Source organism: Melanerpes formicivorus, unplaced genomic scaffold (genome assembly GCF_026170545.1).
Source record: "Melanerpes formicivorus ecotype bairdi unplaced genomic scaffold, bMelFor1.0.p_v2 SCAF_164, whole genome shotgun sequence".
NCBI lineage: Eukaryota > Metazoa > Chordata > Aves > Piciformes > Picidae > Melanerpes > Melanerpes formicivorus.
In genome coordinates, this window is record NW_027142516.1 from 1 (window position 1) to 60,402 (window position 60,402).

The 60,402-nt window shown below is 66.2% G+C and overlaps 11 protein-coding genes across 24 annotated transcripts; 4 read left to right on the forward strand and 7 right to left on the reverse strand.

Annotated features, from left to right (window-relative positions):
* Positions 1–97: 97 nt before the first annotated feature.
* CRTC2 (CREB regulated transcription coactivator 2) lies at positions 98–10,063 on the reverse strand. The gene is made up of 9 exons (XM_068169043.1): positions 9,878–10,063; positions 5,133–5,234; positions 4,769–4,887; positions 2,617–2,676; positions 1,426–1,494; positions 736–839; positions 559–588; positions 309–388; positions 98–177 (listed from the first exon to the last, which is right to left on the reverse strand). The coding sequence occupies exons 1-9, from the start codon at positions 10,046–10,048 to the stop codon at positions 124–126; spliced, it is 789 nt and encodes a 262-aa protein (XP_068025144.1). The 5' UTR covers positions 10,049–10,063; the 3' UTR covers positions 98–123.
* Positions 10,064–10,781: 718 nt separating this feature from the next.
* Positions 10,782–14,247, reverse strand: SLC39A1 (solute carrier family 39 member 1). The gene is made up of 4 exons (XM_068169070.1): positions 13,725–14,247; positions 13,096–13,383; positions 12,401–12,531; positions 10,782–11,808 (listed from the first exon to the last, which is right to left on the reverse strand). Exons 2-4 carry the CDS (start codon positions 13,274–13,276, stop codon positions 11,182–11,184), a joined length of 939 nt encoding a protein of 312 aa, XP_068025171.1. The 5' UTR covers positions 13,277–13,383; positions 13,725–14,247; the 3' UTR covers positions 10,782–11,181.
* LOC137457236 (cyclic AMP-responsive element-binding protein 3-like protein 4) lies at positions 14,154–16,553 on the forward strand. 4 transcript variants are annotated; one of them, XM_068169069.1, is made up of 9 exons: positions 14,154–14,644; positions 14,766–14,949; positions 15,104–15,180; positions 15,284–15,361; positions 15,440–15,546; positions 15,653–15,721; positions 15,810–15,885; positions 15,979–16,075; positions 16,169–16,553. In XM_068169069.1, exons 1-9 carry the CDS (start codon positions 14,540–14,542, stop codon positions 16,411–16,413), a joined length of 1,038 nt encoding a protein of 345 aa, XP_068025170.1. In that variant the 5' UTR covers positions 14,154–14,539; the 3' UTR covers positions 16,414–16,553. The 4 variants fall into 4 exon arrangements, with proteins under 4 accessions (XP_068025170.1, XP_068025166.1, XP_068025168.1 ...); XM_068169065.1 differs by having other exon boundaries at positions 14,155–14,644; positions 15,101–15,180; positions 15,281–15,361; XM_068169067.1 differs by having other exon boundaries at positions 14,155–14,644; positions 15,101–15,180.
* Positions 16,554–16,667: 114 nt separating this feature from the next.
* On the reverse strand, positions 16,668–18,637 carry JTB (jumping translocation breakpoint). Its single transcript, XM_068169071.1, has 5 exons — positions 18,159–18,637; positions 18,015–18,055; positions 17,813–17,898; positions 17,611–17,690; positions 16,668–16,995 (listed from the first exon to the last, which is right to left on the reverse strand). The coding sequence occupies exons 1-5, from the start codon at positions 18,635–18,637 to the stop codon at positions 16,839–16,841; spliced, it is 843 nt and encodes a 280-aa protein (XP_068025172.1). The 3' UTR covers positions 16,668–16,838.
* RAB13 (RAB13, member RAS oncogene family) lies at positions 17,850–21,125 on the reverse strand. Of its 2 annotated transcripts, XM_068169072.1 has the most exons (10): positions 20,893–21,125; positions 19,782–19,842; positions 19,623–19,683; positions 19,403–19,480; positions 19,230–19,319; positions 19,065–19,130; positions 18,883–18,933; positions 18,754–18,808; positions 18,015–18,055; positions 17,850–17,898 (listed from the first exon to the last, which is right to left on the reverse strand). In XM_068169072.1, exons 1-9 carry the CDS (start codon positions 21,014–21,016, stop codon positions 18,033–18,035), a joined length of 609 nt encoding a protein of 202 aa, XP_068025173.1. In that variant the 5' UTR covers positions 21,017–21,125; the 3' UTR covers positions 17,850–17,898; positions 18,015–18,032. The 2 variants fall into 2 exon arrangements, with proteins under 2 accessions (XP_068025173.1, XP_068025174.1); XM_068169073.1 differs by lacking the exons at positions 17,850–17,898; positions 18,015–18,055 and having other exon boundaries at positions 18,531–18,808; positions 20,893–21,120.
* A 165-nt stretch (positions 21,126–21,290) lies between these two features.
* Positions 21,291–22,443, forward strand: RPS27 (ribosomal protein S27). The gene is made up of 4 exons (XM_068169074.1): positions 21,291–21,391; positions 21,618–21,726; positions 21,821–21,931; positions 22,240–22,443. The coding sequence occupies exons 1-4, from the start codon at positions 21,386–21,388 to the stop codon at positions 22,266–22,268; spliced, it is 255 nt and encodes an 84-aa protein (XP_068025175.1). The 5' UTR covers positions 21,291–21,385; the 3' UTR covers positions 22,269–22,443.
* Positions 22,444–23,223: 780 nt separating this feature from the next.
* On the reverse strand, positions 23,224–33,228 carry LOC137457276 (mothers against decapentaplegic homolog 4-like). The gene is made up of 13 exons (XM_068169108.1): positions 33,145–33,228; positions 30,473–30,721; positions 28,899–29,070; positions 28,772–28,792; positions 28,084–28,231; positions 27,897–28,041; positions 27,678–27,795; positions 27,447–27,578; positions 27,305–27,358; positions 27,018–27,201; positions 25,132–25,300; positions 24,790–24,928; positions 23,224–23,513 (listed from the first exon to the last, which is right to left on the reverse strand). The coding sequence occupies exons 2-13, from the start codon at positions 30,707–30,709 to the stop codon at positions 23,305–23,307; spliced, it is 1,728 nt and encodes a 575-aa protein (XP_068025209.1). The 5' UTR covers positions 30,710–30,721; positions 33,145–33,228; the 3' UTR covers positions 23,224–23,304.
* Positions 33,229–33,719: 491 nt separating this feature from the next.
* On the reverse strand, positions 33,720–47,991 carry CHTOP (chromatin target of PRMT1). 5 transcript variants are annotated; one of them, XM_068169122.1, is made up of 6 exons: positions 47,745–47,987; positions 41,819–41,900; positions 39,749–39,902; positions 36,499–36,682; positions 36,275–36,412; positions 33,720–34,951 (listed from the first exon to the last, which is right to left on the reverse strand). In XM_068169122.1, the coding sequence occupies exons 2-6, from the start codon at positions 41,881–41,883 to the stop codon at positions 34,752–34,754; spliced, it is 741 nt and encodes a 246-aa protein (XP_068025223.1). In that variant the 5' UTR covers positions 41,884–41,900; positions 47,745–47,987; the 3' UTR covers positions 33,720–34,751. The 5 variants fall into 5 exon arrangements, with proteins under 5 accessions (XP_068025223.1, XP_068025222.1, XP_068025225.1 ...); XM_068169121.1 differs by having other exon boundaries at positions 36,499–36,685; positions 47,745–47,986; XM_068169125.1 differs by lacking the exon at positions 33,720–34,951 and adding an exon at positions 36,044–36,132 and having other exon boundaries at positions 36,499–36,685; positions 47,745–47,991.
* A 926-nt stretch (positions 47,992–48,917) lies between these two features.
* Positions 48,918–56,639, reverse strand: S100A1 (S100 calcium binding protein A1). 5 transcript variants are annotated; one of them, XM_068169128.1, is made up of 3 exons: positions 56,384–56,639; positions 49,336–49,484; positions 48,918–49,209 (listed from the first exon to the last, which is right to left on the reverse strand). In XM_068169128.1, the coding sequence occupies exons 2-3, from the start codon at positions 49,474–49,476 to the stop codon at positions 49,066–49,068; spliced, it is 285 nt and encodes a 94-aa protein (XP_068025229.1). In that variant the 5' UTR covers positions 49,477–49,484; positions 56,384–56,639; the 3' UTR covers positions 48,918–49,065. The 5 variants fall into 5 exon arrangements, with proteins under 5 accessions (XP_068025229.1, XP_068025230.1, XP_068025228.1 ...); XM_068169129.1 differs by lacking the exon at positions 56,384–56,639 and adding an exon at positions 52,542–52,656; XM_068169127.1 differs by lacking the exon at positions 56,384–56,639 and adding an exon at positions 51,316–51,424.
* S100A13 (S100 calcium binding protein A13) lies at positions 53,754–54,805 on the forward strand. 2 transcript variants are annotated; one of them, XM_068169133.1, is made up of 3 exons: positions 53,754–53,907; positions 54,258–54,429; positions 54,629–54,805. In XM_068169133.1, the coding sequence occupies exons 2-3, from the start codon at positions 54,277–54,279 to the stop codon at positions 54,764–54,766; spliced, it is 291 nt and encodes a 96-aa protein (XP_068025234.1). In that variant the 5' UTR covers positions 53,754–53,907; positions 54,258–54,276; the 3' UTR covers positions 54,767–54,805. The 2 variants fall into 2 exon arrangements, with proteins under 2 accessions (XP_068025234.1, XP_068025235.1); XM_068169134.1 differs by having other exon boundaries at positions 54,273–54,429.
* On the forward strand, positions 55,627–58,455 carry S100A14 (S100 calcium binding protein A14). Its single transcript, XM_068169131.1, has 4 exons — positions 55,627–55,729; positions 55,990–56,095; positions 57,278–57,424; positions 57,541–58,455. Exons 2-4 carry the CDS (start codon positions 56,063–56,065, stop codon positions 57,658–57,660), a joined length of 300 nt encoding a protein of 99 aa, XP_068025232.1. The 5' UTR covers positions 55,627–55,729; positions 55,990–56,062; the 3' UTR covers positions 57,661–58,455.
* The last annotated feature ends 1,947 nt before the right edge of the window (positions 58,456–60,402 follow it).

The window sequence follows — 60,402 nt, forward strand, 5'->3', positions numbered from 1 at the left end:
GCTGGATGAGGCCCTTTAGCAGCCTGGGCTGGTGGGAGGTGTCCCTGGGCATGGCAAGGGGGGGGTTGGAACTGGCTGAGCTTTGAGGTCCCTTCCAGCCCAAGCCTTGCATCCATCTGTGACTTACTGGATCCCAGGGACTTCGCAGGAGCGTGGCCGGGCAGAGGATGAGGAGAGCTGCGAGACAGGGAGCAGTGAGGCCAGGCTGGGACACTGCCCCCAGCACTGCGGTGGTTTGAGGGCAGGAAGCAGGCAGAGGGCAGGGGGACACAGGGGGCACTTCCTCAGCACCTTTGCTCTGCACTCACCTTCTTGGTGTCCCAGGGCTTCAGAGAGTGCTTGCTGTCGTCGAAGGTCTCTTCGATGGGAGGCACTTGGAAGGGGAACACTGGCAAGGAGGGGGGCAGAGGGTCAGGGTGGGCAGAGCAACAGAGCCCACCCTCACCTCAGGAATGGGGCACTATAGACCCCCCCCCCCAGCCCCCAGCCACCCTGGGGCCCCCATATCCCACTCTGAAGTGGGACACAGATCCCTGCCAGCCAAGGGCAGGCTCTCACCTTTATTGTCCACATCCCCATCCAGAAAACCTGCAAGAGAGCAGCTGACCTTTAGCAGCAGGACACAGGGGGCAGCAGCCAGCTGGGGAGCTGCTGCATGAGCCCAGTGCAGAGTCCTGCAGGGGTGGAAGGGCTGTGGGGGTCCTGGGGCAGGGGGAGGGGGGAGGGGGTGCTCACCGCTGCGGCGGCCGGGGGCTGCCACCCCCTGCCCGGGGCCCAGGTAGGCGTCCTGGGGGGTGGGGTTCATGACACTGGTGTGCAGGGCTGAGTCCGAGTTTGTTCTGTGGGGGGAGCCAAAGCATGGTCAGGGGGCCCTGAGCTCGGCCCTCACCCCCACCCTTCACAGCCCCCCCCCCCCCCCAGCTGCGCCAGCCCTGGCCCGGGCCCTGCCACCCCTCATCACCCCCCCGCCAGCCCTGGCCCGGGGTGAGAGGAGCTCCCCCGGGGCCCCTGGAGGGGGCAGAGGAGCCAGGGATGCTCCACCCATTGTGTCCCCAACGAGTTGGCTGAAGTGGAGGAGCGTGGGGAGGAGCTGGGAAGAGGCTGCTCGGCTAAGGACGCTGCTGGGACGGCACAAGGGGGACATTGTTCAGCTGCGGCGCAGCTGGGAGGCAGGAAGCTGCTCCCCCCTCCCCTGTCCCCAGGGGATGCAGCCCCCTCCCGCGGGGGGCCCAGGCAGGGAGCAACGGGCACGGCTGGCACAGGCCGGGGGGGGGGGATGGAGCAGGAGCTGCTGCCAGCAGCACCAGCGAGGAGCCAGCCCCGAGCCCTGCCTCACCCCGGGAGCCTCAGCCCCCAGAGTCACAGTGGCAGAGCCACAGCTCTCTGGGCTGGGGGACAGGGAGAGGGAGAAAAGGGAATCTTCACCTGTTGAGGGCCGAGGGCAGGCGGAACAGATGTCCCTTCTCCATGGGGAAGTTCCCCCAGGGCATGGTCCTGGGGAAGGAGAACAGCAGAGCTCACCTGGGGGGCGAGGGAAGGGGGGCACAGGGGGGAGCACTGCCTCACGGCAGGGAGAGCTGCCAGTGGGGAGGCTGAGGGTGGCTTGGGGGACAGCCCTTGGCGCTGGGCTGGCACAGCAGGGCCGGGGCCGAGCCAAGGCAGCTCTGTGGAAGGAGGCTTAAAGCCCTCCCGAGCCCGAGGTGAGGAATTTGCAGCGGGACTCAAGGGGAGAGGCTCCCAGGGCCAGCCCAGAGCCCCTGGTGCCCACTGGGAGTGGTGAGGGGACGTGACACAACCTCTGCCCTTGGGGCAAGAGCCACAGCTTTGGCCTGGGAGGTCAGGCAGGGGGGCAGAGAGGGGCCCCAGGCACAAGATGTGTGTGGGGCAAGGCCGCGGCGGCAGCGCTCCAGGCTGGCCGGCGCCGAGGCTCCCGGCGGGGGACAAAGTGCAAGACACAACAGCAGCCTCCAGCCAAGGCTGGGGAGGAGGGACACAAGGGACCCCTCGGCAGCTGAGCTGCGCTGGGCACGGGGCAGTGGCCCTGGGAGGGTGGCAGGGGCAGGAGAGTGGCCCTGGGAGGGTGGCAGGGGCAGGAGAGCGGCCTGGCAAACAATGAGTGACCTCCTGCACGGCTCCGAGCTGCGGCTCACAAGGACCTCTCTGAGCTCAGGGCACACTCAGGGCAAGCTTGGGGCACGCTGGGGCTTGGCCAGGCAGCCCTGTCCTCGCCTGCCCCCAGAGCCGAGGGCTGGAGCTGGCAGGGGCTCAGCTGCCTGGTGATTCACCCGGGCAGGAGCCTTCTTCCTGACCACCCCGCGGAGCCACCAGCAAAACCCCACCAGGGCAGGCAGCACCCAAAAATCAAGGCAGGAGGACGCCTCCCAGCCCCATTCCAAGCATCCCAGCACTTCCCAGCCCAGTTCCTCCCTGCAGAGCAGAGTGGGAAGCTGTGCAGGGGCTCCCAGCAGGGCTGAGGCTGCAGGGAACACGGCGGCGCCGGGCTCCTGCCAGCCTGCCCGTGGTGTGCTCCTTGGCACAGGGCACAGCCCGGGCTGCAGCGAGCCCGGAGGCAGGGGAGGCAGCAGGAGCCCAGCCAGGACACCTTGGGGGCTTTACCTCCTCCAGCTGGGCTCGGGTGGAGGGGACAGGTAGGTAGGTCCATAGGGAGAGCTGTCGATGTGAGGCTCGTTAAGGGCCAGCGGAGAGCCAGGGGCTGAGCAGCTGCTGTGGACACCTCCTGGGACCCTGCCTGGGAGTGGTGACCCCAAAGTGGCAGCAGAGGCTGCACCCTGGCAGGGCTGTGCTGCCATTCAGCCCAGGCCTGGCCTGGCTGGAGAGCTGGGGAGGGGAACCTCGTGGGGTTCAACCAGGGCAAGCAGAGGGTCCTGCCCTTGGGGAGGAACAACCTCCTGCAGCAGTAGAGGGGAGGAGGCGACCTGCAGGGAAGCAGCTCCTCAGAGAAGGGCCTGGGGAGTGCTGGGGGGACAGCAAGGTGCCCCAAGGAGGCCCCAAAGGTCTGCTGGGCTCCCCAGCTGCAGAGGGCCTGGGAGCTACTGGAGAGAGCCCAGGGGAGGCTGGGAAGCTGCTGGGGGGCCTGGAGCAGCTCTGGGAGGAGGAAGAGCAAGAGGCTGTCGGTGCCCTGCCAGGACCAGGGTGGGTTCAGGAGGTGATTCCCAGGGCTCCCCTCCCACCTCCCCAGGCTGGCATTCTGTGTGGCCCTGAAAAGATGAGCACTGGGGGTACCAGGAGCACTATGGGCACTGTGGGCATGGGAGGGCACCATGGGCACTGGGGGCACTGTGAGCACCATGGGCAATGTGGGCACTGCGGGCATGGGAGGGGCATCATGAGCACTGTGGGCACCAGGGGCACAGTGGTCAGTGTCGGTGCTGGGGGCATGAGGGTCAGTGTGAGCACTGGGGGCATGGTGGGCACCATGGGGCACCGGGGGCACTGTGGGGCACCAGGGGCATGGTGGTCAGTGTGGGCACGGGGGGCACTACGGGCACAGGGGGCAGGGGGGTCAGTGTGGGCACTGGGGTCAGTGTGGGCACTGGGGGGCACTTTGGGCACTAGGGGCACAGTGGTCAGTGTGGGCACGGGGGGCACTATGGGCACGGGGGGCAGTGTGGGCAATGGTGGGCACAGTGGGCAGTGTGGGCACGGGGGGCAGGGAGTCAGTCTGGGCACTGGTGGGCACTGGGGGACATGGTGGTCAGTGTGGGCACAGGGGGCAGGGGGTCAGTGTGGGCACGGGGGGCATGGTGGGCACTGGTGGGCACAGTGGTCAGTGTGGGCACAGGGGGCAGTGTGGGCACGGGGGGCAGTCTGGGCACAGGGGTCAGGGGTCAGTGTGGGCACGGGGAGCAGTGTGGGCACGGGGGTCAGGGGTCAGGCTGGGCACGGGGGGCACTATGGGCACAGGGGGCAGGGGTCAGTCTGGGCAGGGGTCAGTGTGGGCACAGTGGTCAGTGTGGGCACGAGGGGCACTATGGGCACGGGGGGCAGGGGGTCAGTGTGGGCACAGTGGTCAGTGTGGGCACGGGGGGCAGGGGTCAGTGTGGGCAGGGGTCAGTGTGGGCACAGGGGGCAGGGGTCAGTGTGGGCACAGTGGTCAGTGTGGGCACGGGGGGCAGGGGGTCAGTGTGGGCACAGTGGTCAGTGTGGGCACGGGGGGCAGGGGTCAGTGTGGGCACGGGGGTCAGGGGTCAGGCTGGGCACAGTGGTCAGTGTGGGCACGGGGGGCAGGGCTCAGTCTGGGCACTGGAGGGCATGGTGGTCAGTGTGGGCACGGGGGGCAGGGGGGTCAGTCTGGGCACAGTGGTCAGTGTGGGCACAGGGGGCAGGGTGTCAGTCTGGGCAGGGGTCAGTGTGGGCACGGGGGGCAGGGGTCAGTCTGGGCACAGGGGTCAGTGTGGGCACGGGGGGCAGTCTGGGCACTGGTGGGCACAGTGGTCAGTGTGGGCACAGTGGTCAGTCTGGGCACGGGGGTCAGGGGTCAGGCTGGGCAGGGCTCAGTGTGGGCACGGGGGGCAGGGGGTCAGTGTGGGCACAGTGGTCAGTGTGGGCACGGGGGGCAGGGGTCAGGCTGGGCAGGGCTCAGTGTGGGCACGGGGGGCAGGGGTCAGTCTGGGCACAGTGGTCAGTGTGGGCACGGGGGGCAGGGGTCAGGCTGGGCAGGGGTCAGTGTGGGCACAGTGGTCAGTCTGGGCACGGGGGGCAGGGGTCAGTGTGGGCCGCGGTGCCGGCCGGGCAGGGCAGGAAGGATATCTGGCGCACGTAGCGGCGCAGGGGGGACACCATCCGGCGCGGGTCCCGCTGCACCCTCTCCACCAGGCCGTGGTGCCGAGTGCCGCGGGCCGAGTCCAGCGCCGAGTGCAGGGGGCCCTGCGGGGAGACGGCGGCGTCAGCCCCCCCGGCCCGCTGGGGAGGGGGCTCGGAGCGAACCCCCCCGGGGCTGGGGCCCGGCAGTGGGAGTGGAGAGCGGCTCCTGCCCACCCCGCAGCCCTGCGTCCTCCTCCCCCGGTCCTGATGCAGCTCCTGACCCACACCCCCCCAGACAAGGCACTGGAGGTGACAGCCCCCAGCCCCCCCAGGGCCCCCCAGTGTCCCCCAGCCCCAGCGCTGCTCACCTGGAAGTCGTTGGCGCCGCTGCCGATCTGGTTGACGTTGGGCAGGGAGCCGCTGTAGTAGGGCCCCCGGCTGTGGGCCAGCCTCAGCTTCTGCGCCTGCAGCTGGGGCCAGGGGAGGGGGGGAGCAGGTCAGGGCGGGCCAGGGGCACCCCGAGGCGCTGGGCTGTGCCCCAGGGCATCCCCATCCCGGTGCATCGCCCCCAAGCCTTCCCTCCTGCCAGCCGAGCTTCAGCCTTGCCCCAGGGACGGCGCCGAGCCCCAGGCGAGGCTCATCCAACCCTGCCGGCCCCGGGGGCTCGCAGGGGAGCCGCAGGGGAGGGCTCCAGGAGCTGCCATCTCCCTGCTTCGAAGCCACCAAGAGCAGAGCAGGCCCCACAAGGGACTTTCCTCCCCTCGTGGGTGCTGCAGGGCAGGAAGGATGCTGAGCCCGGGCTGGATTCTGCAGCCACCACCCCCCTGCTGCAGGCTGCGGCACCCACAGCCCTGAGCTGAGCCTGCATCCCACCCCCCACAACTGCTGCAGCCCCCCCATGCCCACCTGAGAGGGCTCCCTGCCTGGCATGGCATGGCACAGCTCAGCACAGCAGCCCAGCGCTGCCCAAGGCCGAGGGAAGCAGCAAGGGCAAACCACAGGCAGGAGATAAGCAGGGGGAGGAAAACCCCCAGCAGGGCAGGGCCTGGGGCAGCACCGGCACTGAGGCAGCCCCAGAGGCTCCCTCCTGCCCCACAGCTGAGCTGGGCAGGGGCTTGCCCCCCAGGAGCAGGCTGCCTCACCCCACCAGCAGCAGCACAGCAGCACAGTGCTGCTCACATCCCAGGCAGGGGCATGGCCTTCATCACCCCAGGCCTTCATCATCCCCTCCAGCACAAGAAGTTTTCCCATCCCCCAGCTTCCCAGCAGGGAAGGAGGCTTCCCCTGATCCCAACCCACAAAGCCAAGGCCAAGGACACACAAACCAAGGTGGACCCCAGGGGAATCAAAGCCCAGAGGGTCCCCAGGGGGGCTCCCCCCACAAGCAGCCCCAGGCACAAGCACTCAGCAGTGCTGGACAAACCCAGGGCACAGGGGAGACAGAAGCACAGAAAGCAGCTTTGGGAATGGGCTGCAGCCAGGAAACCTGCAAAGTCCCAAGCTTAAGACAAAACAACCGAGGACAAACACACACAGGGGGGAAAAAAAAGAGGCAGGGAGCTTGAGGCAGCAGCTGGCTGCAGAGCACTGCAGGATTACTGCGAGGGGGTCGGGGCTTAAGGGTCTTGGGAGCCTGCTCTGCCCTCCCAGCAGAGGTCCCTGCGGAGCCGGCATGGCCACGGCAGGCAGAGAGCAGGCAGCCAGCCGCCGGAGAAACCCCCCAGGGGAGGGGAGGTGAGAAAGGGAACAGCCCAGGGAAGATGAAGAGGGAAAAGGAACAGCTCAGGGGAGGTGAGGAGGGAAAAGGAGCACCCCAGGGAACATGAGGAGAGAAAGGGAGCACCCCAGGGAACATGAGGAGAGAAAGGGAGCACTCCAGGTAAGATGAAGAGGGAAAAGGAATACCCCAGGGAAGGCCAAGAGAGAAAAGGAGCACCCCAGGGATGATGAGGAGGGAAAAGGAACACGCCAGGGACAACCAAGAGGGAAAAGGAACAGCCCAGGGAAGATGAGGAGGGAAAAGGAACAGCCCAGGGACGACCAAGAGGGAAAAGGAACAGCCCAGGGAAGATGAGGAGGGAAAAGGAACAGCCCAGGGACGACCAAGAGGGAAAAGGAACACGCCAGGGACGACCAAGAGGGAAAAGGAACACGCCAGGGACGACCAAGAGGGAAAAGGAGCAGCCCAGGGAAGATGAGGAGGGAAAAGGAACACCCCAGGGAAGACCAAGAGGGAAAAGGAACACGCCAGGGACGACCAAGAGGGAAAAGGAACACGCCAGGGACGACCAAGAGGGAAAAGGAACACGCCAGGGACGACCAAGAGGGAAAAGGAACACGCCAGGGACGACCAAGAGGGAAAAGAAAGAGCCCAGGGAAGACGAAGAGAGAAAAGGAAGAGCCCAGGGAAGATGAGGAGGGAAAAGGAGCAGCCCAGGGAAGATGAGGAGGGAAAAGGAAGAGCCCAGGGAAGACCAAAAGGGAAAAGGAAGAGCCCAGGGAAGACCAAGAGGGAAAAGGAGCAGCCCAGGGAAGACCAAGAGGGAAAAGGAGCAGCCCAGGGAAGACCAAGAGGGAAAAGGAAGAGCCCAGGGAAGACCAAGAGGGAAAAGGAGCAGCCCAGGGAAGACCAAGAGGGAAAAGGAGCAGCCCAGGGAAGACCAAGAGGGAAAAGGAGCAGCCCAGGGAAGACCAAGAGGGAAAAGGAAGAGCCCAGGGAAGACCAAGAGAGAAAAGGAGCAGCCCAGGGAAGGCGAAGTGGAGCTTGAGAGAGGCTGAGGCAGCCCCGTGATGGGAGTGAGGGCCCCCAGAGCTGGGCAGCAACCCCCCGGGGGCCACCAAAGGCCAGCACAAGCCGCTGGGGCGACAGCCAGCGCCGGCTCCTTGCCTGTGGACAACGACTGAGGTGACCCACGGGACCGGGACCAGCTCCCGGGGCCGCCGGTGCCGTGCGCAGGGAACAACCTCCCGGAGGAAGCGTCCCGGGGCAGGGAGTAGCGGGGAGGACACCGCCGCCGCCTGCCCCGGCGCTTCGCTGCTCATTAACCAACTGTTTGCTGTGCAAACACCGGCGGCAGGCTCCAGCCCACTCCCCAAGGATGAGCAGCAGCAGGTCCCCGCCTGCCGTGCCGGGGACGGAGGCTCCGGAGAGCCGCCGGCGGCTCCGAGCCGCTGCCCAGCCCGCGGGCACCGGGGCCGGCCCCCACCTCGCTCCCTGGGGGTCGGCAGGACCTTGTCGCCTCCCGTGACAGACCCCTGGGTGCGAGGTCACCGCTGCCTCGCCGGCCCCAGGGTGCCAGCAGGGTTCCTGCGGCCCCTGATGGATCCTGCTGCCCTCCTCTGCACCCCACGGAGCGCGCAGGAGGGTTCGGGTCCGAGGGCGCTGCCCGGCAGGGACCCTCCCCACCGGACCAGGTCGCTCAAGGGCACATCCGACCTGGCCTCGAACACCTCCACAGCTTCCCTGGACCACCCCCAGTGCCTCACCCCCGACTCCAGCCCAGTCTGAAGCCGTGCCCCCTCCTCCTGGCACTCCATGCCTCAGCCCAGAGCCCCCCTCCAAGGGGCTGAGGGTGGCCCCAGAGCCTCTCTGTGCCCCCAGCCCCTTCCTGCCGCTCGTCCCTCCCGCAGCGGGCAGGGTGGGCGCTGGCTGCCGGACCCTGCAGAGCCCCATTGCCAGGGTTGGCACAACCCCCCCCCCTTGCCAAGCTGCAGTCTGGGCAGGCCCTGGGCTTGGCAGAGCCCCGCGGGGGCCCAGAGGGAGCCCTGGAGGCACAAACCGCAGCCGAGTGTCCCCTCGGCAGCTTCCTCTGCCCAGGAAACCACACTCGGGGTGGGGGGGGGGCACATGGCAGCACTCCTGACCTCCCTGCCCTGCTGTCAGCCCCCTGGCACCCCTCCTGCCGCCCTCTGAGACACCCCCAGGAGACGACAGGAGCTTGCCCAGGGCAGCTTTGCCCACTCAGGCTCCAAGCCCAGCTGCGTGTAAGCACCTCCAGGGCTGCAGCATCTGCTGATGGGTGAGAAGCTCCAACCCAACCCCCTCAAGCGCTCAGGGACAGAGCCTCCAAGCCCCAGGGCTGGTGGAGGAGCACCTGGGCAGGGGAGCCAGGGGGCTGTGGCCCAGCAGGAGCCCATCCCAGAGCTCCCCAGGCCTGGGCACCTCCTCCTCCTCACCCCCCCCCCCCCCCAGGGGAAGAGGCAGTGAGAGCTCAGAGGAGCACTGGGGTGCCAGGCAGCTGCTTTTGCCACCTGCTCACCTGCAAGGGGAGGAGGAGAACAGCAGGAGCCAGGGGCCAGAGCGAGCCATGTGCAAACCCTCACCAAGGAACCCACAGACCAAACACATCAAAACCAACCCGGGGGAAGGAGAAGTGAGAAGCAGGTGGGCAGCAGAAGGAGCATTTCCCTGCGGGGGGGCAGGGGGCAACCTTCTCAGCCCCTCTGCAACCCCAATAGCCCAAAGGCAACCCTTGGGGGCAGGCTCCATCCACATCCATCTGCTCTGCGCCTCCAGAAACCTTCCCAGCCCCTTTGGGCACCTGCCTGAGCCCCCGACCCCCGACCCCTTGCTCATCCCCTGCAGCCCTGCTGCCCACCAGAGCTCCCTCTCCTCCTGCACCCCCTGAATCTCCCCTGAACCCCAAGTCGCTTGCGCGCCCCTCGCACCCCTAGAGCCCTTCCCACCTTCCACGGAGCCCTTCCCACCTTCCTCAGAGCCCCCCCAGCCCCCTCGAACTTCCCTGTCCTTAGGTCTCCTCGGCTGCCTCACAGCCCTCCTTGGCCGCCCGCGGCCCCCTTGGACTCTCACAGCCCCCGGCCCCTCACGGATCCCCCCGGATCCTCACAGCCCTCAGCCCCTCCAGGACACCCCACCCCCGCCCCAAGCCCCTCCTGGCCGCTCGCAGCCTCCCTGCATCCCCACGACCCTCCGGCCCCTCACAGCCTCCGCAGCCTCAAGCCCCTCACGTCGCCCCCGATCCCCTCGCGGCCCCCAGCCCCTCTCACTGCCTCCGAACCCCCCCGAGACGCAGACCCTCCCTCACGTCTCCCGCCCCCCCGGGCCCGTGGCGCATCCGGCGCGGGGGGGGGAGGCCGCGGCGTCGCTGCTCACCCGGGTGGAGCAGATCTCCATCATCACCTCCTCGAAGGCCGCCGTCTCCTCCGCCTGCCGCTGCTTCTGCAACGCGATTTTCTCGCTAAACTTCCGCGGGTTCGAAGCCCCGGCCCCGGCCGAAGAACCCGCACCGGGCCCGGGCCCGGCCCCCGCACCCGCCGCCGCCATCTTCCCTGCTCTGGGCCGCTCCGGCCGCCGCCGCTGCCGCCGCCGCGCGGGGCACGCTGGGAAAGGGAGTCCGCAGAAGGAGGGCTGCCGCCGGGCACCCAGGGCGAGCAGACCACAGCTCCCAGCATCCTCCGCGCCGCCTCCGCAGGGGCTGTTGGGAAACGGAGTTCTCAGCGCCTCTATCGACACCACCAGGGGGCGTCCCCCGCCGTGCGCTGGGCGGGACCGACTACAACTCCCCGCATACACCGCGCAGGGCAGCTCCTGCGGGGGCGGGGCTGTGGGCGGGGCAGCGCTGCCGCCGGGAGGGTGAACGGAGCGCAATGGAGACAGGCGGGGAGGGAGGGAGCACGGCGCAGCAGAAGGGCCTGGGCACACCCCGCACGAAACGGCGGACCCCAAGAGGACGACCCCAAATGGAGGAGCCTGCGGGGGGGGATACACACCCCTAGAATAAGGGGGCCCCGCGGTGGGAGGGCAGCCGGACGGGGCGTGGAGTCAGCGCTCGGTGGTGATAAAGATGGGGGGGTTGCAAAGCAAGGTTACCCCAAACATGGCTGGGAACAGAGGAGCGCCCCCTAAAATTGCGGGCGTGGAGAGGTGGACACCCACCCCTCATCCCCAGCAGCTGATACAGGCCTGGGGAGTGGGGGACACTGTGACCCCTCCCCAGGCACTGGCATTCCTCCTCAGTATAGTTCCCCCTCCCAGCCCCCAGCACAGGCAAGCACCATCAGGTTCAGTCCTTTATTTGCTTCATCCACGACCCCTCTCCGCTGGGGGGGAGTTGTCTGGGGTGGGGGCCAGAGCTGTGCACCCTGGGGCACCCATCTACAATGTAAAAGCACTTGTGGGTGTGTGGTGGGGGGACGATTGCTCACCCCCCCACACACAGATTCTGGGGTCCCATGGTGGGGGACAGCACCATTCCCCTTGTGCAGGTGGGGAAAAGGGGGCACGGGGCTGAGCCTCACTGGGGTGGGGGGATCCCCGAGGCAGATTTCCCCCCCCCCCCCCCCCAGCCCTGGGGTACACAGGGTGGGTGGGAACAGCCCCTGGAGTGGCACTTTGGTGACTTTGGCACAGAGATAGGAGGGTGCAGAGGGAGGATCCCCACCCCGGGGAGGGGCATCTCAGATCTTGACGAAGAGGATGGCAGTGACAAGGGCGAAGCCAGCAAGGAGCAGGATGACTTTGGGGACGCGGTGCTGGGGGACCCCCAGCTCCTGGGGCAAAATCTCCAAGAAAGTGATGTAGAGGAAGGTCCCAGCTGCCAACCCCTCCAGCACCCCCCGGCACAGCCTCTGCCGCGGCCCCGCGCCCGCGGCCACCACCGTCCCCAGCCCCACGCCCAGAGGGGACATCATGGCGAAGAGCAGCAGGCAGGCGGCCACGGCGGGGGTGCGCAGGCGGCCCCGCAGCAGCTTCAAGGCCAGGCTGAAGGCCACAGCGCACTTGTGAAGCAGCAGGGCCAGGCAGACCCTCAGCACAGCTCCATCAGCCTCCTGCAGCCCCAGCGCCAGCCCCTCCAGCACCGAGTGGAGAGCCAAGGCCAGCACCAGCAGCCCGGCCCGGATGGCCCCCCGGGCGCTGTTGGCAGCAGGTTGTGCCACGGGGGTCTGGATGGAGCCGGAGGGGAGCAGGGCTCGGGTCTCCTCCGACAGCACCGAGGGCTCTCGCTGCGCCAGCGCCACCTGCTCCAGCACCAGCACCAGGAAGAAGCCCATGGCCAGGATGAACTCTGCCAAAGGGAACTGCAGCTGTGGCGGGGGGGAACAAAAGGGGGAGGGTCAGGGGCTGCCTGCACCCGGGAGGGAAGCTGGACACGGCTGGCAGGAGGCCACAGGCAGAGGGAGGATCTTTCCATGAGTCACGGCAGGACACGAGCAGCCTCCTGGCTGGCCTGGCCCCACCGTCCCCTCCTGCCTGCTCCACCACCACCAGCTCAGCTTTGCCAGTTCCATCCTCTCTGGCCCCATCCTTACTGTCCCATCCCTGCTACCCCCATTCCCACTCTCCTCATCCAATCATCCCATCCCCACTCGCTCCCCTCACACCATCCCATCCCCTGCCCTCACTGTCCCCATACTCCCATTCCCACCATCCCCTGCCCTCACTGTCCCCTCCCCACACTCCCATTCCCACCATCCCTTCCCTGCTGTCCCTGTCCCCCTCCCCACCACCCAGTCCCTCCCATCCCACCCCCTCTGCCCCACCTTCCCCCAACCCAGCCAGAGCTGCTGCCCCCCAAGCCCAGTGGCAGGGACACCCCTGGGGCTGAGCGGGGGTCTCCCTGGGCAGTGTCCCCAGCGGGGGGGGAGGACCCAGGGCGGGGGGGTCCTGGGTGCTCACCGTGATGCGCAGCTCCTCCAGCGCCGCGCTGATGCTGGCCAGGTAGTCAGGCAGGAGGTCGAGCAGGCAGGTGCCCAGGAACACTCCGCCCGCGAAGCAGCTCACCAGGCTGAGCACCGGCCCACGGGGGTCTGCAGGGCAGGAGGGGGGGTGGCTGAGACCCCTGCTGAGATCCCCACCTCAGCCTGGCACCCTTGGGTCAGCCGAGCCCTTGGTGACAGCCTGGTCTCCAGCCTGTCCTCCCCGGATCCCAGAGATCCCCAGACCCCCACTCTGGACTCCACACGACAGCCCAGGCAACCCCAGGACACCCCCTCCCATCCCCCCCAGAGGCCCCTGGACCCCCCTCAGACTCTGTGGGACATCCCAGACACTCTCCCTGGGACTCAAGCTGGATGCCCTAGACCCAGATCCCCCAGGCCCCTCTGAACTCCCCAAACTTCTCAGACACCCAAAACTTCCCACTTTCCCCCCAGAATCCCCAGAATGCCCCCAACACCCTGTGCCTCTCGGGACCCCCAGCCCCCTGCACCCTGATTCTCATTGGATCCCCCCAGGACGAGAGCCTCGGACCCCTCCAGACTACCTGGGACAACCCTGACAACCCCAGGCTTCTGAAACCCACCGAACCCACGGAGTTCTCCCCGGACCGCCCCCTAGACCTCCCGTTCCCCCGGGTGCCAGCCCGGCCGTACCGGCGGAGCTCGGGGGCTGTCGGAAGCAGCAGAGCGGGGCGAGGCCGCAGGCGAGGGGCAGCAGCAGCAGCAGCACCAGAGAGCCCAATTTGACCTCCAGCCCGGGCGGGGGGCGCGGGGCCATCCCGGGGCTCCAGGCCAGCTCCTCCATCACGGTCCCGGTCCCGGCTGTCGCCACCATCCCGCCCGGATTCTGATGCGGGAGCTTCAACACCGACCACGGGAGAAGCTCCGACTTGTCGCCGCCGCCGCCTCGATCGAGTTTTGCATCCCCGGGACCAGCGGGAGCTGCGGCGGGACGGGGCCGTCAGAGTTGCCGGTGCCGCCTCCCGGCCCCGGTGACTCACGCACGCAACCTCCCCTCAGCCCCGGCACGGATTTCCCCCGGCCCGGGGACCTCAGTGCCGGCAATACCGCGGCAGGGAGATCCCCGGGCGGGGCGATAACCCGGGGGAGCAGTCCGGTAACAGCAGTGGACCGGTTCCAGGACCGGGATCAAGGATCAAGTATCGTAGGGGCCAGAGGGCCGGAGTTGGGGACCAGGATGGAGTCCCTATCCAGGTCCCTGATACCGGTTCCCGGTCCCCGTCCCGGTTCCCGGTGCCAGTGTCCCGTCGCCCCCCACTCACCGCTCTCCGCGCCGCGGCCGCGTCCCCGGTGCTCCGGCGGGGGGAGCCCTGACCGCCCGCGGCAGCCAATAGCGACGCAGAACGCTCTGTCCGTCCCGCTGAGTGACGTGAGTCGCAGCCAATAGGAAGCGAGTCCCCCGGGCGCGGTGCCGCTGTCCCGTGTCTGGCTCCGCCGGGGCGGGTTGGTTCCCCCTCCACCACCGTCGACGTCATCCCTTCCCTACCCAGGGGTCCCATTGCCGAGTCGGGAGCCCCCGTAGGCTGCAGCGAACCGGCGTCGGTCCCGGGGTCCTGGTTCCCCCGCAGAGCCTCTCGCTGCTGCTCCCCGGTGCCTCCTGGACACGGTACTGGGGCAGCGGCAGCCGCAGCCCCAGCTGGGCTCTCCCCGGTACGCCGGCCGGCCTCGTATGACCTCCCTTCCAAACACACTTCCCGGTCCCCGGTAGAAGAGGGAAAGCCCCGAGGCACGCCGGGGGCGGGGGAAGCCGGTGCTGCCTGTCGGTGTCAGGCTGCGGGGGTGGGACTTGGCTGGGCTTGCCCAGGATACCGGAGATCCTGGTGCGCGGCCCCGGCAGCGGCGACTGCGCAGCCCGCAGCAGAGCGGTGGCCGGGACGGCCCGAGGAGTGCCAGGAGCGGGGCGGGGGGGGTCACATCCCGTCCCCGCTGCACCGGGGCACGGAGCGGGCGGAGTGTCCCGCGGTCCCTTGCCGAGATCTGCCGGGAGCAGCACCGACAGACAACTCCCGGTCCGGAGGGTCCCCGGGCACCCAGCGCGGGGTTCTGCCCCCGCCCAGCTCAGCCCTCAGCCCGGGCGATGGAGCCGGAGGCCCCGGAACTCCCGGAGCCGCAGGAAGAGCTCTTCCCGGGCAGCATCTGCCCCGACCCCCCCTTCGGGGGCTGGCGACTCTCGGAGGATGCCGTGAGTCGGTGACGCGGGGGGAGCAGAGCAGTGGGGACCCCCCTGAGGGACGTTGGGGTCTGGGGGAGGGGGGGGGGGGGGCGACCCCATCCCTCCACCCGGCCCCTCTCTGTGTCCCCAGGACAGCAAAGCCGAGGAGCTGCTGCAGCTGGCGGCGAACCCCGATGAGGTCTGCGGCCTGGGGGGCCACCACCTGCCCTCCCCGGACGCCCCGCGACCTGAGGATCCGACCCCCACCCCGCTCTTCGAGGTGGTTTGCGACCTCAGCGCCCCCCTGAGCGGCGGCGTTGTCTCCATACAGCTGGGTCAGTGAGGTCGAGACCCAGGGCAAGGCTCAGCCTGCGGCGGGAAGGGCGCAGGGTCGCATCCTGCGGGCGCGGGGCAGGAGCTGAGCGACTGCCCGGCGTCGGGGCGGGCAGGACCGGGCAGGACGAGGCCTCCTTTCCCCCTCCCCAGCAGAGGACTGGCTGTGCCCCACGCTGCTCCCCGGCTCCTGCAGCATCAGCGACCTGCCCCTGCCGGCCCCCAGCCCCGCAGTGAGTCCCTGCTGCCCTTCCGTGTGCCCCCCCACACCCTCAGCCCCCCGGGGAGCCCCTTCAGCCCCCCCAACCTGTCCCCACACCTGTCCCATCGCAGCAGCTTCGCCTGACAGAGGAGGAGAAGAGGCTGCTGGCACAGGAGGGGGTGATGCTGCCCAGTGCCCTGCCCCTCACCCAGGTGGGTTGGGGGCCTTGGGGGCGGTTGGGGGGGGGGTTGCCATGGGGCAGAGTTCAGCCTCAGACCCTCCCTCCTCAGGCTGAGGAGAGGATTCTGAAGAAGGTGAGGAGGAAGATCCGCAACAAGCAGTCTGCCCAGGACAGCCGGCGCAGGAAGAAGGAGTATCTGGATGGGCTGGAGAGCAGGTGGGTGCTGGTGGCAGCACCAGCTGGCACAGCACCACCACCAGCTGGCACAGCACCCATGCCACCAGCCACAGCCCCTCACTTCTCCCCATCTCTGCCCGAGCAGGGTGGCTGCGTGCTCGGCCCAGAACCAGGAGCTGCGGAAGAGAGTCCAGGAGCTGGAGAAGCTCAATGGGTGAGGAGGCATCGTGCCAGGATGGGGCACGGTGCCAGGGGGAGGGAGGGGACATTCAGACAAGCAGCTGCCACCCTCTGCCCCGCAGGTCCCTGCTGTGGCAGCTGCAGGCACTGATCAAGCAGACGTCCAACAAGGCTGCCCAGACCAGCACCTGTGCCCTGGTAGGGTGGCACATGCATCATGATGTGCCCACCAGTGGCCCCCCACCCCCTGGCAGCACTCAGGGACACTCAACCCCTGTCCCTCCCTGGCAGATCCTGCTCCTCTCCCTGGGCCTCATCCTCTTCCCCAGCTGCAGCCCCTTCCGCTGGCGGCCGGAGGGCAGCCAGGGTGGGCAGAAGCCCACCGGAGGTGAGAGGGGGGGGCTGCAGGGGTCCTGGGGGGGCACTGGCTGGAGCTCCCCCACCCCAGCAGTGCCCAGCTCGGTGTTCCTTCTTCCCACAGTGATTTCCAGGCACATCCTGACCCAGGGGGAACTGCTGGGACCAGCTGGAGAATCCCAGTCCCCGGTGCCAGGGTGGCTGTGGGCAGAAGCGCCAGGACCAGTGGCTGCCATGGAGGATGGAGCTGGAGGGGGGCACAGGGGTGGGGGGCTCCTCCCTGACAGGGAACTGGGCACCAACTCTTCAGAGCAGGCCACCCCAGGGGATGTGGGGACAGCAAAACAGGGACATGGGGACGAGATGTGAACAGGCTGCAGAGAGTAACCCCCTCCCCCCGGGCTGGGGGGCAGCAGGGGTGACACAGCCCAGCCCGGGCAGAGAGTGCCAGCTGTGCCCCTTGGTGAATAAACCCAAGCCTGCTCTGCACCCCAGCCATGTGTCAGAGGGTTGGTGCTGCCTGGGGTGGGGTTGTGAGCGACAAGGCTTGAAGGGAGTGCCAGGCTGGTGGCACAGCTGTGTCACTGCCACCCTCCTGGGCACAAACCCCAGCACTGCTCCGCTGCCAACCTCCAGGCTTTATTACACATCACCTTCCCGGGCACCCCTCAGCAGGGCACCCCTCAGCCAGCCCCCAGGACACCCTGGTGGCACACAGGGCAGGGCCTGCCCCCAGGCACCCCTCTTGCCGCTGCTGCTTGGCTGGCAGAGGCTTGGGGGGGTCAGGGCCCTGCTTAGATGGACTCCAGCTGCTTGCGAACCTTCTCCAGAGCCTTCCTGTCCAGCACCCGCTGGCGGCACACCACCAGCACGGCGAAGAGGGCAGCCACACACATCATGGTGCCCACGAAGCGCCAGAAGATGTGAGCCTCCATCACGGCCGAGCGGCACCTGCGCCCGGGGGAGAGTCAGCGACGCCCCCGGCCCCCAGCCCTGCTGACCCAGGGCCTGCCCACACCTTCATAGGGTTGGGAAAGGACCTCAAGGCTCAGCCAGCTCCAGCCCCCCTGCCACGGGCTCGCACCACAGCGGGTTGCTCACAGCCACCTCCAGGGATGAGGCTTCCACCACCCCCCCGGGCAGCCTGGGCCAGGCTCTCGCCACCCTCATGGGGAACAACTTCTTCCTCACATCCAGCCTGAATCTCCCCACTTCTAGTCTTGCTCCATCCCCCCTCCACCCAGTCCTATCACTCCCTGACACCCTCCAAAGTCCCTCCCCGACACCCTCCAAAGTCCCTCCCCGACACCCTCCAAAGTCCCTCCCCAGCTTTCTTGTAGCCTCCTTCAGATCCTGGAAGGCCACAAAAAGGTCTCCTGGGAGCCTTCTCCTCTCCAGCCTGCACAACCCCAACTCCCTCAGCCTGTCCTCACAGCAGAGCAGCTCCAGCCCTCTGCTCCTCCACCTCGTGGCCCTTCTCTGGCCACCTTCCAGCACCTCCAGATCCTTCCTGGAGCAGAGGCTCCAGCCCTGGACACAGAGCTCCAGGTGTGGGGGGGGTCTCACCTTTTGAAATCATCTTTCTTGGAGGTGGCACAGGTGACCTTCTCGACGAACCCCGTGGGCCTGCACTCCGTCATGGCCTTCTGCAACCCAAAAGGAGCTGCTAGAAGGCTGCGGGGGAGGGGGGGGCAGGATCTGCTACCCCGACCCCGCCAGCCGCGGGCTGGGCACGGGGAAGGGGCCGAGCAGCACAGCCCAGCCTCACCGTCTGGAAGCTGGAGCACCGGGAGCACTCCTGCACCACCACGTAGTCCTCCACCTGCCAGCACTGCGTGGCCGTCACCGGGCTCGCTGCGGGTGAACGAACGGAGGCTGAGTAGGGGCCCGGCCGGGAACCCACGGAGTCCGCCCGGGAGCTCAGCGGTCCCGGACTGCCCGCGCCCCGCCGAGCCCAGACCTGCACTCACCCGACCGCTTCTCGTCGTTCACCGCCATCGCCGCCGCCGGCCTGCGGAGAGAGCAGAATCGCTGTCAGGGCCGCGCACCGTTACCGGCCGGGCAACGATTTCCCCCCCCTCCGGGCTCGGCTTCACCCTCGACCGCCCGCTCACCGCAGCCCGCAGAGCAGAGCGCCCAGGACAGCGTAGAAGACGCAGAACCGCGGCCCGAGGAGGCCCTGGGGCCCCATGGGCGCAGCGGAGCTACCGGGCCGGGTCCTGCGTCTGCGGCGGCGCCGCCATCCTGAGCCGCGGGAGCCGCCGGGAAGCGCCGCGAGGGGCGGGGCCCCGTGCTGGGGGTGGGACCTGGGCGGAGCTTCGGCGCTAACCCGCAGGAGCGCAGCCTGATGGGGGCGTGGTTTGGCTTTGCCCCGCCCCCGCGCATTCCCCACCCCCCGGCCCCGTGTCCCGCGTTCCTCGCTGCCGGTCCCGTCCGTTCTCGCCTCCCCGCCCCTCGCGGCCCCAACACAGACACCGGAGACGGGGCAAGGCACAAGCTGGGCTTTATGGCACAAGGTGTTAACTGGGGGGGGAGGGTCAGCCCTGGTACCACCTCCCCCAGCCAGTCCCGGAACCGCCCCCGCGATCTGCATCGTGTCGGTTCCCCGACCCCCAGAGAGGCGCCCGCGCTGCACCGGGGCAGGCAGGGGAAGCGGTGGCGGCGTGGCGGGGGAGGGTGTCCGGTGGCTCTATGCCAGGGAGCATTTACCCCCGGCCTTCCTCGCGGGGCCGGGCTCCAGCAGGGGCCTGCTGCCGCTGGGGGCCTGGAAAAGGGAAGGGAGCGGGTCAGGGGGGGGGCGGGAGCAGGGGGGGTGTCCCCCACCCCGGCCCCACTTACCGCTTTCCGGGAGGATTTCTGCAGGATGTCTCTTGCCAGCATGCTGAAGGCCTAAGGAGCGAGGGGTGACGGTCAGCAGTGACCCCTCCCAGGGATTGGGACCCCCCCCCCCCACGGGGAGAGAGAAGTCTCCCCGGCAATGGGGAACCCCCACCACCACCTCTGCCCTCCCCCCACCTCACCTCCTCCACGTTCACGCTGGACTTGGCGCTGGTCTCGAAGAAGCGGATCCCGTGCTCCTTTGCCAGCTGTGGGGACAAGGGGACCCCCCCACCTTTGATCTGGGTGCCAAAAGAGGGGGGGCAAAGCCCACAGCGCCCCACACCCACCGTGCCTCCCCCCCCTACCTTCTCCGCCTCCTCGTGCTGCACCTTGCGCTTGCTCTCCATGTCGCACTTGTTGCCGATCAGGAGACGCTCGACCCCGGCTGAGGCGTTCTGCAGGCAGCAGAGGATGGGCAGGACCCCCCCCAAGGACCCCTGTGTGTGTCCCCCCCCTGCCTCAAGTCCTGCCTGCTCACCTCCTTGATGCTCTTCATCCAGTTCTGGATGTTTTCAAAGGACTTTGCATCAGTGATGTCGTAGACCAGGATGATGCCCTGCCAGGACAGTGAGGTCAGCAGGGCAGGGACCCTCTGCTCCAGCTTGGGGGGGAGGGGAAGGTGTGTTTTGTCCTCAACCCCCCCTCCCCAGAGCTGCCCCAGCCCTTTGGGGTGCTGCTATCCCCCCTCCTTGCCATACCACAGCTCCACGGTAATAGGCTGTGGTGATGGTCTTGAAGCGCTCCTGTCCTGCTGTGTCCCTGTAGAGAGGCAGAGCGGGGGGGGGGATGAGGGTGGCTTGGTATGAAGTGAAAAGGGGTCCCCAATTCCCCCCCCCCACCTTGCCCCCTTCACTCACCAGACCTGCAGCTTGATTTTCTTCCCATCGATGTCCACTGTCCGGATTTTGAAGTCGATGCCTGGGAAAGAAGGAAGGAAGGAGAGGGGTGGGGGGATGGGGGGGGTGTGGATGCTGGGGCTGCACCCTCACTGGGAGGGGGCTGCCATAAACTGCTCCACTCCCAGCCCCAGATCTCCAGCTAACCATCTGGCATCCCGGGAAAGGGGAGGGGGAGCAAAGTCCAGGCCTGGCACTGGCTGTGGTGGGTGGGAGGGGGTCACTGGGGTCCCCGAGCCTGCTGGAAGTGGCATTCCTGCTGGATGGCATCACCCAGCACGGCTGCTGGGGGCAGAGGAGATGGACGGAGCTGCCAGACCCCCTGCTTCATCACACCAAACAGCCCCCAAGGCTGGAAGAGACCCCCCCCAAAAAACTTCATCTCTGTCTGCTCGACCCTGTTTCAAGAGGCTGAAGTGGAGGAGGAAGGGCTGGAGGGAGACAGAGGATAGTGGGGAGGAGGGGGAGCAGTCCCGGGGGGCTGGAGCCCCAGGACGGGAGGATGCTGGTGGGGCTCAGCCTGGCCCCCGGGCCGGCTGGCAGCCAGCGTGTCCGTGCTGGAGCTTCTGGTCCGGGCCGTGCTGGGGCGGCTGCGCCCAGCTCAGGAAATGGCTCCAGCAGCGCGGTGGAAACTCAGCAGGAGGAGGAGGAGGAGGAGGAGGAGGGCAGGACGGTGAATGCCGGGGTCCCGGGCGGCGCCGAGCTGTGGCCGGCGGAACCGTGCCACGCCAGCTCCCGTCGTGCTGCAGCCGCTGGAAAGGGCTCAGCCCCGCCGGTCACCGGGCGGGACGAGGCACGGAGCTGCCCCGCGGCGCAGCCACGTCCCCGGGGGTCGCTCCCAGCGTCGCCCCCGGTTCCCCAGCCGTCCTGCCGGGGTGGCAGGCAGGGAGGGAGAAGGGTGGCGAGCGACGGGAGCCGTCCCTGCCGCCTCACTTCTGGCCCGGCCGCCTCGGTGGGAACCCGAGGGGAGGAGGGGGGAGGGGGGGGGCTCCGCTCCCGGGGGTCGGAGCTCCCGGTGGAGGGTCCCGGGAAAGGGGGGGGGGGGGGGTCCCCGGGGGCGCTGCTCACGCACCGATGGTAGAGATGTAGGTGCTGGTGAAGTTGTCCTCGGCGAAGCGGATGATGAGGCAGGTCTTGCCCACGCCGCTGTCCCCGATCAGCAGCAGCTTGAAGAGGTGGTCGTAGGCCTTGGCCATGGCCCCTCCGCCGCCACCGGGACCCGGCCCGGCCCGGCCCCGGGCCCGGCCCCGGCCCGCCCCCAGGCTAGGCGGGGACTCGCCCTGAGCCCCGCCCCTCCGCCGTGACGTCACCGCTCCGTGACATCACCGCGGGGACCGGTCACGTCACGCCTTCCCTCGCCGCGGGCGCCTAGCCCACGCTGGCGGCGCGACCTTACCAACATGGCCGCCCTCCTGCCCTCCCTTTCCCCCCCGAGAGGCCTTCCCAAGATGGCGGCGCACGGCGGCAGAGCCTCACTTCCGCCCGTGCGGGAAACCCCGCAGCGGATATAGCAGCGGCTACTTCCGGCGGGGCCCCTTTTCGGTCGCGTCTGCCTCCACGCCAACATGCCTGTGAGTACGGTCCCGGCCCCGGGCCGCCGCTCCGGCAGACAACGAGGCTCAGCGCCGCGCCGCGGGCGGGGAGGAGGGTTGGGAGGGGGGGAAGCAGCGGTGGGCGAGCCCGGTTGGCGGCCTGGCGGAGCCGTGATCGCCGCCATCTCCGCGGCGGGGGCCCCCCCCCCCCCAAGATGGCGGTCGGGGAGCTGGGCGCTCACCAGGCTTTCACCCCCCCCCGCAGCTGGCGAAGGATTTGCTGCACCCTTCCCCCGAGGAGGAGAAGAGGAAGCACAAGAAGAAGCGGCTGGTGCAGAGCCCCAACTCTTACTTCATGGACGTTAAATGCCCTGGTAGGGTCCCGGGAAGGGGTGGGGGGGGGGAAGCACAACATGTCCCGGGGTCCCTCCCGCCCCCTCCTCAGCGCTTTCCTCTTTTCCCCCGCAGGTTGCTACAAGATCACGACGGTGTTCAGCCACGCGCAGACCGTCGTGTTGTGCGTGGGCTGCTCGACCGTGCTGTGCCAGCCCACGGGGGGCAAGGCCAGGCTGACAGAAGGTGGGTGGCGGGGAGCTGGGGGGGGCGGGGAGCGGGGTGGGGGGGGCGGCTTACGGCCTCCCTTTATTCCTTGGGGGAGCCTCCTGGGGCTGCTCACGGAACCCGAGGCGGTCCAGATGCGAATTTTGTGGGCTGGGAGGTTAAAAAGCCGCTGGGTTGTGGGCGGTGTGAGGAGGAGGGGTGGCGAAGGCAGGGTTGGGGCTGGCCAGGCGGAGCGGGGGGGGGGGGGGGGGGGGGCGGCCGCCGCCGTTTCTAACCCTCCCCCTTCCCCTCCCCCCCGCGATGTTTTCTTTCTCTTCCCTCCCCAGGCTGCTCCTTCAGGCGAAAGCAGCATTAGGGAGTGTGGGGATGGCTGGCTGCGACTGCAGACCCAGCGCGGGGGGCGGCCCCGCGGAGCTCCCCCGCCCCGGTCCCGGCCCCCGGGGGTGGGGGCTTGCCGCGGAGGTGACTTCGGTGCTGTCCCTGCGGCCTCACCCCCAGCGCTGTCAATAAATTTTGGATAAAATAGCTTACAGCTCGGTGTGGTTTGGTGCTGCAGCTGCTGGCTGAGGGGCTGGGGGGGGGGGGGGGAGGAGGGGCTGGTTTTTATCTCCCCCCTGGGTACCTGAGTGATGGAGGGGGACAGGTGAGAGCTGAGCCTTTGGGTCAAGCCAGCAGCAAACCCACCCCAGCCTGTGCTTGGTGAGGCTCTCAGGTTCTCCACAGGTAGGGATTTAAATCACAGATCCCTTCAGGTGAGCCCCAACCTCTTTCAGCCCTTCCTCAGCTCCCCTCCAAGCCCTTCTTCAGCCCCCTCCCAGCCCTTCCTCAGCCCCCCTCCAAGCCCTTCCTCAGTCCCCTCCAAGCCCTTCCTCAGCCCCCTTCCTCAGCCCCTCGCCAGCCCTTCCTCAGCCCCTCGCCAGCCCTTCCTCAGCCCCCTCCCAGCCCTTCCTCTCAGCCCCCTCCCAGCCCTTCCTCTCAGCCCCCTCCCAGCCCTTCCTCTCAGCCCCCTTCCAGCCCTTCCTCAGCCCCCTTCCAGCCCTTCCTCAGCCCCCTTCCAGCCCTTCCTCAGCCCCCTTCCAGCCCTTCCTCAGCCCCCTTCCAGCCCTTCCTCAGCCCCCCTCCCAGCCCTTCCTCAGCCCCCTCCCAGCCCTTCCTCAGCCCCCCTCCCAGCCCTTCCTCAGCCCCCCTCCCAGCAGCCCTGCCCCCCAGCTCCCCTCCCAGCAGCCCTGCCCCCCAGCTCCCCTCCCAGCAGCCCTGCCCCCCAGCTCCCTTTCAGCCCAACCCCCCCTCAGCTTTTTTAGTGCTTTAGACTCTTACGTTTTTTTTTTGTCGTTTTTCTTTCTTGGACTTTTCTGGGTTTTATTTTTCCTTACAAAACAAGGGGGTTTAAGTTAAGGGGGGGTCGGCTCAGCGCTGGGCATGGCGTGCAGGACCTCGTCCAGCAGCTGCAGGGCTCGGTGCAGGTGCACCTCGATCCAGCACGGGGTGTGCTTGATGCTCTGCCGCGGGTAGTCCGGGCCCCAGCCCTTGACGAAGCTGAGCCTCAGGATGCACAACCGCCGCAGGTCGTCCACGCCGATGCCTGCCGCCGCCGACAGCCCTGCAGGGGGGGGGAGGGAAGGGCTTGAGAAGGGGAGGAGGAATCCCCCGCGGCCAGCAGGGCCTCCCCCTCCTCCCCCCAGCCCCCTGTCAGGGTTAGAATAGAATAGAATAAAATAAACCAGGCTGGAAGAGACCTTCGAGATCATGGAGTCCAATCTATCAACCAATCCAACACCTCCTAATCAATTTAACCCCTGGCACCCAGCACCCCAGCAAGTCTCCTCCTGAACACCTCCAGGGATGGGGACTCCACCACCTCCCCCCCAGGCAGCACATCCCCAGGGCCAATCTCTCTCTCTGTGTAAAGCTTCCTCCTGACCTCCAGCCTGAACCTCCCCTGGCGCAGCTTGAGGCTGTGGCCTCTTGTTCTGGTGCTGGGTGCCTGGGAAAAGAGCCCAACCCCCCCCTGGCTGCAACCTCCCTGCAGGGAGTTGTAGAGAGTGATAAGGTCACCCCTGAGCCTCCTCTTCTCCAGGCTAAGCAACCCCAGCTCCCTCAGCCTCTCCTCACAGGGCTGTGCCCCAGACCCCTCCCCAGCCCTGTGCCCCAGACCCCTCCCCAGCTCTGTTGCCCTTCTCTGGACACCTTCCAGCAGCTCAACCTCCTTCCTGACCTGAGGAGCCCAGAGCTGGACACAGGACTCCAGGAGTGGCCTCAGCAGTGCTGAGCACAGGGCAGGATGAGCTCCCTGCTCCTGCTGGCCACACTCTGCCTGCTGCAGGCCAGGCTGCCCTTGGCCTCCTTGGCCCCCTGGGCACACTGCAGGCTCCTGTTCAGCCTACTCTCCACCACTCCCCCCAGGTCCCTCTCTGCCTGGCTGCTCTCAGCCACTCTGACCCCAGCCTGTGGCACTGCCTGGGGCTGCTGTGGCCAATGTGCAGCCCCTGGCACTTGGATGTGTTCAACCTCCTGCCCTTGGGCACTGCCCCTCTACCAGGTCCCTCTGCAGAGCCTCTCAACTCCTGCCCCCAGCTTGCTGTCATCTGCAAATTTACTGCTGATGGACTCAATGCCCTCCTCCAGATCATCAATGGAGATGTTAGAGAGGCTGGGGCCCAGCACTGCTCCCTGGGGCACACCACTGGTGCCTGGCTGCCAGCTGGCTGTGGCACCATTCACCACCACTCTCTGGGCTCAGCCTCCAGCCAGCTCCTAACCCATCGCAGTGTGCTCCCATCCAAGCCAGGGGCTGACAGCTTGGCCAGGAGCTTGCTGTGGGGGGACGGTGGCAAAGGCCTCGCTGCAGTCCAGGTTCCATCCCCCCCCTCACTCACCCACCGCCGGGGCGATGCCTCCCACCGAGCCGGGCCCCGGGATGCTGCCGGCGACGGCGGCGGCTTGAGCGGCGGCGGCAGCCTGGGCCGTGGCCGCCTGCTGCTGCATCTGCCGATGGCACTGCCGCAGGTCAAACACCTTGGGGGGGGGTGGGGGGGAGAGGGGGGGAGGGCTCTTGAGCAGGGGGGTTCCCTCTTCGGGGACCCCAATTCAGCGCGGGTCTGGGGAGTCCCTCCAGCCCCGGAGTCCCTCCCTGCGGTGACCTCCTGCCCACCGCGGGCAGCCCTGCGGCTCCCCCGCCCCAGCGCCCCCCCAAACCACCCCCCCGGGGGCGTCCCCACCTTGATGTAGGCTCCGGGGTAGATCTTGTGGACGGCGTCGCCGGGGGCCCTGCCGGCCTGGCGGTCCAGGTAGAAGCTCTGGACGAAGAGGGCATGGGCGCTGCAGCAGCGCAGCCAAACGTCGCCCTCGCCCCGGCACTGCAGCTGCACCCCGCGGCCGATGTGCAGCCTGCCCAGGGAGGGGGTCAGTGCTGCCCCATGGCCCCCAGCACCCCCATAGCCCCCAGCACCGCCCCAGCACCTCCATAGCCCCGCAGCACCCCCATAGCCCCGGCACTGCAGCTGCACCCCGCGGCCGATGTGCAGCCTGCCCAGGGAGGGGGTCAGTGCTGCCCCATGGCCCCCATCACCCCCAGAGCCCCCCGGCACCCCCATAGCCCCCCAGCACCCCCATGGCCCCCCCCAGCACCCCCTTGGCCCCCAGCACCCCCATAGCCCCGGCACTGCAGCTGCATTCCCCAGCCAGTGTGCAGCCTGCCCAGGGAGGGGGTCAGTGCTGCCCCATGGCCCCCAGCACCCCATGCCCCCCCCCAGCACCCCCCTAGCCCCCCCTAGCCCCGGCACTGCTGCCCCATGGCCCCCAGCACCCCCCATGGCCCCCCAGCACCCCCTTGGCCCCCCCCAGCACCCCCATAAGCCCCCCAGCACCCCCATAGCCCCGGCACTGCAGCTGCACCCCCCGGCCGATGTGCAGCCTGCCCAGGGAGGGGGTCAGTGCTGCCCCATGGACCCCAGCACCCCCATGGCCCCCCAGCACCCCCATAGCCCCCCAGCACCCCCATAGCCTCCCCAGCACCCCCATAGCCCCCCCAGCACTCCCATAGCCCCTCAGCACCACCATAGCCCCGGCACTGCAGCTGCACTCCCCAGCCGATGTGCAGCCTGCCCAGGGAGGGGGTCAGTGCTGCCCCATGGACCCCCCAGCACCCCCATGGCCCCCAGCACCGCCCCAGCACCCCCATGGCCCCCCGAGCCCTCCCATGGCCCCCCAGCACCTCCATAGCCCCGGCACTGCAGCTGAACCCCCCAGCCGATGTGCAGCCTGCCCAGGGAAGGGGTCAGTGCTGCCCCATGACCCCCAGCACCCCCATGGCCCGCCCAGCACCCCCATAGCCCCCCCAGCACCCCCATAACCCCCGAGCCCTCCCACGGCCCCCCCCAGCACCCCTATGGCCCCCCCCAGCACCCCATAGCCCCAGCCAGCCCAGGGATGGAGTCAGTGCTGCCCCATAGCTCCCCACAGCCCCCTAGTAACACCCCCCTGCCGCTGTGCAGCCTGCCCAGGGAGGGGGTCAGTGCTGCCCCATGCCCCCCACAGCCCCCCCCTTGCTGATGTGCAGCCTGCCCACAGCCAGCATCAGTGCTGCCCACCCAGTGCCCCCACGCTCCCCCCCCCCCATAGCCCCTCTGCTGCTCCATCCTCCTCCAGGTGCCCCCCCACATCACCTCCTCCTAACCTGTACCCCCCCTCATATCCCTCCCCCTGCCCCCTCACCTCCCCCCAGCCGCCCCTGTGTCACTCCCCTTGCCCTTTCACCCCGTTGGACCCCTGGGCAGCCCCTTCCCCTCCACACTTCCCCCATACCCCACCTCTGCCCCCCCAATCCCTCCCTCCCCCTGCCCCTTATACTCTCTCCATTCCACGCCCTTCCTCCCCCCATATGCCCCTTGCTGCCCCCAAACCCTGTGCCCCCCATCTCCCCCACACCTCCCAGTAGCCCCTTTTCCCCGTTCCCATCCCCCCGCTTCGCCCCTCCCCTCCCCCCCCGGGACCCCTCCCCCCCGCCCCGGGGTCCCTCCCTCCCCCCCGGGGCCCCTCCCGCCCCGCCGGGACCCCTCCCGCCCCCCCGAGGCCCCTCCCGCCCCCCCCGGGGCCCCTCCCCCACCGGGCCCTCTCGCTGGCGCTGGTTCGGTGGACGTTGGAGAGCTGCCCCAGGCAGAACCTGGCCCCCCCCGAGGGGTCCACGTAGCCATCCACGATGACCACCGGGCAGCTGGAGGGCACCTTGAAGGTCTCCCCCACCTGCACATCCATCTCAAAGTAGGCGATGGAGCACCAGAACTCCGGCCCTGGGGGCGGGGGGGGGGCACAGGGGGAGGGGTTCAGCGCACCCAGTCCTCGAGCAGGAGGTGAGAATTTGGGGGGGAGGGGGCAGGGGCTGGGGGCACTCACCGGGGTGGGTGGACACTGGCTGCTGGTAGGGCCCAGAGTGACGGTGGGGGGGCCCTGGGAAGGGGACAGGGATGAGGTCAGGGCTGTGCAGAGGAAGGAATCCTGCAGGTGACCCCCTCCCAGTGCCCCCCCCCAAACCTACAGTAGCGGTTGGGGGGCTGCAGGGGGCGCTGTGAGTGCCTCTGGCTGCTGGGTGGTGCCGGGGGGCTCGGCTGTGGGCCCCCCCCCAAGCTCGCTGTGTAGACTCCTGCCCTGGTCCAGCTCACCGCAGAGCCTGGGGTAGGAGACAGGGTGGCAGGGGTGGGGGTGCCCCCCCCCCCCCCAGGGGTCCCCCGCTGCGCCGCGGGGGGCAGTCGGTGTCCCCAGTACTCACTGTGGTAGGGGGGCTTGGGGTAGCCATTCTGAGGGGGGGGCTCCGCCGGGGGGGGGGCAGGCGACCTGCAGCAGGCCCTGGGCGTGGGGCAGGGGCAGCAGGGAGCCCCCCGGAGCCGCTGGGAAGGGGGGGGGGACACGGGGGTGGGAGGGGGCTCGGGGGGGAGCACCCCCAAACCCTTCCCTAAGGGAACTGGGGGGGGGGGGGGGGTACACTCACCTGGGGGTGCCACGGGCAGCGGGGGGCAGAGGCTGGCAGGGCCGGGGGGGGTCTCGGGGAGCGGCAGGGGGGGCAGCTGCTGCCGGTAGCTCTCGGTGGGGGGCAGGCGAGGAGCCCCTGCGCCCCCCTGCTCCCGGCCGGGGGTCAGCTCCATCTGCACACAGTCATGGACAAACTCCTCCTTCACCGCGGGGGGCAGCGGGCGGGGGGGGGGGCGCACACACCGGAGACCATGGGGGGCACGGGGACCCGCGGCGGGGGGGGGGGCGCTGGCTCTGGGGGTGCTCCCAGCCGGCCCCGGGCCGGGGTCTCACCTGGGCTCGGGATGCTCAAACCTGGCGGGGAGCAGATGGGGAGGGGTTAGGGGCGCTGGGGGGGTCGGGGGGGGCTGTCGGGGTGGTGGTGTCAGTGGGGGGTGTCAGGGGGGCTGTCAATGGGGGGCTGCACCCACCCCGGGCCGGGGTCTCACCTGGGCTCGGGATGCTCAAACCTGGCGGGGAGCAGACGGGGAGGGGTTAGGGGTGCTGGGGGGGGGTCAGGGGGGGCTGTCGGGGTGCCTCTCAGTGGGGGGCGTCGGGGGGGCTGTCAGTGGGAGGTGTCGGGGGGGGCTGTCAGCAGGGGATGTCAGCGGGGCTGTCAGTGGGGGGCTGCACCCACCCCGGGCCGGGGTCTCACCTGGGCTCGGGATGCTCAAACCTGGCGGGGAGCAGACAGGGAGGGGTTAGGGGTGCTGGGGGGGCTGTCGGGGGGGGATGTCAGTGGGGGGTGTCGGGGGGGCTGTCAGTGGGGGGTGTCGGGGGGGGGGGGGCTGTCAGCAGGGGATATCAGGGGGGCTGTCAGCGGGGGGCTGCACCCACCCCGGGCCGGGGTCTCACCTGGGCTCGGGATGCTCAAACCTGCCGGGGAGCAGACGGGGAGGGGTTAGGGGTGCTGGGGGTGTGTGTGGGGGAGCTGTATCAGCGGGGTGTGTGTCAGGGGGGTGTGCCCGGGCCGGGGTCTCACCGGCAGGGGCCAGCACACGCTCGTAGTGGTAGGGGTTGACGCAGACGCTGTCCTGCTTCAGGTGGAAGGCGAAGCGGCAGAACCCCGCGGGCCGCAGCTCGCTCTTGTGCAGGTCCGGCCAGCGCCACAGCCGCGCGTAGATGACGTGCGGGAAGCCCTTCCTGCCGGCCACCTGGGGGGCACCGCGCCACGGGGAGGGTGGGACGAGGGCTCCCGAGGTCCTGCAGGCCGACCCTAAACCCCCAGCACCGCGCCAGCGCCACCGCCACGGCCCTCAGCACCGCGGCCGCGGGGCTCGGGGGAGCCCTCCAGGGATGGAGACTCCACCACCGCCCTGGGGCAGCCCTCCAGGGATGGAGACTCCACCACCGCCCTGGGGCAGCCCTCCAGGGATGGAGACTCCACCACCGCCCTGGGGCAGCCCTCCAGGGATGGAGACTCCACCACCGCCCTGGGGCAGCCCTCCAGGGATGGAGACTCCACCACCCCCCTGGGGCAGCCCTCCAGGGATGGAGACTCCACCACCCCCCTGGGGCAGCCTGGGCAAGCCTCAAAGGGCTGAAATTGTTCCTCAGGGCCAAGCTGAACCTCCCCTGGGGCAACCTGAGGCTATCTCCTCTTTTCCCATCACTTTGCCCCTTGGCAGCGGAGCCCAACCCCACCTGGCTCCAGCCTCCCCTCAGGGAGCTGGAGAGACCCAGAAGGTCTCCCCTCAGCCTCCTCTTCTCCCTCAGCTGCTCCTCCCCAGCCCCTTCCCCAGCTTCGTTGTCCTTCCCCGGCCCTGCTCCAGCCCTCGAAGTCCTTCTGGCAGTGAGGAGCCCAACCCTGCCCCCAGGCTTTCAGCTGTGGCCTCCCCAGTGCCCAGCCCAGGGGCACGATCCCTGCCCTGCTCCTGCTGCCCCCAGGGACGAGCTGGGGGTGCAGGGATGCTTCCCTCCCCACCCCCCCTCCCCTTCCCAGGCTGACCACATCCAGCTGGGATGCTGAAGCCCCCACCCCCACCGGCGCTGTGGCTGGCAGCAGGCCAGGACCAGCCATAGTGGAGGGGTCCCCCCTTGCACCTCCCCAGCTCCAGACACAACAACCCCCCCCCCCCGCTGTCCCCCCAGCCCGGCTGCAGGCTGCCAGACAGTGACTCATCGGGGAGGGGGAACAGAGCCGCGGGGGATGCCAGGGGCGAGGAGGGGATTGTGGGCAGGGGCAACGCTGCCTGCAGCTGCTCCTGCCTGGATGCCTCTGCCTGGGCGGGGGGCGCACACCTCTGCTTGTCCCTGTCCCTTTGCCCCCGGCCCTGGGGCAGCCGCGGCTGCGAGGGGGTGGGCACAAGCTCAGACACTGAAGTCAGCCTGGCTGCAAGCCCAGAGCCACAGGCTCGCCGGGGAGGGGGTTCCCCTGTGTGCCCCTCCCTGGTGGGGTTCCCTCCCCCGGGCCCCTTCGAACAAGGATGTCTGGGCCCTGCCGGCTCGGGGAGGGCCGTGGGGGGGTCTCGGGGGTCACGGGACAGCCCACCCCCCAGGCTCCCTCGGCTCGAGGGGGGCCGCGGGGCGCCCCGGAGGCTCCCCGGCGCTGGGTACCTGCAGCCTGCCGTCCAAGGTGCGCTGGATCGTGACGCAGTTGCTGGGGTGAGCTCCGCTGGTGGTGACGGCGGCCAGCAGCGCCTCCAGCTCGTCCCTGCGCTCCTTCAGCTTCTTGACCAGGCTCTCGATGGCTCTCTTGGCGAAGGTTTCGTTCTCCCCGCCCTGCCGGTGGCACATCAGGCTGTGCACGATGTTCAGGCAGGCGTCGGTGCCGGCGGGCGCGCCGAGGGCCATGGCGCCGCTCCCCTGCAAGGCAGGCACGGCACGGCCCTGCCTGTCACCCCCCGCCGCAGGGGCCCTGCCGTCGCCCGCACGGCTGCCCTGGCACGGGGGGGGCACCGAGAGGGAGCGAAGCACCCTGCAGGGTGGTCGGTGCCGGCGGGAGGGGACGTGGCAGCCCCCCGATGGCAGGTGGGGGACGTGGGAACGAAGCCTTTCTGTCACCTCGAAGAGGAGGGCAGGTGAAGAGCCACAGGGACGGTTCCCGGTGCCCGCAGCTCCCCGCGGTCCTTGGCGCCCGGACCGCGGCGTCACGGCCGTGGGGACACCGTCAGTGCCACAGCAGCAGCCTGGCACGGTGCGAGGGGGGCTGCGTGCGTGGGAGCCTGGGCGAGGGACACAGGGACGCAGGCACTCGTGCTCCGCGGCGCTGCCTGCCCCAGCATCTCCCACTGCTGGCTCCGGGGCCAGACTAAACACAGCCCCAGCCTGGCGCCGCTCCTTAACCCCTCGCTGGCTGCTGGGCTGCTCCTTTCCTGCCTCCCTGCCAGCCCCAGCTCCCACCGAGAGCCGCAGGCAGGGCACAGCGCCCGGGGGGGGCACACCCCGTGGGCAGCGATTTCCCCTCCCCAAGCCGTGGCTGTGCCCGGGGGGCTCTGGTGGGCGCCGCTGCAGTGGGCTGGGGGGGGGGTCCTGCTTCCGTGCCGCGCTGGCTGCCAAGGCTGCGGGAGCTGGGGAAAGCCCTGGGCTGGTGGCAGACACAACAACCCCCCCCGGCCCTGCTCCTTATCTGGGGGATGGGACTCGTGTGTCCTGCCAGGACCCTGCCTGCCCCCCGGCACCCACTCCCTGCATGGGCACGGGGCCATGAGACATCTCCCCTCCTCCCCAGCTCTTGCCCAGCTCCTCCAGCTTGAGATGAATCAAATACTGTTGGCCTTGGGATGCTGGAGGAGCCCTCCCCCCCCCCAAGCTGAGCACCCCACCAGGGTATGGGGTGCACCCCCTGGGTGCTAATGAAACCTGGAGCACCCATGCCGGGGCTGCCAACACCGCTGCTGGCTCTCTGCCAGCCTGCTCGTCCCCAGAGCCCTGCCCGCCTGGCACACCCTGCCTCAGGGGTCAGTTTTGAGGCCAAAAGAGGTGGAAAATGGCATCAGGGCGAGGAGGAGCTCTGCGGGATCACCCTGAAAGGAGTGTCCAGGGACCACACCACCAGGCCTCGTTCCCCCCCCCCCCCCCCCCCCCCAGCCCCAGTGGCTGGACCCCAAGGCTGGTGCCAGCTGCTTCAGGAAAGATTCAAAGCGCCAGAGCCATCTCCGTGCCCTCCCCCGAAACAGCCCAGGTCTGGTTGGAGGGAAACTGGGACGAGTGGGGATGGAGTGGGTGGGGGGTGGTTAGAAATGGCTTTACCCCAGCTCCAGCTGCCCCCCAGTGTGCTCCCTGTTGGCACCATGGGCAGAGCAGCCCCCAAAAGGTCCTTCCTGCCCCAGTGCCAGAGGGGCAGAGGAGTCCCAGGTGGGAAGTGACATTGCTCTGGAGCCTTTTGTCCCACGCGGGGCTGTGGCTGGGGGCTTCTTGCCAACCTGTTAGGGCAGCGTGGGGCTGGCACTGAGCTCTCTCCCCTTCTCACCCCCCAGAAACCCCTCCCTGGGGAGCCCCAAAGCCGGAGCCAGCGCTGGCCCCCCCGCTCAGAAGGGGGATGCGCAGCACGGGCTGGGGACACCCAGTTGCCGGACACAGTCTCCGGTTTAATCTCCTCGGCTCCAGGGGCCACTAACTTTGCTCCCAGATAATCCCAAGGGCGGGGACAAAGGGACCGAGGGGTGCCTGGGTGGGGACGCCGCCGCTGCCCGCTGCCGGCCCAGCTGCTGCCCCCTGCCAGCCCAGCTGCTGCCCCCATGGCGCGGACGGGAGGACGCTCCACAAACTTGACCCTTGGCTCACGGGGGGCAGCCGAGGGGCTCGGGGTGGGACGCGGGAGGGATGTCCTGGAAACGCCAATACCAGCGGACAGTCCCCAGCGCATCTCCGGTCCCGGGGCTTCGTGGGGCAGGAGCAAACCTCCGCCCTCGGGCTGCCTACAGGGAAACGCTCCTGTGCCCCTCTTTGGGGCAGCGCTGGAGCGGGGTTTGGGGCTCCCGGTAGGAGCAAAGCGGGGAGAGGGTCTGCCGGGGCGGGTGGGGGTCCCTGTGCCCCCCGCCCGGCTCTAGCGCATCCCTGCCCCCGGTTTAACGGGGAAAGGTACGCTGAGAGCCAGGGGCCGCGGGCAGGGAAGGCAGAGAGGGTCCGAGAGGCTGAGTACAGGGAGGAGGCACACAAGTGGGGACAGCAGAGAGGGGACGCGAGTGGGGACAGCAGAGAGGCGAGAGGCTGGGTGCAGGGCTCCGAAAGGGGGACACGAGTGGGGTACGTGGGGGGCATGCACCGGGGCCGGGCTGGCCACTCACCTCCGCCGCCCCGCTGCTCACTCGGGGCCCGGCTGCCGCCGCATCTCCCCGGCTGCTCCGCGGCGCTGCCGTCCCCGCCCGCTCCCGCCGCCGCCGCCCGCCCGCTCCCAGCGCCGCCACTTGCTCACTACAATAACAAAAGGCGAAGCCGGAGCGCGTGAGACGCTGGCGCGCCGCAGCCAATAGCAGGCAGCGGCACAAGCCGCCGTCGCTGCGCCAACCAATGGGAGCCGCGCTTTCACAGCGGAGGCGGGGCGCCGGTCTGCGCCCAGACGGATCCATCCCTGTGGCGCCCGCCCGAGCCGGGGGCTGAGCCGCGGCCGCTTCCCGCCCCATGGGACCTCACTTTCCCCGAAAAATCCTCCTTCCCCCCCCCCAAATCCTCTTTTCCCCCCCTCCCATATCCTCTTTTCACCCCTCCGAGGACCTTCCAGCGCCGCTGCCCCGAGAAAGAGGCAAGGAGCTGGTGGCGGGGATGGGGCTGCGGACGCTGCGCCCTTGGTAGGGGGCAGGGGGCAATGCCCCGAAAACGCAGGTTCTGAGGTTAAAACCCAACAAAGCACGCGGAGCCCGGCTCGGTTTTATCATCGTTTCTCCTTTGTTACAACAAACCAGAAATACAAGATTCCATTGAAACTGGAACAGTCACAGAATGGTTGAACTTAAAAAAACCAGGAGGAGGAGGAGGAGGAGGAGGGGGGGGGGTGGGGAGGAGGCCAGAGGCGACCTGGCAGCGGGAGGGGGGCTGCAGGGCCTGCCCCATGGGACAGGGGTTTGGTGACAGCGACAGAAAACGATGAGCTCTGGCCCCCGTGCTGGGTGAAAAGGACACAGCTGCAGCAGGCTGTCGGCGCCGTGGCTCTAGCTCCACGCTCCTGCTTGCTTTAAATAAACACCTCCCCCTGCAGCACACAAACCACTGGGGCCCTCTGCTCCGGGCAAGGCTAAGGGAAGCCAAACTTCATCCAAAAACAACGAAAATAACTCAAAACAAACGAAAATAAACCAAACCAAACCAGAAAGCCCCCCAGCAAGCTGTTAAGAGCTTGGCCTGAACGCTGGCCCCCAGCAGAGGAGGATGCTGGGGTGGGAGACAGAAGGTTTGGTGCACGCAAGGTGGTTTGGGTGTCCGGAGCGACACCGGAACCTGGCTGGGTTGCTGAGAGGCTTTTGGCCTCGGGATAGGTTACAGAGAAGCCCAGGTGGGAGCTCGACCCTGCTGGTGACACCTGGGGACAAAGCTGACCCCCACCCCAAACACCACCCCCCCCTGAGCAGGAGAGGCACAGAGCTGGGTGATCCCAGCCCCAAGGAGCACTTTGCTTGGAGGCAGAGGTCAGGGTCACCACAGTGGCTTTGTCACCTGGGAGAATGGAGGGTGGGGGTGGGAGGGAACAAAACAATGCTATAAAAAACAGAACAATCCAAAAAAGGGGTTTCTGAGGACAGGAGAGTATCAAAACTCGGGAGGAACAGACTACAGGCCGGGTGTGGCAGGCCAGGGCTGCGCCCGGTCCCTGCGGGTCCCTCTGGGGGCTGCGTTTGTAGCTTCTGGGCAGCGCCGCCACACCCTCGGCTCAGCCGCAAGTCTCTGGCGCCTCCAAGCCTCAGTCGTTGCTCTCTGGGTCTGTCTGAGCCATGTAAGCATCCAGCTCGGCGTCCAGGTGCCCTTTGGTCTTGGACATGTAGGCATCCAGCTGGTTGTCCAGCTGCTCCTTGGTCAGGGCGGGCCGCGCCGAGCCCCTGCCTCTGCCCCGGCCTCTGCCGCGCCCTCCGAAGCCTCGGCCCCGGCCGGCCATGCCGCGCCCTTGGGGAGACAAGAGGGGGTTAGGGGTGCCAGGCTGAGGGGGTGAGGGGCACCAGGCCCTGCTGGGGGTGCTGCAGCTGGCACAGCAGATGTGGGCAGCACCTCCACCAGGCAGCCCTGGAGCAGCTCCTCGGGTTGATGTTTGATCCACAGCCAAGGGCTACTCGCTGCTCCAGCTTCCATCTCCCTGCTCCTCTTCCCACTCCTCCCCCTTGTATCCCCCCCCAGCCCTGAGATCCTGCACCCCTCTGGGTCACCCCCACCCGTGACAGGCAGAGCTTCTGACCTGCAACTCTGACCTGCAAGTGTCCAGCCTGGAGAACAGGTGGCCAAGGGGAGACCTTCTGGCTCTCTACAGCTCCCTGAAAGGAGGCTGGAGCCAGGTGGGGTTGGGCTCTTCTCCCAAGGAAAAAGGGCCAGGAGAAGGAAGTGGCCTCAAGTTGCTCCAAGGGAAGGCTTAGGTTGGCCATGAGGAACAATTTCTGCACCTGGAGGGCTGTCCAGGCCTGGCCCAGGCTGCACAGGGCAGTGGTGGAGTCCCCAGGCCTGGCCCAGGCTGCACAGGGCAGTGGTGGAGTCCCCATGCCTGGAGGGGTTTCCAAGCCCTGGAGCAGTGGTGCTGAGGGCTGTGGGTCGCTGCTGGCCGTGGCTGCAGCAGGTTCAGGGCTGGACTCGACTCTAAAGGCTTCTCCAACCCAAGCAGTTCCAGGCTCCCATGGCAACTTCTCCTACTCCAAGGGCTTCAGACTGCTGTGAGCTCCTGAGCCTGCTTCAGCAGTCAGCTCCCCAGGAGCCCTGTGAGCTCCTGTCCCTCAGGCCATGGCACAGAGCTGAAGCCCAAGCAGCTGCAAGACAGCAGAGCCCTCTGGCTGATGTTCTGCCCAAACATCTGGCTGAAACCCTGACCCCCACCCAACAGCTGTCTCCTGCATTTCCTCTCACCCACCACTGCTGCTGTGGTGGAAAACAGAGTTCCTGGAGCCAGGACTTGAGTCACTTCCAGGCCTGGAATCTCTGGGCCCTTTCCAGGCTTCGGGCTCTCTCCTCTGGCCACTTTTGCTCCCTGCTCCTTGCTTTAGAGCCCAACCTGCCGGAGCAGGGCCAGAGGAGGCCACAGCAATGCTGGCAAGGCTGGAAGCCCTCTGCTGCGAGGCCAGGCTGGAGAGTTGGGGGAGTTCAGCCTGGAGGAGAGAGTGGAGAACAGCTGCTCTGAGCAGCCTGCTCTGGCTGGGAAGATCCCTGGGGCCTGCAGGGATTGTCTTGCACAGGAGGAACCGAGGCTCACTCCTTACCCTGTGTCCCTCCTGAAGCCCAGACACTAACCTCTGCCTCCGAGCCCTCCACGCCCCATGGCTCCTCTGCCCAGGCCTCCTCTTCCAGGGCCACCACGTCCTCGGAGGCCGCCTCTCCTCAGGCCCATCCTGGGGGACAAGCCGCGGCCGCCGCGCAGCAGGCTCTGACCTTCAGCACAGGGGGAAGGGAAGGCAGCGCAATCAGCTCCCAGCCCCGGGACGCTGCCGGAGCAGGCACCCGGCCGGGGCACTGACCTCTGAGCGGGAGTCCTCCTCTCAGCAGAGCTCTGGCCCCCCGGGCTCCACGCATGGCTCCTCGGGGCAGGCCTCTCTGCCCCATGGGCAGGCCCCTGCCCCCCATGGCTCCGCGCACCAGGGCCCCCGCCGGCCGGCCCAGCCGGGCCTGGATGTTGCTCTTCCCGAGGCGCTGCTTCAAGCTCTTCTGGAAGGAAGGGGTTGAGAGAGCAGAGAGTCATGCAGCCATCTGGGCTCTGCCAGGCCGCTGCCACCACCCAGCACAGCCAAGCTCCTGCCTCGCTGCTCTCCCCAGAGGCCCCTGGGCTCTCTGCAGGACACAGCTGTGAAGGGCTTGGGAAGCTGGCACACGGGCCAGAGAGCTCTCCTGGCACTGCCTGCACAGGCAGCTGGCAGCTTTGGGAGCTGCTGCTTCTGCCTCAGCTCAGCCCAAACCCAAGCAGGCAGCTCCCTCATGCCCTGTGCTGGAAGGTGCCAGGCCAAGCAAACCCAGCACTGCCCCTGTCATGGCACCAAGCCTCACCCACCCCCTCCTGAGCCACCTTTCCTCTTCACCTCCCCTTCCTCCTCCTCACCTATCCCTGCAGAGCAGGCAACAGCTGTGTGGCCCCAGGCTGTGGCCAGCATCATTCCCAGTGGCCTCCTGCCCCATCCCAGCAGATCACAACAGCCATGGAAAGCAGCAGCCTGCCAGAGCCACTGCAGGGGTGGCTGCACTGCTGCTGCAGCTGATCCCCAGCTGCATGCCAGCATCATGAGCACACAGTAGGCCCAGGCTGGTGCCCACAGAGCAGCTTCTGCAGGCAAAGAGGCAGCAGCAGCAGCCATAAAGGCTGCACTTTTGTTCCAAGGGCTGAAGGCCTCCCTTGTCAGCCTGCTCCAAGCCTGTGGATAGCTGAGTTGGCTCCTCTAGAATCAAGACTCTGCTGCAGACCTACAGCTCAGATCATCACTCACTCAGCAGCCACAAGCACTGCAGCCTCTCCTCTCCCTGGCAGAAAGGAGAAAGCACCTTCCAGATCCAGCTGGTTCTCACTTGCCAGGAGGGCTCAGACAGTGGCAGCAGCCTGGTCTGCTCCAGCCTCTGAGGAGCTACAGCTGGGCAGGGGAAATGTTTTTGTGTTAGCAACAGGGCAGGGTGAGGCCTGCCCTGAAACAGCTTCCAGAGCAACCTGCAGCCTTCCAAGAGCAACTCCACACAGAGCAGACTTCCAAACACCCTCCAAGGAGCACTCCATGCCAGCAGCCCCTGGTACCACACCAGCAGACAGCACAAAGCCAAACCAGTGCAAGAGCCAGGCCAAGGCTGCTTCCTCCCTGCTCCTGTGGCACCTCCACTCAGCCAGCAAAGCTCCCTGCTCCCAGTGCAGCTTCCCTCTCCACCTGTCCAAAGCCTAACCTCTCTGTTTTCAGGCAGCAGAGAATTCAGCCCTGATTGCAGAGCTTTTGTTTGCCAGCTCTGCAGGGCCCAGCTGGCACCACAGCCCCAAGAGCTCCTCAAGAGCTGCTGCATTCCTCTCTTGGGGCAGGTTTAAACATTCCAGAGATGTGGAGAACAGCTCAGCTAGGAAGCTTCCAGGGCCTTCTCCCCAGCTGGTGTGACCCCATGCCACCAGCCACACAGCCAGGACTTGAGAAGGCCTCCTGCAAGCCCAGAGTCACAGAGGAGCAGCTGGAATGCTGCAGAGAAACCAACCCCAAGCTTGGCTGCTGAGGTCTGCTGCCCTCTCACAGCCTTCAGGGCTGCAGTGTGAGCAGCAAAGACTTCTGTGAGGGGAATGCAGAGACCAACCCCAAGCTTGGCTGCTGAGATTTGCTGCTCTCTCACAGGGACGCCTCAGGGCTGCAGTGTGAGCAGCAAAGACTTCTGTGAGGAGAATGCAGAGAGACCAACCCCAAGCTTGGCTGCTGAGGTCTGCTGCCCTCTCACAGCCTTCAGGGCTGCAGTGTGAGCCGCAAAGACTTCTGTGAGGGGAATGCAGAGAGACCAACCCCAAGCATGGCTGCTGAGGTCTGCTGCTCTCTCACAGGAGAGCTGAGGGAGAGGTCACAGCCCTTAGGGCTGCAGTGTGAGCAGCAAAGACTTCTGTGAGGAGAATGCAGAGAGACCAACCCCAAGCTTGGCTGCTGAAGATCTGCTGCCCTCTCACAGGCACAGCTCAGGGCTGCAGTGTGAGCAGCAAAGACTTCTGTGAGGGGAATGCAGAGAGACCAACCCCAAGCTTGGCTGCTGAGGTCTGCTGCTCTCTCACAGCCTTCAGGGCTGCAGTGTGAGCAGCAAAGACTTCTGTGAGGAGAATGCAGAGAGACCAACCCCAAGCTTGGCTGCTGAGGTCTTCTGCTCTCTCACAGCCTTCAGGGCTGCAATGTGAGCAGCAAAGACTTCTCTGAGAAGACTGCAGGGAGACCAACCCCAAGCTTGGCTGCTGGGGTCTGCTGCTCTCTCACAGGGACAGCTCAGGGCTGCAATGTGAGCAGCAAAGACTTCTGTGAGGAGAATGCGGAGAGACCAACCCCAAGCTTGGCTGCTGAGGTCTGCTGCCCTCTCACAGCCCTCAGGGCTGCAGTGTGAGCAGCAAAGACTTCTGTGAGGGGAATGCAGAGAGACCAAACCCAAGCTTGGCTGCTGGGGTCTGCTGCCCTCTCACAGGGACAGCTCACAGCCTTCAGGGCTGCAGTGTGAGCAGCAAAGACTTCTGTAAGGAGAATGCAGAGAGACCAACCCCAAGCATGGCTGCTGAGGTTTGCTGCTGTCTCACAGAAGAGCTGAGGGACAGCTCACAGCCCTTAGGGCTGCAGTGTGAGCAGCAAAGACTTCTGTAAGGGGAATGCAGGGAGACCAACCCCAAGCTTGGCTGCTGAGGTCTGCTGCCCTCTCACAGGGACACCTCACAGCCTTCAGGGCTGCAGTGTGAGCAGCAAAGACTTCTGTGAGCAGAGTGCAGCAGAGGCCCTGAGCCTTGGCCTGCACCCCAGTGAAACAATGCAGCTGCTCCTCCTGCTCCTTGCAGCCAGAGGCTGCCAGGGGAGCGCAGCAAGGGAGGGAGGAGCTGGGGATGGGACCAACCAGATCCAGGCACTGGAGAGAGGGAGCAGGTCCACAGGAGGCCACGAAGGTGATCCAAGGGCTGGATCCTCAGAGGGCTTCTCCAAGCCCCGAGCTCTGCGCTTCTCTATCCTGAGAAGCCCCCGGGGTGGGGGTGGGGGGGAGGGTCCAGCCCCCCCGGCTCGGCGCTCGCCGCGCTCTCACCTGCTTGAGCTTGAGAGCAGCCTGCACAGAAGGTCTGTTCTCCATCTGCTGGGCCAGTCTTCTGTTTCTGGCACTGGCCAGCTGCTGCTGCTGCTGCATGGTGGCTCGAATGTTGACTGGCATCGGCTGTTTGTTCTTCAGCATGTTAGTGAAGCTTCAAGGTCGAATAAAATGGGGGTTTCAGTACAGCTTTTATTACACATTACCGGCATTTCACCATCTCAAGACTGGATCTCCAGATCCCAGGAACCTTAATGCAAGCAGTGGCACTTTAGGGCAGGCTCCTATTGGGGGGGAGGGGAGGGGAGGGGGGAAAAAAAAAATCACTCCTCCTTTTCCACCAGCGTGCAAGAACTGGAAACTCAGAAATGGTGCTCGGGTTAATTCCAATTCGGGAGTGACCACGAGGAGGGAACAACAAACCAAAGCCTCAGGGCTCACTGAGAAATGGCAGGAGGGATGGAAAACAAGCAGCAAGCAGGGATGGTGGTGAGAGGTGGCAGAGGGCATCACAAGAGAGAAAAGGAGCAACCTGCAATCTGCCTGCAAAAGTCCAGCGAGCCCCAAACGCCTGAGGGGGGAAAAAAAGGGTTCAGAGCTCCATGCCCAGGAGGAAGCTTTCTAGGAGGGACTGCCCCAGTGCCTCTGGTGCACCACAGGCCTGGTGCCTAAGGAATGCCACCACCAAACTCCTAACACACTTCACCTGCCAACTCCTTTGGTGCACAGGGAATCTGCTGCTACAGATCAACAGCTACAGAGGAGCAGAAGATCCAGCACCATGTCAAACCCACTCAGCAGAGCCCCATCGGCTTCCTGCTGTGCCCTGGGAGCTACACAACCTGCAGTGGTCTCACCAGAGTGAGAGAGGCCAATGTGGGGCTCCCTGCACCTCACCCTGAGCACCAACAGCTTCAGGCTGCATCTGGGAGGAGAGGAGGCTGGGGGGGAGACCTTCTGACTCTCTGCAGCTCCCTGAAAGGAGGCTGAAGCCAGGTGGGTTTGGGATCTTCTCCCAAGGTACAGGAGAAGGAAATGGCCTCAACTTGCCCCAGGGGAGGTTTAGGTTGGCCATGAGGAACAATTTCTGCCCTTTGAGGGTTTTCAAGGCCTGGCCCAGGCTGCCCAGAGAAGTGGTGGTGGAGTCCCCAGCCCTGGAGAGGTTTCCAAGCTGTGGAGATGTGGTGCTGAGGGCCATGGGTTGGTGGTGCCATGGGCTGGTGGTGCCCTGGCAGTGCTGGGGTTAAGGGTTGGACTCCATGACCTTAAAGGTCTTTTCCAACCAAAGCAATTCCATGACTCACTGCAGCCCTGGCTGGAGCAGACTCTGCCCCCCCTTATCCCCATTCCAACGACCCCAACTCAGCTAACCCAGGAGTGGTTAGTAAGGAAGTGGGACACAAGCACAGCATCACCGCCAGCAGCACAGGAGGACAGAGAACACTCATCCAGGAGGGACACAGAGGAAGGGAGGACAGAAGAGATGGGTATGGAGCAAAGCATTTGCCTCTTACAAGGCCCACAACATCGTGACAGGGCCTTTGGGCTCGTCTGAGGGCCTGCTGCCTGCCTCTTACAGGCCAGACCACAGCGCCCCTGGGTCTGCCTCGGACGAAGCAGCAGAGCCGCCGCAGCCCGGGGAACGCGCGGCCGGCCCCGCGGCCCCGGCACAACGTGGGCAAGAGACAGGGAGGGTGTCAGGTTTCTGGCTGGCTCGCTCGCTCTTTCTCTCTCTCTCTCTCTCTCTCGGCATACCACAGCCCCACCACATTTACGTGCCGAGTGGTTCAGCGTTAACTGCCGGGGGTGGGGAGAAAGCTCCCACCTCCCACACATCTTTGTGCCCTTGTAACCCGCGGCACCACGTCGGCCAGGCGGTTTAGAGAGGCAGAGGTGCGTGGCCGCCTGCTCGCTTTAGCCAGGTTAAAAGAGGGCAGCAAACCACGCTGGGTTTTGTCTTAAGACACCAAGAGAGGGCTTAATTAAAGTGGGAAAAAAAAAATATAACAGTAATTTAAAAAAAAAAATGGTATTCTTATGAGCTCTGAAGCTGCTGTTGGGCTTCCTCACCGCTCGTTCAGAGACATCTTGGTGGTGCTCTTTAGCACAACCTTCGGTGCTGACTGTGCAGCCATCTTCAGCTCAAGAGAATCTGCAAGAGACCCAAAAACACACAAACAAAGCAGATGTCACCAAGTGCACCCAGACCTGCCTCGGCCTGAGCCAGCAGTGTGCCCAGGCGGCCAGGAGGGCCAATGGCATCCTGGCCTGCATTAGGAATAGTGTGGCCAGCAGGAGCAGGGAGGTCATAGTGCCCCTGGACTCTGCTTTGGTTAGGCTGCACCTTGAGTACTGTGTCCAGTTCTGGGTCCCTCAGTTTAAGAAGGACATCGAAGCACTTGAGCCTGTCCAGAGAAGGGCAACAAGGCTGGGGAGAGGCCTTGAACACAAGCCCTATGAGGAGAGGCTGAGGGAGCTGGGATTGTTTAGCCTGGAGAAGAGGAGGCTCAGGGGTGACCTCATTGCCCTCTGCAACTACCTGAAGGGTGGTTGTAGCCAGGAAGGGGTTGGCCTCTTCTCCCAGGCAACCAGCACCAGAACAAGGGGACACAGTCTCAAGCTGCGCCAGGGGAGGTTTAGACTGGAGGTGAGGAGGAAGTTCTTCACCGAGCGAGTCGTTCGGCATTGGAACGGGTTGCCCAGGGCGGTGGTTGAGTCATCGACCCTGGAGGCATTCAAGGGGAGATTGGACGTGGCCCTTGGTGCCATGGTCTAGGCATGGGGTCTGTGTTGATAGGTTGGACTCGATGATCCTCGAGGTCCTTTCCAACCTAAGCGATACTGTGATACTGTGGCTGAAGGCTGGCGGCCTGTCACTCGTGGGGTGTGCCCCAAGGGTCAGTGCTGGGCCCTGTGCTCTTTAACATCTTTACTGATGAGCTGGATGAGGGCACTGAGTGCACCATCAGTCAATGAACAAGAAGCTCAGCAGGAGCTCTCAAGTGTGCGCTTGCAGCCTGCAAAGCCAAGCAGAGCCTGGGCTGTATCAGGAGAAGTGTGACTAACAGGGCGAGGGAGGTGATTCTCCCCCTCTGCTCAGCTCTGGGGAGACCCCACCTGGAGTACTGTGTCCACTTCTGGAGCCCCTATGACAAGAGGGATGTGGAGGGGCTGGAAGGTGTCCAGAGAAGGGCCACAAGGATGAGCAGAGGGCTGCAGCACCTCTCCTATGAGGACAGACTGAAGGAGTTGGGGCTGTGCAGTCTGCAGAAGAGAAGGCTCCCAGGTGACCTCATTGTGGCCTTCCAGGATCTGAAGGGGGCCTACAGGAAGGCTGGGGAGGGACTGCTCAGGATCTCAGGCAGTGATAGGACTGGGGGGAATGGAATGAAGCTGGAGGTGGGGAGATTCAGGCTGGAGGTGAGGAGGAAGTTCTTCCCCATGAGAGCGGTGAAGCCCTGGGATGGGTTGGCCAGGGAGGTGGCTGGGGCCCTGTCCCTGGAGGTGTTTAAGCCCAGGCTGGATAAGGCTCTGGCCAGGCTGATCTAGTGTGGGGTGTCCCTGCCCATGGCAGGGGGGTTGGAACTTACTGATCCTTGAGGTCCCTTCCAACCCTGACAATCCTGTGATTCTAAGTCATCCTTCAATCTTTCAGGAACCAGACCCAGTGTGAGGTGTCCCAGCCCCATGGCAGAGGGTTGGGACTGGCTGAGCCTTGAGGTCCCTTCCAACCCTGACAATTCTCTGATTCTAAGTCATCCTTCAGTCTGTCTATCAAGTGAAAAACACCCCACTGTGGCCAGCAAAGCCACACCAGCAGCCAAGAGAAGACCCAAACGTCCTGTTGGGGAGCATCTAAATGCCACTGCCACATGGCTTCATATTATCACACAGAATTACCTTACATAGAATAAACCAGGTTGGAAGAGACCCTCAAGATCATCACCTCCAACCCATCAACCACCTAAACAACTAACCCATGGCACCAAGCACCCCCATCAAGTCTCCTCCTGAACACCTCCCACCAGCAAGAGGGGAGTTGTTTTAAGCAGACCCAGGGAGAGAATGGCCAAGGAGACTTTACACAAGCCCCTGTGATAAACTGGTTATAATATTTGGCTTTCACAAGGGGAATTACTGGGGACTGTGGGTTGGTTATTGTGTGGGGTGTTGGGGAAGAAAGGTGAGGTGCCAACATGTCTGAAGACTGGCCAGGTCAAAAGTGCAGGTTTTAGTATCATAGTATCAGGCAGGGTTGGAAGGGACCACAAGGATCATCTAGTTCCAACCCCCCTGCCATGGGCAGGGACACCCCACACTAGATCAGGCTGCCCAGAGCTTCATCCAGCCTGGGCTTAAACACCTCCAGGGACAGAGCCCCAACCACCTCCTTGGACAACCCATTCCAGGGCTTCACCACTCTCCTGGTGAAGAACCTCCTCCTCACCTCCAGCCTGAATCTCCCCACCTCGAGCTTCATTCCATCCCCCCCAGTCCTATCACTACCTGAGATCCTGAGCAGTCCCTCCCCAGCCTTCCTGTAGCCCCCTTCAGATCCTGGAAGGCCACAATGAGGTCACCTGGGAGCCTTCTCTTCTGCAGACTGAAACAGCCCCAACTCCTTCAATCTGTCCTCATAGGAGAGGTGCTGCAGCCCTCTGCTCATCCTTGTGGCCCTTCTCTGGACACCTTCCAGCCCCTCCACATCCCTCTTGTCCTACGGGCTCCAGAACTGGAGGCAGTGCTCCGGGTGGGGTCTCCCCAGGGCTGAAGTTTTGTCTCAGTCCAGTTTTGCCTCAGTCTTGATGGAGAGGGGTGGGAGTGTGTGTGGGAATAGATGAATATGTCTATATTAATATATCTGTTTGCTGTCTCTATCAGTTCACCTCGTGTTATTGGGGGGGGGGGTGCCTCTAGCAAGCTCGCTCTGTGCCCAGCGCTGCGTTGCCTTCGTTTGATAACAAACTGGTTATACATTTCCAGCAGGGAGCTCGTTTCTCACAGCCCCTACCCCAAAAAGCATCCAAAAAAAGCATCATGGAACAGGTCATCCTGAGTGCAATCACACAGCACCTACAGGATGGCCAAGGGATCAGGCCCAGCCAGCATGGATTTAGGAAGGGCAGGTCCTGCCTGACCAACCTAATCTCCTTCTATGCCCAGGTGACTGCCTGGTGGCTGTGGATGTGGTCTGCCTGGACCTCAGCAAGGCCTTTGACACCGTCCCCCATAGCAAACAGCTGGCCAAACTGTCAGCCCATGGCTTGGACGGGAGCACACTGCATTGGGTTAGGAACTGGCTGGAAGGCCGAGCCCAGAGAGTGGTGGTGAATGGTGCCACAGCCAGCTGGCAGCCAGGCACCAGTGGTGTGCCCCAGGGAGCAGTGCTGGGCCCTGTGCTCTTTAACATCTTTATTGATGATCTGGATGAGGGCATTGAGTCCATCATCAGTAAATTTGCTGATGATACCAGGCTGGGGGCAGGAGTTGAGCTGCTGGAGGGTAGAGAGGCTCTGCAGAGGGACCTCGACAGGCTGGACAGATGGGCAGAGGCCAAGGGCAGGAGATTGAACACATCCAAGTGCCAGGTTCTGCACATTGGCCACAGCAACCCCAGGCAGTGCTACAGGCTGGGGGCAGAGTGGCTGAGAGCAGCCAGGCAGAGAGGGACCTGGAGGTACTGGTGGATGGTAGGCTGAACATGAGCCTGCAGCGTGCCCAGGCAGCCAAGAGGGCCAATGGCATCCTGGCCTGCATCAGGAACAGTGTGGCCAGCAGGAGCAGGGAGGTCATTCTGCCCCTGGACACTGCACTGGTTAGGCCACACCTCGAGTCCTGTGTCCAGTTCTGGGCCCCTCAGTTTAGGAAGGAGGTTGAGCTGCTGGAACGAGTCCAGAGAAGAACAACAAAGTTGGTGAGGGGCTTGGAACACAGCCCTGTGAGGAGAGGCTGAGGGAGCTGGGGTTGCTCATCCTGGAGAAGAGGAGACTCAGGGGTGACCTTATCACTGTCTGCAACTACCTGAAGGGAGGTTGTAGCCAGGTGGGGGTTGGTCTCTTCTCCCAGGCAGCCAGTACCAGAACAAGAGGCCACAGTCTCAGGCTGCGCCAGGGGAGGTTCAGGTTGGATATTAGGAAGAAGTTCTACACAGGGAGAGTGATTGCCCTTTGGGATGGGCTGCCCGGGGAGGTGGTGGAGTCCCCATCCCTGGAGGTGTTCAGAAGGAGACTTGCTGGGGTGCTTGGTGCCATGGGTCAGCTGTTTGGGTGGGCTGGATTGGTTGATGGGTTGGACAGGGATGATCTTATAGTTTCATAGTTTCATTCAGGGTTGGAAGGGACCACAAGGATCATCTAGTTCCAACCCCCCTGCCATGGGCAGGGACACCCCACACTAGATCAAGCTGGCCAGAGCCTCATCCAGCCTGCTCTTAAACACCCCCAGGGATGAGGCCTCGACCACCTACCTGGACAACCCATCCCAGGGCTTCACCACTCTCATGGGGAAGAACTTCCTCCTCACCTCCAGCCTGAATCTCCCCACCTCCAGCTTCATTCCATTCCCCCTAGTCCTATCACTACCTGAGATCCTGAGCAGTCCTTCCCCAGCCTTCCTGTAGGCCCCCTTCAGATACAGGAAGGCCACAATGAGGTCACCTGGGAGCCTTCTCTTCTGCAGACTGAACAGCCCCAGCTCCTTCAGTCTGTCCTCACAGGAGAGGTGCTCCAGCCCTCTGCTCATCCTTGTGACCCTTCTCTGGACACGCTCCAGCACCTCCACATCCCTCTTGTCCTAGGGGCTCCAGAACTGGACACAGTACTCCAGGTGGGGTCTCCTCAGAGCTGAGCAGAGGGGGAGAATCACCTCCCTCGCCCCGCTGGCCACACTTCTCCTGCTGCAGCCCAGGCTCTGATTGGCTTTGCGGGCTGCAAGTGCAGACTGAGAGCTCCTGTTGAGCTTTTTGTCCACCAGCACCCCCAAGGCTCTCTCTTCAGGGCTACTCTCCAGCCAGTCACTGCCCAGCCTGGATTTGTGCCTGGGAAGGTCTCTTCCAACCTGGTTTGGTTTATTCTAAATGGTTTATTCTAAATGGTTCATTCTAAAGGGTTCATTCTAAAGGGTTCATTCTAAATGGTTCATTCTAAAGGGTTCATTCTAAAGGGTTCATTCTAAATGGTTCCCCCTCGGGGGCTGCTGCTACACCCCCCCCCCCGCCGCCCCGGGAGCAGCCTGCAGCAAGCAGCTGCCCCCCCCCCCCCCCCCCCCATCCCGGGCGGCCTCGCTGCCCAGCTCGGCCCCGCAGGGGGATTTAAACCCCCCCCAGCAAACCGCCCCCAGGGCTCCGGCAAGCGACGGACGAGACCCTAAAGCGCTAAAGCCCAACCCCAGCACCCTCCCCCCCGCCCAGGATCGATTCCTCTCGGCTCCGTGTCCGGTTGCGAGGCGGAGGGGGGCGGCCGGGAAGCGCCGAACGCCTTCAGCTCAATGCTTCCTTCCCGGCCATAGAGCAGAGAGCCGGAGCCCAACGCAGGCAGCCGCACTCCCCCTCCCCCTCCTTCTTTTTTTTTTTTAGCATTAAAAAACGCTTTTCAAACCATTTTCCACCACTTCCCCTCTTTTTTTTTTCTAATTTTTAGCATTAAAAAATGGTTTTAAAACCCATTTTCCACTCCCCCCCCCCCCCCCCCAAAGCGCAACGGCGGCGAAGCGACCTCCCGCGCGCCGCAGCCCTGCCAGGCTGAGGAGATTGAGGCCTGGCCCCGGGGGCGGGGGGGGGGGGGGGCGCGTGGAGCCAGCCCAAGAGCTTAGGGAGGGGAAGGAAATCCGCCCCCCACCCCCGGTTAAATACCGCACGGCCCCCTCCTCAAAAGGCCTAACACCGACCCCCCACGGCCACCCGACTCGGCTCCCCCCCCCCACCCCCCACCCCGCGGACCTCTGCCCGGCCGCCCTCTCACGGCGCCTCCCCCACCGCGGCCAAGCGGCGTTAACTCACCGAAGCAGACGGTCGCCAGATCTCCGGTGGGGCGGGCAATGCGGCTGAGCGCGGGGTACGGGCCTGTCTCCGGCGCCCTCCGCCCGCTCCCGCCGCGCTCAAACGGCCGCGACAAAATGGCGGCGGCGGCGGCGGCAGCGGCAGCGGCAGCAGCAGCAGCGCCCACGGACGGACGGACTCACTCACTCACACCCTCCCTCCTCCCACCGCCCGCGCCGTGCAGGCCAAAATGGCGGCGGCTCCCCCGCTCCGGCGCGGAGCTCCGCGAGGCACCGCGCGCCCTGCCATTGGGCGGCGCAGCCGTCGCTCAGACGCCGCCCCTCGCCCATTGGCGAGCAGGGCCGGGCTGGGCGGGCCTCGGGGCGGTGGGTCCGCAGGCGGGCGGTGACGCCGCGCCCGCTGCGGCTTGGCCGGGGGCCAGCGGGAGCCGGTTCCCGGTTTTCGCTCCGCGATTAGGAGCGGGCGGGCGGGCGCGCGCGCCCGAGTCTCGCTGCGGGGCACGATCCCGCAAGGGCTGGAATATTGAAGGCAGAAAGAGGCCATATGGCGCCTCCAGTCCTAGCTGGGCTTGTGGTCTGGCTGTCCCCGCCGCCCGCCATGCTCTCTGCCGGGGCAGCCCCCGCCTGGTGCCCTACCGGAATGGGGTGGTTGGGGAGCACCGAGACCGGCCCCAGCCCCGGCAGATGATGGCGCTGGTGGCCTTACACGGGGCCAAGCCGGGCCCAGCCTCAGCGCGGGGGCTGCTGGCTGTAGTCCCGCTGCGGGAGATAAGAACCGGTTCCTCCAGCACCGCGGGGCGCGGTGCCCGCGCTTCTGCCAGGACAGCCGACGAGTCCCGGCCCGTGGGTGCCCCCCTCGAATCCCCGTGCCCCACGCCGCGCTCCCGTGCCCTGCACGCCAACACCCCGGTGCAGCCCGGGGTCGCCCGCCCTCGCCGCTCTGTGCCCTGGGCTGATTCGGGGCCGATGCCAGCCCCTGGGGCAGGGTGGGGCGCAGGGTGCGATGGAGGAGCCAGGGTAGGGTGCGGACGGGGACGTCTCCAGGCAATTGGGGTGAGCCAGGGAGGCTTTTCCCTCTGACCCCGCGACTTGGGAGGGGGAAGACTCCCTGCTGTCCCCGGGGACGTGGCAGGGGGACAGGGCGGGAAAGGAAAGAACCGACAACACGACTCTGGCTGGGTCAGTGCCTTTATTGTGGAGCTGGATCCCAGTGGGACCCCTGGGTGTGCTGGGGAGCAGAGGGTGAGCTGAGGGGGTGGCAGGGGGGCTCTGCATTTTGGGGGCGCCATGGCTGGCTGCTGGGGGGTGGGGACCAGCCTGGGTCAGGCATTCTCCCAGAAGAAGGTGTTGCAGGCCACGGTGAGGGCAGCCACCAGGACCACGTACTCCTGGAAGTCCACCTCCCCGTCGCCATTCTCATCCAGGTCCTGCATGATCTTCTCCACGGCACCTGCGTCCTTCTGGGTCTGCGGGGAAGGAGGTGCCAGGGTGAGCCCCGGGGCTCTGCAGCTCACCGGGATGCTGCTGCCCCAGGACGCAGAGGGAAAAGGGGAAGCCCCCAGGTGCTGCCCCCCACCGTGGCAGGTCCCTACCTCCAGGAAGCAGCCCAGCTCGCTCTGCAGCAGCTCCTTCAGCTCCTTCTTGCTCAGCTTGTACTTGTCCCCCTCTTTGCCCGAGTAGTGGTGGAACACGTTGATGAGGGTCTCCATGGCCCCTTCCAGCTGCGATGCCATGGCTCCGGCTGCGGGAGGCAGCTGCTGCCTTACCGAGCAGGGAAGGCTGCCAGCTCCCCCTTACCACGAGAGGCAGCCCCCAAATCGCAGCCACCCCCTGCCCCGTACACGCCGTGACCTCCACCAAACGCTTGGCACTGGGCAGAGCCTGGCAGCGGGGCCGTGGGGGTCTCGAGGCCCCCGCTGCACCCCAGGGTGCTGCTGTGGGAGGGGGGGCCCAGCCACTTGCCCCCTCGCCGGACACCCGTGCCTTGGCCAGACCCCTGCGCTCACCTGAGCTCCCCACTGTGCCGCCCGCCTGCTGCTCCGACTGTGCCAGGCTGGGCCAGCCGGGGACGTTAAATAAGCTCCAAGCCCCCTCCCTCCGGGAGGATCCGATACCGGGGCTGGACAGCCGGGCTGGCACCGCCAGGCCACCCCGTGCCACCTCCGCGGGGGCCACGATGTGGGGAGCCTGAAAGCACAGCTCCCCATTGCTCTGCTCACCCCACACCCGTCCCGGGGGATGCTGAGGAGCATCTCCAGCCCCACTGATGCTTACTGGGGGGTGGTGGTGGGCAGCCATGCCCTGAGTCATTTTGGGGGGATCCCTGTTAAACCTGGAGTGCTGCTTCTTGTCCCCTACCATGGCTGGGGCTGGTCCTGCTATGGGCCTGGGGGTTACTGGGGGGGCATGGGGATGTGTGGGGTGGGCAATGGGGTCCCACACGGGCTTCGCCCTGCAGCCAGCTGTAGGCTGGATCCCGTGCCAGGCGCTGGCTCCGTTCGCAGCCGTGGCACCACCGGCGCCCGGGGTCTGACCCCGCGGCGTCACCCGCTCGGCGCCCGCCGGCATCCCCCATCTGTCAGCGCCACGGTGCCTTGCCGGAGCCGCTCCCGGTCCGGCCGCAGCCCTGCTCCTCCCGGGGCCGATAAGCCGCGGGGTATCCGGTGTCCGCGGTCCCGCAACGGGAGCCAGCCGAGGCCGGGGGGGAGCCGTCGGGGGGCTATCGGGTGACTGAGCGCCGGCCCCCCGGGGCCCGCCGCTGCCCTGCAGACAGAGAAGCCTCTGTCCGATTCTAAAGGCTCCACAGCCGTGGCCCGGGGGTTGCTGCAGCAACGGCTCGCCCGCGAAACCGGACCCGGAGCTGGCACCGCCGCCTCTGATAAAGCCGAGCTCAGCCGCGGCTCCGCTTACGGCCCCGCAGCTACACGGCCGGGACAGCGCCGGGCGGCGCCCACCGCCGCCTGCCCGGTACCGGCACCACGACCCCAGACTCAGCCGGGCAGCAGCGTTCCCCCTGCTTTTGGGGACCGCCCGGTGCAGGGGGGCTGCCGGCAGCTGCCGGCCCCGCACTGTGGCTTTTCTCAGGGGCCTGAAGGTGTCGGAGTCCTTATCCGGGAGTCCTTATCCGGGAGTCCTTATCCCGGAGTCCTTATCCCGGAGTCCTTATCCCGGCTTCCAGCGGCAGCTGGAGGCCAATCACATCCTCCTCCTTGCATCCATCCCCTGCTGTCCCCATGGCTGGGAAACGCCGCGGCCTGGGGCCCCCCAAACCAACCTGGTCTCCCCAACCCTGTGTGACCACCCAACAACGCAGCTCAGTGCTGGGGGGGCCTGGAGGGTTTGGGGTGATGGGCAGGGTCTTGCAGGGGGAGTCCAACTCCTGTCCTGTGCCTGGGCAAGTGAGGTAGCTGCAGAGGTCCCAGACAGAGGCGGGGACCCTGAACGGAAGTTCAGGAGCTGCTTCCCAGCTCCCATTTGAGGTGTGGGCAGGAAGGGAGGCCTGGGGCTGGTGAGGTTGAGGAGAGGCCGGATCAGGACAGGGGAACACGGGAAGGGACCCCATTGGCACTCACTTGGCGGTGTCCACACGGTGACTGGTGGCAGCAGAGCCCCTGTGCCCAGTGTGGCTTGGTGGCAGTGGGCAGGATCTGCCCACCCCTTCTGGGAAAGTGCAGTTGGGCAGCAGCTGCTCGTGACAGGAGCAGGCATGGCCTGATGGTCCTGAGCTTAAAAATAACCCAGCTCCAGTTCCTGCAGCAGGCACAGAGCTGAGGGCACCGTGCCCCAGGCCCGGGCTCTGGCACGGCTGGCATGTCCAACCACCCAGCTGTGCCATGCTGCCCAGGGGCTCCAGCTCTGCCCTGCTCTTACTGAACCCCAAATCTCACTCCCCAGAGACCAGGATTTGGCGCTTGGTGGGACTGCCTAGGCTGGGCACCCAAAAAGGGAAACCCTGAAACTCCAGGGGCACCGGGTGGGTGCTGGAGGGGTCAGCTCTGGGCACTGTGGCCCCTGGCACTGCGGTGCTAGCCACGGGGAGAGCACACCCGGCCTGTCCGCACTGGCAGATGCCCAGGACAGCCTCTTACCAAACTGGGAGCAGCAAGGGACATGCCAGGAGGTTTACACACATCTTGGAACAGGTTCCAGCCACTGCGACTCCCCATGCTCCACTTTGACCCAGCCAAACCTGTTGCTCCAGTTGCTGGTGCCGGGGCTGGGCTGATTTTGTCTCCATCCCATCGCTGGAGCATGGAAAAGGCTTTTCCATCCCTGGGGTTTGGAGGGGGGGTGGGGGTGGGGGTGGGAGATGCTGGGAGCCTCCTGTGGCCCTGGGCACCCAGCTTTGCAGCCTCAAATAACCAACAAGCTCTGGTGGGTGTCAGGGGCTGGCTTGGACCACCCGTGGTGGCCACAGTGACCATGCCCAGCAGAGCCAAGACAGGTTGGGGACAATGTCAGGATCAGGACACGCTGGCAGGTGCCAGCCCCCTGGGATGCAGCTGCAGCCCGAGCCCCAGCTCATGGGGTCCTGCCATGCTCTGCCGCCTCCCGGTGGCGCCGGGGTCCCCCGGGCTGGATCACCACTGCCTGCCCACGGGGACAGCCCCGAGTGGGGATCCCGGCCGCGGCGGGGAGGTGCCACCTGTGATTCGGCCGCATCCTGTCGCGGGGCCGCTGCCTCTTCACCCCATGCCAGCACCCCAAGATTCCAGGGGCGGCGAGTCACGGGCCCGCCTGGCTCTCGGGGCCGATGATTCACCCCGAACCTGTCCCCGTCCCTGCCGGCCTGACTCACCCTAGTGGTTTCCCAAGAGACCATCTCGGTCCCCTGACGTGGGACTCGGCGGAAGTGCTGTCCCTGTCCCCTTGGCATCCCGGGCAGGGGGCCGGGCGGGCTGGGGCTGCAGGAAGCCAATTCCTACCCCGTGAGCTGGTGTGACAGCAGCTGGGGTGGGGACCGGGCTGCCAGCTGCTGGCTGGAGCCTGCCCATCCTCACGGAGAGGTGGAGTGAGTGCGTCAGGGCTCAGCAGGAACCGGGCTGGTGACAGTGGCATTGCGCTGGGGACCTCCCTGCTCTGGGTCCCCGAAACACAACCAGCCTGGGGCCTCCAGGCCCTCGCTGCCACACACTGTCCCTGCGGGGGCTCGCCTGGTGTCACTGCCGTGGGGACACCTGGACACGGCTCCCGTGGCCTTCAAGGTGCCTGGAAATGAAAGACGTCCCCAGCCGGCTCCAGGCAGGGACAGTCCCCAGCATCACCCCCGTTCCGTGCCACTGCCCCTGGCGTCCCCAGCAGCTCACCCTGGGGCTGTGCTGTGGGCACCACGTTGGGGCTGGGGGGCAGGATGTGGGCTGGGGACGCCGTGGGAACGCCGGAGCCGCGGTGCGGAGCTGCCCCATCTCCGGCTGGCATCCTGCCAGGGCTGCCGGGTTATAAATCCCTGGTGATTAAAGGGGAGCTCTCGGGCAGTCCCAACCCCTAATTAATTTGGATTAATTAATTTCTACAAAGACCACTATTAATAGGGATGATGTCAGCGGGCGGCTCAGTCGCAACTCTCACTCTGCACAGGTCGAGCCCGCTGCTGGGTCCCCAGCGCTGCTGGGTCGTGGGCTGGGGATGAGCCAGCAGGGTTAGGGACACGGCAGGACACGAGAAGGACACTGAGGACCACATCCCCACTTTCACTTCAACCCCATCCCTGCAGGGATGCATTTGGGGGTGAGACCTTCCCTGCATCCCAGGAAGCCCCAAGGGCTGCCCGAGCCCTGTGGGAGGCTGCAGCAAGCCCTCTCTGTCCTCCCGCGTCCCTGCCCCTGCCCCATGGTCCCATCCTGCTCCCCACCGGAGCATCCCCACGGCGGCAGAGCCCAGATGGTGCCTCAGCGGCTGGGCAAGGTTCACACCAGCGGGGCCGAGCTTTGAATTTGGTCGGCTGCCCGCATGGGGAGGGAGGGAGAGAGAGGAGAGGAGGACGGCTCCGTGCCCGGGCGGTGTCCGTGCATCCGGCCGCTGTCTTTGCGTCCGTCCGGCTGCACCAGGAAACCCAACACCGCCGTGCTGGGGACAAAGCGCTGAGCTGCCCCTCCTGCTGCCCGGGCTATAAAACCTCCTGGGGGGCCGCCGCTGCCCCAGCTCTCTGCCTGCAGGCGAGAGGGGTAAGTAGGGGACGGCTGCCAGCGCCACCGTGTCCCAGAGCTTGCGGCACCAGGGCGGTGCTAAGGACCCCACCCCGTCCCCCCATCCCTTTCCTGCTGCCTCCCCTATCCTGGCTGTGTTGGGTGGAAGTAATGGCACTGAACAGCTCTACACCCCCCTCCCCACGCCAGCTCGGAGGGACCCTGGCCGCAGCTCTTGGTCCATAGGGAGCAGCGGGGTGGGCCCAGGACCCTGCTCGGCCCCGCAGACCTGCCCCTAGACCTTAGAGACGTGCTGCACCCTTACCCTCCCCCTGCTCACCCCGAGCGTCACCCCCCTGGGACACTCCTCTGCCTCCGACCCCCCTCAGCCCCTCTGCCTGCAGCACCATGGCCACGGGCGAGCTGACGGAGCTGGAGGCAGCCATCGAGAAGGTCGTCAGCACCTTCTGCAGCTACGCGGGCAAGGAGGGCAGGAGGGGCACCCTGACGGCCAGCGAGTTCCAGGAGCTGGTCCAGCTCCAGCTGCCCAACCTGATGAAGGTGAGGTGATGGGAGACATGGGGGGCGTGGGGGTTTGGATCCCTGTGTGTCCTCCCGGGCTTGGGAAGCTGCTCCTGGTACCCTGAGATTTGCAGCCAGGAGCAAGGAGCAGCCTCTGGTCCCCACCCCCCACCCCCTCATCCTCATCCTGCTGGCTGGGAACCGGGATGTGGCCAAGCCTCCTCCGTCCTGCCCACAGGACGTCCCCTCCCTGGAGGAGAAGATGAGGGAGCTGGACGTGAACAACGACCAGGAGCTGAAATTTGGGGAGTACTGGAGGCTGATCGGGGAGCTGGCCAAGGCCATGCGCAGGGAGAAAGCAGGGAAGAAGAAGTGATGTGGCTGGTGGGGAGCAAATAAAGGAGGTCTCCCTCAACCTGGGCTCTGCTGCTCTTCTTAGAGGGGAGGGTCCCAGTTTGGAGCTCATCTCCTCCCCTGCCTGCACCCGCCCATGGCCACACGGTGACTGGGGATCAGCCCAGTACCACGAGTGGTGGTCAGGGCTCCCTCTGCCCTGGGGTGTCTGCTGTGGGGAGCCTGTGACAAATGGAACCATTCCCAAATCACCCCTGAGTGGGGTCTGGCTTGAGGGGTACCACCCTGCACCCCACAGACACCTTCCTGCCAGGCTGTGGAGTTGTTTGATCCAACCCTGATGGGTGGCAGAGATGTGGCCGGGACTGGGGTGGGGCTCAGAAGCATCCTGGCAGTGATGGTGTGGTGGCCATGATGGCCACCACCTCCATGGCCACCACCTCCATGGCTACCACCTCCATGGCTGCCACTTCCATGACCACCACTTCCATGGCCACCACCTCCATTGCCAGCACCTCCATTGCCAGCACCTCTATGGCCACCACCTCCATGGCATCACTGCTGCTCTCTCTGGGGTCTTGGGTGGCACAGGGACACACATCCCCCCTCTGGCACAGCCTGTCCTCAGCTCGTCACCCCTAAGCAAGCTCCCGTTCCCAGTGTTCAGCTCCTAGCTCCCAGTGCTGATGGGGACTGGTTAAGTCCCCACCACGGAGTGCTCTACCCCCGAGCTGGCCGGGGGTCGGTGCCCAGGTGGCTGTTCCCATGCAGTGCTGCCCGGCTGTGCTGTGCCGTGCCGGGCTGGATGGGGATCTATCGCCGTGGCCGGGCAGGAGGCGTTTCCCTGCCCCACGCTGGCTCCGGGCCAGGCTCCGAAATGAGCTCCTTGCACCACACCGCAGCTGGGAGCTCCCACTCAGCCTCCCCGTGGTATAAAACCCCTGAGCGCCGCAGCCCGCGCAGACCCAGGAGAGCCGTGGAGCAGGTAAGTGCCGATCCGCCGCCGTGGGCATCAGGCTGTCCCTGCCTGGGGGTCTCCTCTGCAGGCCCCCACCCCTGCTCCCACGCTTGGCTCCACCACTTCTCGCTGCTGGGGCCGGGACGCTGCTGCTGCTGCTGGGACGTGTCCCGGCAGCTCACCGCATCCCGGGGCTCCTTCCTCGCCCTGCGCTCGGCCCCGGTGCCGAAGGAGGCGAAGCTCCCCGCCGGAGCCGAGAGCTGAGCCTGGCTTTCTTGCCCCGCCAGCTCCCCAGGACCTCATCGGAGAGGACGACCCCAGCACTGCTGCCACCAAGGACCCCGAGCCCCCCGGAGCAGCATGGGCCAGTGCAACTGCCGCAAGAAGCGCAAGGTCCCTGAGCGACGCCGAGGCAGCGGGAGGGCCGGGAGCCCCCTCTGTGGGGTGCGGGGCGCAGGGGTGACCCCACACGGCCCCATCCCCTGGAGCACAGCCCCGGGCATGGGGTGACTCAGAGCAGCATGGCCGGGCCAGCCCCATCCCGGAGCCAGGCTCCAGCGGAGGAGCCACGGGCTTGTTTTGGGGTTCATGGCACTCAGCAAGGGGGACCTGGCGCTGCAGGCTTGGACCTCTTGAGAGCTCAGGGAACCAGGCAGCTTTCTCCAGCTCTTGTGGACTCACCTTTGGGAGCTCCTCCTGCTCCTTGCGACCTCTCCAAGGATGTCCCACGGCAGGAACTTGGCTTTTCAAACGCCCCTTGGCACCTGTGGAGGATTTGGCCCTGGCTGGCTGAGCCGAGGTGCCAGGCTCTGAGGATTGTTTGGCTCTTCCTAAACGGGCATTGGCTGCTGTGGTCCCGCGGTGCTCCGAGGGGACTGACTCAGTCCCCAGCTCTTCCCTCCAGGCTCAGCTCTGCCTGGCCAGCACCAGAGGCCGGGGATCCCCCCAACCCTCCAACTGGAGAAGGGGTCTGCAGCCCTGATGGGTAGGGAGAGGGCCTCCTGCCTCTCCCAAGCCCCATCCTGGCAGGTTCCCGAGTCGTCCCGGGCACTGACTCATGCCTCCATCTGCCACTTGTGCAAAGGAGAGGCAGAACCAGTCCGGACGGCCGCCGCGGCCCCCGCGCTGTGGGTGTAGTGCCTGCAGACGCCGAGGTGGCTGAGCCCTGCTGGCCCCGGGCAGGGAGAAGCCTGGGCAAACAGGGACAAGGGGAGGACCTGCCCGTGGGGAGGGGGATCACGGCGAGGAGGAGGAGTACAGCAGCTCCAGGGGGTACTGCAGCTGGGCATGGAGGGTACCACCTCTGTGTGGTGAGGGCTGAGGTGTCTGTGGTGCAGGCTGACATCTGTGGGGAGTGGTCTTGCATCTTTGTGGGGGTCTGAGCTCTGTGCAGTGAGGTCTCCCCTCTGCACGGAGGGCTGTCAGGTTATAAGGAGCCTTAGCACATCTGCAGAGCCCTGCCACATCTGCTTGGGGGTGTGCCCCGTCCTGGGGGCCTGTCCTGCCCATCCAGGGGATGTTGTGGCCATCCTGGGGGGCTGTCCCAGGGGTGCTCACCCTCTCTCCCCCACGCAGGACTGCCAGGAGCTGACTGACGTGGAACGAGCCATCGAGACAGTCATCAACCAGTTCCACTGCTACGCAGTGAAGGGGCAGAAGGAGTACCTGACCCCCAACGAGATGCAGGAGCTGGTGGTGCAGAAGCTGCCCCACCTAGGGAAGGTGAGGGCAGAGCCTGGGCGTGGGCAGGGAGGGCCGGGGTGGGCACGGGCTGCCTGTCGGACCCCACGACCTCACCCCCACCCCCCGCCCCGTGCTTTTCTCTGCCCTGGCTGCAGTGCGTGGGACCCCTGGAAGAGAAGATCGAATGCATGGGAGACCCTGACGAGGCCAAGCTGGAGTTCGGGGAGTACTGGGACATGATGGGGGACGCGGCCAAGGGCTGCCGGAGGAAGTAGAAGGTGGCGGGGGATGGGAAGGCGCCCGAGGCCTCAGGCTCTGCACCGAGAAGCGAGAGGCTGCTGGTCCCGGTGGGATGCGCCTGGGAAACGCAGCGGAGCTCCCGCGGGGGCTCCAGTCCCTCCCCGCGTCCCCAGCCGGGGCGAAGGGACCCCCCCGCCCGGCTCCGCCCCTGCCCTCTCTCTGCTCTCCCTCCCGTCAGGGACCTCCCTTCCCATCCCCAGCTCTGGCCCGTGCCGGGTGGGAAGGAGGTGGCAAGGGGGTTCCTGACCCCGGCTCCGGAGCAGCCTTTCTCCGTCCTTTGCTCCAGAGCCTTTCCCCTGGGACCGTCCCACCTCCAGCCCCCACAGCCCTCCGGTTGCAAGACCCCCAGCCCCGGAGCACCAACGCCAGTGGGACTTGGCTCCTTTCCCCCCAGACCCCTCGGACACATGGGCTCAGCCCTCTGGCCCCTGCCCTGCCACCGCACGGGAGCCCCTCTGCCACAGCTCTGCCTTCGAGCACCTTTGGGGGGCACCCCGGGCTCCGAGCCAGCGCCCACGCCCCCGGGTGCGGCCCGGGTGCACTCCCTGCTCTTCTGCCGGCGCAGGGACCACGCTGCCCTGTGCCTGCCCAGGTTCTGGGGTGCTGCCCACACCTGCCCCTCTCTCCAGGGATGCTGGTCCCTGGCTGGCTGCTGGGCTGGGGGCTGGGCTGGTGCTGGTTGTTCTCAGCTTGCATCACTTGCAACCATTTTTGTATAAATTAATAAAAGGAAAACACTGGGAAAAAAAAAACACCCAAACCAAACCAAACCCCAGCAAGGATGGAGTGACCTCATTTGTCCTTCGTGGGAGAGGGAGAGAGGAGGGGTCAGGGAGGGACAGGGCTGCAGCCATGGAGGTACCAAGAATTGCTTGCTGCAGGGTGTGCAGCACAGAGGGTGCAGGGGCTGCTGTGGGCACTCAGGGGTTGCTGTGGGCATGCAGGGGCTACTGTGGGCACTCAGGGGCTGCTGTGGGCATGCAGGGGCTGCTGTGGGCACTCAGGGGCTGCTGTGGGCACGCAGGGGCTGCTGTGGGCATGCAGGGGCTGCTGTGGGCATTTAGGGGCTGCTGTGGGCACTCAGGGGCTGCTGTGGGCACTCAGGGGCTGCTGTGGGCACACAGGGGCTGCTGTGGGCATGCAGGGGCTGATGTGGGTGTGGAGAGAGGCTGCAGGAGTGCAAAGGATGCCTTGGGAGCGCAGGGTGCTGTGGCTGTGAGTGGCACCGTGGGTGTGTGTGGGCACTGCTGGGTGTGCACAGTGCCCAGGGCATGCACAGAGCTGTGCACGGTGCCCAGCTTCCCCAAGTGGCTCAAGGGGTCCCCGTTTTGAGGACCCCACAAGCAGCCCCAGGGCTGTGTCTCCAGACTGGGCACCCCAGAGAGCTTTGGGTATGTGCTGGAGGGAGCTCGAAGGTGACCCCAAAATCTTAGGGTCTTTGAGACCCTTGATGCCAGCAGCAGGATCCCACCTGTGCTGGGCCAGTGTGGGACTTCTGCCTGACTCCAGCAGAGGAGCAAGGAGGAGATGCCACAGAGCAGTGGCTCAGCTGGGATGGAGCAATGAGCTCTGAGACACCCAACACGAGGTGGGAGAGAAGAAATGGTCTGGAGGAGGTGCAGAGCCTGCTCAACCCCCCCTGCATCACCTCTGCAGTCCAGGCTCTGTGCTGTGGGGTGAAAAAGCCCAACCCAAGGAGCAACCCAGCCCAAACCCCAGAGAAATGTGATGAAAGCCAAAGCCAAGGCCAAGGCAGCAGCGACACCGCGGCTGGGCCACAGCCACCCTCTGTCTGCTCTCACCTGGAGCTGATTTCACAACGGGGAGGGCTCTGTGCTGTCCCTGCCTTGCACATGGAGAGGTGGAAATTAAGCAGAAAGGTGTGGCTGCACTTAATTAGAGACAGGAAATGTGTCAAGTGGTCAGGGTGATTGGGGGGGAAAAGGGGAGCCAGGGCTCCTGGAGCCTCTCCTCCCAGCACCAGGCTGGGAAGGTGCGGTGGGAGTGGGGGCTCCTGGGTCCTGTTTCTGGTTTGGCCCTGGAGGGTGGCAGTCCTGTGGCAGGAGTCAGCCCTGAGCAGGACCTGGGAAGCCACTGGTGATGACAGGAGCAGCTCAGCCTGGTGCTCCTTGGTGAGCCAGCACCCATCCTGCAGACATGGAAACCCCAGGGGGAGGATTTGTCCATGCAGGAGGGGTGGTGGCTCCAGGGTGCCGAAGAACTCCCAGAGCCAGGCCTCACCCCCTCCACTGCAAAGGATGCTGTGGGGCAGAGCTTGTCCCTGAGCAGCCAACCTGCTCCCAGCCCTTCAGACCTGGAGCTGGTGGAGCCCAGGGGAGAGATGAACTTCAGCGGGGCGATGGGAGCGCGCTGGGAACCGTCCTGCGGTGGGGCTGGCTGGGACGTGGCTGCTCTGAGCACACCGACACGCCCTGGATGCCTTGTAAAAATAAGGGCCTGGATGTGGTTGTGACATCTGCCAGGCACAGGAGAGTAATGAAGGGCCATGATTCAGAGCTGAGCTGTTTGCCTGCAGGGTCCGGGAGGGTTTCCCACCCTCCTGGGGTGTTGCATCAACGACACCGGAGCCTCTCGCCCAGGAACAGGTTTGCTTCCTGCCGGCCGAGGTTGGGAAGCGGCCAGGGGAGAGCAGGGATGACACAGGGCAGAGGTTTTTTCCGGGATGGGAGATCCAAAGGGTGCTCTGAGCAGGTGGC

Coding starts and splice junctions, on each gene's coding strand:
- CRTC2 (XM_068169043.1), bottom strand. CDS start 10,048: ATGGCGGCGGCGGGTGCGGGGGCCGGGCCCGGGCCCGGTGCGGGTTCT. Junction 2,677..4,768: donor CGCCGCTACGTGCGCCAGAT/ATCCTTCCTGCC, acceptor CGAGCCTCACAT/CGACAGCTCTCCCTATGGAC. Junction 840..1,425: donor CTGCCCTCGGCCCTCAACAG/GTGAAGATTCCC, acceptor CTCCCCCCACAG/AACAAACTCGGACTCAGCCC.
- SLC39A1 (XM_068169070.1), bottom strand. CDS start 13,276: ATGGTGGCGACAGCCGGGACCGGGACCGTGATGGAGGAGCTGGCCTGG. Junction 12,532..13,095: donor ACAGCCCCCGAGCTCCGCCG/GTACGGCCGGGC, acceptor CCTGCCCTGCAG/ACCCCCGTGGGCCGGTGCTC. Junction 11,809..12,400: donor TGGAGGAGCTGCGCATCACG/GTGAGCACCCAG, acceptor CCCCCGCCACAG/CTGCAGTTCCCTTTGGCAGA.
- LOC137457236 (XM_068169065.1), top strand. CDS start 14,540: ATGGAGCCGGAGGCCCCGGAACTCCCGGAGCCGCAGGAAGAGCTCTTC. Junction 14,950..15,100: donor CGTTGTCTCCATACAGCTGG/GTCAGTGAGGTC, acceptor CCCCCTCCCCAG/CAGAGGACTGGCTGTGCCCC. Junction 16,076..16,168: donor TGGGCAGAAGCCCACCGGAG/GTGAGAGGGGGG, acceptor TTCTTCCCACAG/TGATTTCCAGGCACATCCTG.
- JTB (XM_068169071.1), bottom strand. CDS start 18,637: ATGCAGATCGCGGGGGCGGTTCCGGGACTGGCTGGGGGAGGTGGTACC. Junction 18,056..18,158: donor GCTCTGCTCTGCGGGCTGCG/GTGAGCGGGCGG, acceptor CTCTCTCCGCAG/GCCGGCGGCGGCGATGGCGG. Junction 16,996..17,610: donor AAGAAAGATGATTTCAAAAG/GTGAGACCCCCC, acceptor CCCCGGGCGCAG/GTGCCGCTCGGCCGTGATGG.
- RAB13 (XM_068169072.1), bottom strand. CDS start 21,016: ATGGCCAAGGCCTACGACCACCTCTTCAAGCTGCTGCTGATCGGGGAC. Junction 19,481..19,622: donor CCTATTACCGTGGAGCTGTG/GTATGGCAAGGA, acceptor CTGTCCTGGCAG/GGCATCATCCTGGTCTACGA. Junction 18,056..18,753: donor CCCCGCGAGGAAGGCCGGGG/GTAAATGCTCCC, acceptor CTCTCTCCGCAG/GCCGGCGGCGGCGATGGCGG.
- RPS27 (XM_068169074.1), top strand. Junction 21,727..21,820: donor CATGGACGTTAAATGCCCTG/GTAGGGTCCCGG, acceptor TTTCCCCCGCAG/GTTGCTACAAGATCACGACG. Junction 21,932..22,239: donor CAAGGCCAGGCTGACAGAAG/GTGGGTGGCGGG, acceptor TTCCCTCCCCAG/GCTGCTCCTTCAGGCGAAAG.
- LOC137457276 (XM_068169108.1), bottom strand. CDS start 30,709: ATGGCCCTCGGCGCGCCCGCCGGCACCGACGCCTGCCTGAACATCGTG. Junction 28,042..28,083: donor CCCGCCCGCTGCCCCCCGCG/GTGAAGGAGGAG, acceptor CAGATGGAGCTG/ACCCCCGGCCGGGAGCAGGG. Junction 27,796..27,896: donor GCTGCCCGTGGCACCCCCAG/GTGAGTGTACCC, acceptor CCCCCTTCCCAG/CGGCTCCGGGGGGCTCCCTG.
- CHTOP (XM_068169121.1), bottom strand. CDS start 41,883: ATGGCTGCACAGTCAGCACCGAAGGTTGTGCTAAAGAGCACCACCAAG. Junction 36,413..36,498: donor AGGAGGACTCCCGCTCAGAG/GTCAGTGCCCCG, acceptor CCTGTGCTGAAG/GTCAGAGCCTGCTGCGCGGC. Junction 34,952..36,274: donor TGGAGGGCTCGGAGGCAGAG/GTTAGTGTCTGG, acceptor TGTCTCCCCAAG/GGCGCGGCATGGCCGGCCGG.
- S100A1 (XM_068169128.1), bottom strand. CDS start 49,476: ATGGCATCGCAGCTGGAAGGGGCCATGGAGACCCTCATCAACGTGTTC. Junction 49,210..49,335: donor AGCTGGGCTGCTTCCTGGAG/GTAGGGACCTGC, acceptor CCTTCCCCGCAG/ACCCAGAAGGACGCAGGTGC.
- S100A13 (XM_068169133.1), top strand. CDS start 54,277: ATGGCCACGGGCGAGCTGACGGAGCTGGAGGCAGCCATCGAGAAGGTC. Junction 54,430..54,628: donor AGCTGCCCAACCTGATGAAG/GTGAGGTGATGG, acceptor TCCTGCCCACAG/GACGTCCCCTCCCTGGAGGA.
- S100A14 (XM_068169131.1), top strand. CDS start 56,063: ATGGGCCAGTGCAACTGCCGCAAGAAGCGCAAG. Junction 56,096..57,277: donor ACTGCCGCAAGAAGCGCAAG/GTCCCTGAGCGA, acceptor TCCCCCACGCAG/GACTGCCAGGAGCTGACTGA. Junction 57,425..57,540: donor AGCTGCCCCACCTAGGGAAG/GTGAGGGCAGAG, acceptor CCCTGGCTGCAG/TGCGTGGGACCCCTGGAAGA.